The sequence below is a fragment of the Arachis duranensis genome, chromosome 3 (genome assembly GCF_000817695.3).
Source record: "Arachis duranensis cultivar V14167 chromosome 3, aradu.V14167.gnm2.J7QH, whole genome shotgun sequence".
Classification (NCBI taxonomy): domain Eukaryota; kingdom Viridiplantae; phylum Streptophyta; class Magnoliopsida; order Fabales; family Fabaceae; genus Arachis; species Arachis duranensis.
The window spans coordinates 119,999,690-120,071,061 of record NC_029774.3 but is presented as its reverse complement, the minus strand read 5'-3'; the positions used below and the strand labels follow the sequence as shown (position 1 = coordinate 120,071,061).

At 34.5% G+C, this 71,372-nt stretch overlaps 7 protein-coding genes and 1 non-coding gene across 8 annotated transcripts; 4 read left to right on the top strand and 4 right to left on the bottom strand.

The window, feature by feature from the left end:
- Positions 1-6,886: 6,886 nt before the first annotated feature.
- LOC107480793 (uncharacterized) lies at positions 6,887-9,413 on the bottom strand. The gene is made up of 3 exons (XM_016100966.3): positions 8,915-9,413; positions 8,391-8,631; positions 6,887-7,508 (listed from the first exon to the last, which is right to left on the bottom strand). Exons 1-3 carry the CDS (start codon positions 9,278-9,280, stop codon positions 7,084-7,086), a joined length of 1,032 nt encoding a protein of 343 aa, XP_015956452.1. The 5' UTR covers positions 9,281-9,413; the 3' UTR covers positions 6,887-7,083.
- A 5,165-nt stretch (positions 9,414-14,578) lies between these two features.
- On the bottom strand, positions 14,579-16,208 carry LOC110278755 (uncharacterized). The gene is made up of 5 exons (XM_021136999.1): positions 16,058-16,208; positions 15,784-15,941; positions 15,324-15,679; positions 14,786-15,143; positions 14,579-14,674 (listed from the first exon to the last, which is right to left on the bottom strand). The coding sequence occupies exons 1-5, from the start codon at positions 16,206-16,208 to the stop codon at positions 14,579-14,581; spliced, it is 1,119 nt and encodes a 372-aa protein (XP_020992658.1).
- A 16,029-nt stretch (positions 16,209-32,237) lies between these two features.
- On the bottom strand, positions 32,238-32,308 carry TRNAG-GCC (transfer RNA glycine (anticodon GCC)). Its single transcript has one exon. It is a non-coding gene; the product is annotated as a tRNA-Gly (tRNA).
- Positions 32,309-38,387: 6,079 nt separating this feature from the next.
- On the top strand, positions 38,388-38,980 carry LOC127745592 (protein FAR1-RELATED SEQUENCE 1-like). Its single transcript, XM_052258469.1, has 2 exons — positions 38,388-38,490; positions 38,598-38,980. The coding sequence occupies exons 1-2, from the start codon at positions 38,388-38,390 to the stop codon at positions 38,978-38,980; spliced, it is 486 nt and encodes a 161-aa protein (XP_052114429.1).
- Positions 38,981-51,567: 12,587 nt separating this feature from the next.
- LOC107480795 (probable hexosyltransferase MUCI70) lies at positions 51,568-55,782 on the top strand. The gene is made up of 9 exons (XM_016100968.3): positions 51,568-52,386; positions 52,681-52,920; positions 53,116-53,329; positions 53,501-53,610; positions 53,687-53,886; positions 54,321-54,424; positions 54,570-54,757; positions 54,839-55,038; positions 55,245-55,782. The coding sequence occupies exons 1-9, from the start codon at positions 52,158-52,160 to the stop codon at positions 55,458-55,460; spliced, it is 1,701 nt and encodes a 566-aa protein (XP_015956454.1). The 5' UTR covers positions 51,568-52,157; the 3' UTR covers positions 55,461-55,782.
- A 901-nt stretch (positions 55,783-56,683) lies between these two features.
- Positions 56,684-58,790, top strand: LOC107480796 (GTP-binding protein At2g22870). Its single transcript, XM_016100970.3, has 4 exons — positions 56,684-57,181; positions 57,259-57,328; positions 57,791-57,953; positions 58,050-58,790. Exons 1-4 carry the CDS (start codon positions 56,773-56,775, stop codon positions 58,257-58,259), a joined length of 852 nt encoding a protein of 283 aa, XP_015956456.1. The 5' UTR covers positions 56,684-56,772; the 3' UTR covers positions 58,260-58,790.
- Positions 58,791-60,036: 1,246 nt separating this feature from the next.
- LOC107480797 (linoleate 13S-lipoxygenase 3-1, chloroplastic) lies at positions 60,037-63,675 on the bottom strand. Its single transcript, XM_016100971.3, has 9 exons — positions 63,241-63,675; positions 62,843-63,123; positions 62,530-62,767; positions 62,088-62,354; positions 61,927-62,012; positions 61,742-61,834; positions 61,367-61,668; positions 60,996-61,262; positions 60,037-60,912 (listed from the first exon to the last, which is right to left on the bottom strand). Exons 1-9 carry the CDS (start codon positions 63,638-63,640, stop codon positions 60,156-60,158), a joined length of 2,691 nt encoding a protein of 896 aa, XP_015956457.1. The 5' UTR covers positions 63,641-63,675; the 3' UTR covers positions 60,037-60,155.
- Positions 63,676-68,889: 5,214 nt separating this feature from the next.
- Positions 68,890-69,249, top strand: LOC127745591 (uncharacterized mitochondrial protein AtMg00820-like). Its single transcript, XM_052258468.1, has one exon. The coding sequence runs from the start codon at positions 68,890-68,892 to the stop codon at positions 69,247-69,249; it is 360 nt and encodes a 119-aa protein (XP_052114428.1).
- The last annotated feature ends 2,123 nt before the right edge of the window (positions 69,250-71,372 follow it).

The window sequence follows — 71,372 nt, the reverse complement described above, 5'->3', positions numbered from 1 at the left end:
TATTGTTATTTTTTCTGAGTCTGAGTTTGAACAAGACTCAGAAGAACCAACAAAAATAAGAAAACAACTAACCAGAATAGCAAAAAAATTAGTAATATTTTTGGGTGTATTTTATCATTTTTACAGTATTCTTTGTTAATGATTATTTGCTGTCCAGAATGGTATAAAAAAAGAGGAAGCAGATTGTAGAGGATTCCTCTTTGGAAAGCAAAAGTGAATCTGATGATGAGTAAGATTCTGAAATTGTCATTGCATTGCTATATTTTCTTGTTATATCAAAATTTTATGTATTAAAAGAGTGTTTCTCATTTATTGTCAGAAGTGAAGAATCAGAGCCAATAATAAAACAAAAATCGAAAAAAAAAGTTCAGACTCCACCAAAAAAATATGCGTTGCATTCGGGGGGTATTTTATCATCAATTTTGTTGTATTTATTTGATTGATACTTCTTTGATTTTCAGAATGCAATCCAAAAAAAGAAAGTACGTTGTTGAGGATTCATCATCTAAAAAAAAACTAAATCCGATGATCTGTAAGATACATTGTAAAGCTATCTTACTCTTTTTCATCAAAATTTTATTTGTTAACTTATTCTTTTGCATGTAATGTTAGAACTGGTGTCTAACTGAAAAAATATAATAATTTTTTAGAGAATCAAAAAAGAAAAAAAAAGAAAATGCTACACAAGGGTATGTTGAATTTGGGTGTATATTGCCCATTTTAAGATGTTTTTGTTGCTGATGATTGTTTTAGCTTTTCCAAGATGCAGGAAAAAAGGGCAGACATACTGGAAGTTGAGTTCCCCTCGATGGAAGCTCACTATGATTCATCCGAAACGTAAGATCTTTTATTTGATAAAATTTCGTAGAGCCTGATGTAGTTAAATAGTCTACTTTTACTGAATGATGTTTATTTTGTCCTTAAAATGTTGGAGGTGAACTTGGGAAGTGAAAATGATTATGTGTTTCAAACACAGATGGATCAAAACAGTGTAAACAAACCAAGTGACAGCATGTAATTTTTATTTCTATTGCCATTTGCTTAGTTCTTGTGTTACCATCTTTTGCTTCTAATTCTGTATATATTTTATTTTAGAAAAAAAAGTCCTTTAATGTTTTATTCAAGAAAAAAAGGGCACAAAAAAAAAAGAAAAATATGCAACTGTGTACGTTCTCATAAAACAGAGGTTGTGTTTCTATTCAATGCTTGAGGTGTATTCTGATATGATTTAGGTGGATTTCATGTTGGGTGTAGCAGAAGAATCATTCAACGACCCAACTCACTAAAAAATTATTGTTTTTGGAAAGAGGTTTTCTAACTAAATTTCAACCTTCTAATCTTCTATTTTAAGAGAGTTTATTAAATTTTTATTTCTGTCTTGGTTAGAGTTCTGCTTCAAGTATGTCTACTTTCGTCAGAGACGAGAGCATCAAGCCCTCTGTAGAGTCAACCAACCCCTCTAAAGTCTTCGAACGAGAAAATTAGAGAAGAAATAATTAAGGGGTAAGGAATAATATTTTATTACATGTCTTTTTTTATAGATGTGTATTTGGTTCTTATTTCGGTGTATCTCTTGTGAATTGAGGTAGAATTTGTTTTTTTCTAATTTAAAACCTTTTCTTTAACCCTGCAGCACTCCACAACCCCATCAATCTGCTAATGGCACACTCACAGAGCCAGTAGCTCCCTCTAAACTATAAACTTTACACAATATAGCTCTCTTTCGATATCATTTGTCTATTCTTATTCTTATAGTATTTTGTATGTCAACATGCAGTCAACCACCCCCCCAAGCCACTGCTGCATTGATGATCATGGCCAGGACAGCATCCTTTTGTATCGAAAGAATTTTCTATGCCATCATTCAGCCTTGACTTTACTGATTCGAGTCAGGAAGAGACACTGACTCAGGAGGGGCGACCGGCGTCTGAAAAGGAAAAGAGTCAAGAGAGTCCGATACTGGTTGAAGATTGCTGGTAGAGCAAGTTGCAAACACTGGGATTGCGGCGGCCTTGAATTTCGCAGAGAATAAAAGTCTCCCACTCCAAAAGGTGCAGCCTGCAGAGCACTTTTTTGAATACTTTGAAACTCCTGCGAGGAGGAGTGAAGTGTCGGACGACCTCAAAGAAAAGTGCTTTCTCTGGACCGCAAATATAAAGACCTATGATGATGGAAGCACTAATGAGTGGGAGACAATGCGCATCCTCAATACTCAACAAACAATAGAGATGTCAAAAATTCACTTTGCGTCTTTAAAAGCTGGTACACATATTGAAACTGATGTAATCTTAGAATAAGATTAATGATTTTATTATTAGTTGTGATTGTAATGTAATTAATTTGAGTTTTTTGTTTTTCTATATTGTAATTGCAATGTGTCTAATTCTCAATAAAAAAATTAAAATATTTGAAGAACAAGTTTACTGTCTCCCCCCTGATATTGTGGTAAGGTGTATTCAGCTCAAATTTCAACAAATTTATGTAATGTATTGTGTGTAGTAACTATTTCTTTCGGTGTTATACAAATTCTGCAGAATATGGAATCATGGCGGTGGCGAGTTCTTATATTTAAAAATAAAAAAGCCTTTCGACATTCAGGACTACAAAATGTTCATCCCTTATTTGGACTTGAAAAAGTTGGCATCTCATCCATATGTAAGTTTTTATTTCTAAAACTTCTTATCACAATTCTTTCATTAGGTGCCAATTAAACTAAAACATTGTTCCGTCTGGCCAAACTTCAGATATTTGCCCTGGTTTACTATGGAGAACATTGGTGGATATGGATGACGAATATTAAAAAGTGAAAATTTCGTGTCATTGACCCGTATCACAAGAAGTGTCCCTTGAAAGAAAGAATGAAACTTAATAGAATTGTTGTAAGTTGATTCTGTTTTTTCTATAAATTCATTGGTTTTTGTATGTTGTTAGCAATATAAGAATTAGGTGTAGTGCTGTTTAAAATAAGGTATATTATTAGATCATTTGGGTGTAGTCAGGTTTTAAATGTAGTTTCTTATATTTTGCATTTTTTGGTTTTTAAGCCTATGTGATTTCTAGAATGAGGGTATTTGCCGGGGGCAACCTTTCGTTAAAAAGGATGATCAAATTGAATCGCCATATGTCAACATTGTGGGCCAAAAAATGAGGTATAAATCTTTCTCTCTGAGAAATTTTGTGTTTTTTTCTTACTGTCCTATTTTATTTTGATAATTTATTTTTGTTTTTAGCTTTGATTGTGTGGTTTATGTAATAAAATGGCTCAAAATAATCGAACTGAAAAACATTAAAAAGGGAAAATATGACTGGCAGAATTGGACACAGGTAATTATGTTTAAAAATATATAACTTTGTATTTCTTTACTAAATTAACGGAGTTTAGTAAAAAGAAATTTCTTTAAACTATAGGCAGAGGTGGATCATTTCAAAGTTGAATACGCTTCGCGGATTTTGTTTGATGAGATGAATCAAGAAAGAGATAGAGTCATTTGAGAAAGCGAAGCAATCAGATTGTCCAAGCCGTCTGCAGCATTGTTGAGCCCATATTGTCAATTAGGTTCAGATGATATTGACAGTGATTAGTTTTACTATGTTTGAATGTTGTGTAGTTTGTGATTAGTTTGAACACATACTTTTTGTATAGTTTGTGAATATTTAATTCAATCTTATTAAAAATTTTGTTTGCATAAATAAAATTCTATGAAGCTGTCTGTGCTATATTCAAAAGCTGTTAATTACAGGTTCAAAAAAATCAAGGAAAACAAGATCAAATATTCTAATACGCTAAATTCTTTTTATAATACACCGAAAAATACCTAGAATACACCAGAATTGCATGCTTACATATTTCTCTTTAAAATCTAACCAGGAGTTATGGCAATTCAGAAATTTGAATTGTTACCCTCCTTAGGTATTGAATTGTATACGTATTGTAAATTAAAAATGAACAAATTTGTCCAGATAGTTCAAGGCCCAAAACCTATCCTGTGCTACTGAATCTATGAATTGATAATTTATAATATGTCTATGATATTGGCTTGAATTTGACTGCACCATTGATCTGCCATAAAAAAAGTTCAATTGCGAAAAAATAAACTCACATATTAGCAAAACTATTAATAAAAATAAACTTAATTACCCATGTTTAAAGAACATTATCACTTTTACCTTGCTTAGAGCTTTCATTTTCTTTTTCTTTGAAGCATTTGCAATCTATTTTTTCATCTTTGAACCTAGTTTATTTTTGGGACGTCCTCTTGTTTTCACCCGTGGAGGACTTTGAAGCTCGTTAATAGCTTCCAAGTTAGTATCTTCGTGAGATAACAAATATGTCCCCTTGCTTTTGGCTTTGAGTTCTTGCATCTCAACCATGACATTATCGTAAGCGCGGTGCAGAATCCCAGTCAACTCCTCAGATTCTGATACAAATTTACATATACTCTACGAACAAAACACCAATTCGTCCAATATCTTGCTCCTTGGCTCCAACAGAGGCTCGTCGTGGTTGCTTTTGATATGTGTTTGTCTCCTCTTTATGTTCTTGCTCCATCGTTCCAATATCTATCTCGGTGACAGTTTGTTTTACTCGTTCAAAGCTTAACATGCTTAGAGCATGACGGCACAATATCCCTCTTGACTCGAATGATAAGCATTGGCTTTTAACTTCGGCTACTACCGTGTCGTATGTAACCGCAAACTTGTTGAATATTGAATTGGAAACTTGTTCTACAACTTCGTATACCGTATAGCCTGGAGCAAAGTGCTTTAATCCTCTGATGCAATTCACCTTTCCTCTGAATTGTGCTTGAACTTCCCTAACCTTCTCGTGAGTATACACGTGTTGAAAATGAGCTTCTATTGAGGATTTTATTGCACACAGTATGACTGTATGAAAATCTGCAGCATCTGATTCTCTCTCTCTTTGCTCCCTACTTCCTAAGCAATTATCGTATTGTTTGAAGAATTGGATTAGTGAGCTGTTCCGTGTAGTCAACTTGTTAAAAAAAGCATGCATGCTCTCGCTTCTTTGTGTGCTTCTCATCCCGGCCCAGAAGTGGTGATCGAGATAAAATGGAATCCATAAATGACGGCTTTCGAAAAGCTCTGCAAAAACACTTAAATCAGAACTAGCATACACCGAAAAACATGCAATGTACACCTTTGCTGCAGATTTAAAAAACAACGTTGCCTGAAAGCCACTTGTTCTCCCCAAGACCATACTTCATCAGAAAATCATTCCAATTCCTATCGTATGATTCTTTTGTAAGAGAGTTCCAAATAACATGGCTCATCTCTTGTTCGATTTCTTGGTGTCTCTTGTAGCCGTTTAATTTGCTTGGAATTTTCTTCATGATGTGCCAAATACACCACCGGTGAATTGATGTGGGCATACAAGTCTCGATAGCCCTTTGCATTGATGCGCATTGGTTAGTAAGAATGCCTTTCAGAGCATTTTCTCCCTTGGAACGAAGCCAACATACAAATAACCATTTGAATGATTGAGTATCCTCATTTTTCATCAAAGTACATATGAGAAGTGTTGACTGACTGTGGTGATTCACCCCGACAAAAGAACAAAAAATCAGATTATGCCTGAATATGACAAAACAGAAAAAAATTGTTAAATCCGCCGAAATAATAACTCTCTACACCCAAAAACATGTAATGTATACCTCTGCTGTAGATTTAGAAAACAATATTATATGAACAGCATAAACCAGAACTGAATGTTACCTGTTTGTATTGTAGGTGGTATCGAATGAAATAATATCTTCGAAATACTCACCGGAAGCCTGCTCCTTGCGTCTGCCCAATAGGTAATCTTAATCGATTGATCGACCTCGAAAAAGAAATGATGATTCTTCTCTTTCATTCTTAATAAGTATTTTCCGAATTCTTTTGCATCCTCTAGTTCCGAAACATTCAGCACTTTTCTTGTGATGTAATTTCTCACGTCTTTTTTCGATAAAATTTAACTCACGGTGCTGCGACAAATGATTGGTATGTTTTGCTTGGTCTGATTTCAGCTTCCTCATTATTTTCTATTGTACGATGCACGGATATGTTTAGTTTACTGTGCTGTTTAAACATCTTTGCTTGATTTGTACAGTAAAAATGTGAATGATGCAATACGACCTTTGAAATAAATTATAGGATGCAACAACAACTATAGAATCAACATCAAACATCAACTAAAACAATTCAACTATAAAATCTTAAACTATAAACAAATTATATTGTCTAGATTCAAACCACACCTCACTACTTGATTCGATTCAAAACAATAATACAATTCACCATCGTTCAATTGAAAAAGTCAGAACCTGTAAATAAACCGAAAATCTCCCCTATTACTCCAAAATATGTCTGATTTACCCCGAAAAATCTAATATAAAATGGACAGCAATGGACAGATTTATCGGAATAACTACATTACATTCAATTCAAATAATCAATAATGAACAGCAATTTTCACAAGCAAGGTTTACAATATTATTCACCTAGATAATCATAAACTACTAACAAAAACATTAACTGGTTCAGCTGACAATTTGAACTTGAATCATTCATTATCTTCAAAGGGATTTTAGAGCTTGATTTAAAAAACAAACGTAGAGAACAAAGTAAATTAAAAAAAAACGAAGAAAGAGAACGCATGGAGAAACGAACGAAAACAACGAAAGTGAACACACGAAAACGAAGGAAGAAAACGCAGACGAAATTCAAAAAGAGAAACGAGAACCTTTCAAAAAAGGAAGTTATATATTCGCGCATTAATTGAAAAATCTGTTAAATTAAGAGGCGCATGGAATACGGATTTTTAAGCCGCGCGCGTGAGGATAATTTAAGGTAAAATGACTTATATAAACTTGTATAGTAAAATGACTTGTATGTAAAGAATAATTAATAAATTATTATTACTTTTCAAGAATCACTAACAATAACTTTATATTAAAAAATATGTATGATATACATATATGAATATAGAAAATAAAAATGAGGTGCTGCCCCCAAATACCACCAATACATAAATATAGAATCAAATCAAATTAAATAATTTGATTACTCCTTAAACAAAATTGTTTAGAGAACTTTAACAGCCGGCGTTAGGTGGTGCAGATCCACTGTCAGCATGGATGCCTTTGCCTTTGGCTTAGGCATTCTCTTAGACTGAGAGTGTCCCATTGAAAGCGGTGTTGTTGAAGTGTTCCTATCACATGGACCCAGCCACTTAGCACTCATGTATCTTTGCTTCCTCCATGGTCCCATGTGCATTTTGTTCTCCTTCATGCACCTCTTTGCTCCCATGCACAATACTTTGATTATGTTATTTAGTCTCTCCACCTTCCCCACAAAAACCTCCGGCAGCCGCTGCACCAGGCGGTTGTATTCCTCACAAGTCTTCGCCATCTCAAACTCTGCTCGGAAGTTCACTTCTATGATCACCCTAATTATGTCTCCTCTCTTGGAGCTTGTATTATCTATCACGTCCACAAAAGTGTGCTCTCCTGCATAGGTAGTTATCACAATATACAGTTAGATTTTGATAACTATTAATTTCTTGATTTATTTTAATGTAACACACACACGCGCTTCATCATTATCCTCGTTACATGGTATACGATGTTTGGAAACATTTCTACATATAACCTAATTAGTACCTTGAATATTCAATAGAACAAGTTGCCATTGAAAATTTAACCCAAAGCAGCTATAATACATTTTATAATTTTCAACGTGGACCTAATACTTTTGTTAATAGAGCATAGTTGATTATTAATTGATACAGCATTACAGCTAATGATGATCGAACAAAGTTGATGATCGACATAAATTAAAAAAATTATTCTAATATGAGTATGTTACAGTAATTATAATATTTTAAAAAATATTATTAAAATATTAAAAAATATAATTTTAATTTTAATAACATTTGCATAATTACCATAAACACCATAAGATAGTCATCTTAAAATTCACCAAATTAAAAACTGCGATTGTACAGTGAAAGTAATAAGAACGATAGGCTAGGGATTTGAAAGTGACATTTGGTTAACTTTTATGGAAAAATAAAATTATAAAGATGGGATAAGGTTGTTAAAAATTTTAAATAACTAATTAACAACTATACATATACTAATATATTAACAGATACTAATAGATACTAAGGTATTACGTTTTTTATTAACCACATATATGCAGTAATGATATTGGTTAATTATACACTAAATCTCTTTTCATATCTTTATCATATATATATATTAGATCTAGATAGATCATAGTATCTTATCCTATACGAAGGTCCCTTTATTTTTAATTATTATTAGAAAGACAATAATGAATAGAAAAAGCGTTAGAAATAAATTTGTTAGTAGAATTTAGAATTGAACCTGCTGGAAGGTTGGGCGAGGTTCTCCATTTGGTTTTGCAAATAGCACTGTCAAAACCGGCACCTTGGAGGCGCCTGGAGACTTGTCTCATGAGGCAGTTACGGCATGAGCTGGCATCCACCTGTCTCCCGCTCCCGCTGCAACTGCACACCATCTCCGGCGACCTCCTTAGCTCCTCAACCGCCTCTTTCGCCTCATTCCTTATCCGCGATTCCAACGAACTTGTTCTTTGTATGTTCGCCTGCGCTCCAAATTACAAATTCAATTCGTCAAAACTCCCAAAATAACGCAACATACACTTTTTATAAACGAATCCATTCCCCTGCCCGGTAATAATTAATTTCTTTTGTCAAATTAATTAATGAAACCTCAATTTTCAGATCTCAACTTGAAATTCGAAAAGAACACAAAAAGGATAAATAACAAAGCTGTGCCTGAATGCACAAAAAATCCGATGAACAAAAGGAACTAAAACACAGAAACAATATTCTTAAATTAAATTAAATGAATTATTATATTTATACCTGCAAGAGCTGGTACTGGTTTTGCCAGAAGGTTATGCTCTCGTTAGCGTCACCGTTATTGTTGTTACTATCACCGTCTTCTTCTTCTTCTTCATCGTCGTCAAACTGCATAGGATCATTGTTATGGCGGTGAGAGAGGTCATCATCATGATGACCATTATTATCAAGGAGGGAAATATCACCAAGAAACTCAAACTCCACATCGCCAAATCTGGTTGCATTAATATCTTGATCTGAAGGTTTCTCTGCATAGGAAGAAGAATTGACCCTGCTGCTGCTGTCACACCCCGGCGACAACGGTTCCATGCTGAAACCCAAAGGGAGAAACCTGGTGCCTCCACCTCGAACCATCGACGTAGCACCCATATCTAAAATGAATAATAGTATTATTACTATTTAGTATTTACTATTATTTATAAAAATGGATGAATTAGGTCTTTATTTGTTGACTGTTTCTCACAACAAAATGCTGTATTGTTGTGTGCTGTTTAATTTGTTTCATGGCATGATTGTGGAATATGGTGGGTTTTATAACAGAAGCGTAACGGATTGGGGGCAACAATCTCTGATCGCCGCGGCCATGTGATAGTCACACGTGGCACGGACTCACTGGCTCATTAGGATCGATGCATTATACCTTGCTATATTATTTGTATTTTATTTATTTTCTGGTAATAAACTTTGTTCTATACAGCACGGATCCACGTCAGTTAGTTTCAATAATTTCGATCCAAAACCCAATCCTATATCCTAATCTATGTGATGAGAGAGAAAAGCAACGTTCTTTGCAAGCTCATTTAGGCTTATCCTTTGCCTCAGTGGGCCTTCATTCCTCCCTCTCTGTCTTAATTATTCCCTAATTATGGTAAATTCTAGATTCTGGATTATTGCCCCGAATTATGCTATTTTTTTATTCAAACATAATATATAATACCTGTACCTTCTTTAAACTTTGTTGTTATCATATATATTTTAGCTTGTTTATTATAGAATAGTTACAGTTTAAACTGCATAAAAATAAATAAATATTTTTAATTGAAATCTATATGTCCTTTGTTTTCTCATAAATATAGTGAATTTTCGTTTTCAGTTAAAAATTTTCTAATATTTGATTAAATTCTAATTCTTTATACATGTTTAGATTGATTTTTTGTCCATATAATAATAAAGTTAAATGCTTTTTTTAGGTCTCTTTTAAAGATATGATGATAATTTAGTTTAAATTTACGGTATTTACGTTATAATTCTATAGTTTTATAAAAACTAAATTACCATAATTTTCTAAAGTTTAATAAAACTCAACTTTTCAATTAATATATATCTTGATTAAAATCCCACACCCAAACTCTATATCTATTTTTTTTTCTATAATATACGAACACTGACATAGACACAAGATATAATACGACACGTGACATACGAACACATAAATTTTAAAATCTTATAAAACACGGGGACACGATATATATATAAAAGATAAAATATTTTTTAGATAAATTACAATAAATTTAAAATATTTTTTGTTTTAATAAATAATAATATATATTATTTCTAAACTCATTTTAAAAATACATGTTAACAATAAGATTAGACATGTTGATATGTGATGGTATTTAAGTGTATTTAATTGTGTTTAAAAAAAATTATTTTTTTATCAAGACACAGTTAGACACAACAAACATGCGTATCGGACGAGTGTCGATAAATATCATATCTAAAATGTGTCTGACACGCGAATACGACAATTTAACAAAATGTCCGTGCTGCATAGATTTTTTTAAATGACATTATTTTTTAAAAGCAAAATACGACGTATGAAACCTAACCATTTAGTTATTCATTATATTGCTCATTAATTATTACTAAAAAAAATAATTTTCTAACAAGTATGATATATATATGTATTATCTTCTCTTAATAAAAAAAATTATATACAACAATAAAATTATATACAACAATAGTATCTATAATATGAATTTAATTAACATGTGTTGTTAAGACGTATGTTAAAATTATAAATAAAAAAATTATTATAAAAAATATACAAAATTGAGTTTATAATATAATTATTGTATATTTATTAAAATAAAAAATTAAAACCTTTTACTTTTAATGGGATCAATTCAATGACGCTGCGTCGCGTCGTGTCGTCGCAGTTGAGTTGAGACTTGAAAGCAAACGTTTCTCTTGCTTTTGGCATGTGTCGTTTCTTTCCGTGTAACGATATATACAATTGCCAAACTTGTCAAAATCTTTATCTTAAATTCTTAATTCATTCCTTGCGTTTTCATCTGATCTTAATCCTGATCATTATTAAAAGAAAAATATATGAAACCAAAACGTTACAGGTAAAAATTAAATAAAATTATATTAATTTATATTAATAATTAATTTTAAATTTTTAAATTCAAAATTTAAAAAATTTAAAATTAATTAAATAAACTTAATTAAAACCTATAAAATTTTTTATCTTTTTTCTTATATTAATCTATCCACCTCCAACAATCACACATATATATCTTTCTCTTACCAATGCTGCTGGAAGCACCGGCGACTTCCATATTTTTCGCGACCCTCAACAAGCGTATCCAACACAAAGTCCACTTTCGACTTCGTCACCGACGCCGGAGACTGACGTCCCAGTTCTTGATTTAGTCCAACAAGTCTTTGATTTCAACCTGCTCGCAACTCGGTACCTGAACCAGGTGTGGAAGGTCCACAAACTCTCCCTCCACGTCACGTTCTAGTTGAGGAAGGAACAAGAAGAGTGCAAGAAATCGAGCGGAAGCAGTGAAAAAGGTAAAAACCGGAATGTTGGGAACAACATCCTTACATGCTTCAAATACTTGCGTACAAAATATGTCTATGATAAGCGCTTGTGGCTTGTTTGGTAATTGTTTTAGTACTTTGTTCAGACATTTTAAACTTTCATTTGTGTTTATACAAAGGTGGGTTACGCCCGGAATTTCGCTATTGACCAAGTTGGATATATTAATGGTTGGGAGGTCAACAATGTCGAAATGGGGTGGAAGGTTTGGTGAGTGAAGAAGACTGTTTTGAGCTGAAGAAATTTCGGTGGTGATGTTGAGGAATGTGTCGTGGAAGCCATGGTTGGTCACAAGGATCTTTGCTAGCTCAAAGAAGGGTGTGACATGGCCTAGACCTGGACTAGGGAGAAAGCCAACATGCGGTCTTTCGGGTGTAAATTGAGCTTCGACTTTATGAAAAATTGCTATTTGTCAGTATTAATTATAAAAAACATTCATTTAATAAGAAAAAAATCCTAATACTTAATAAAAGAAACATCCAATTATATTTTAGTAAAAATAATTAAATATAAAAGAACATCCATTTAGTATGAAAAAGAAACATTCTAATACTTAACAGAAGAAACATCTATATATATTAACTCGTAGAGATTTTGAATTCACCCAAAGGTATTTAGCTGGTTTTTGGCTAATACCCTTTTGGTTCCCTAGCATTGCTCTTATTAAAATAAAGGGTTAACCACCAATTATATCCCCAAATTTTGTAAACGCTGACAATAATGTCCCTCAATTTTATTATCGATAAAAATATCGTTGGATAATTTAAAAACGTGCATCAAATGCCCGTCCGGCAAGTGATACTTTTTCCGTTGATGGAAGTGTGTTATGTGGCAAACGGAAAAGCTTGTGTGGCAAATAGAGAGCTTAGCTAGACCCGTTTCCCAATTTTCCAATTCATTAACCCTAATCCCCAATTGCAAAATGAGAACGTGATGCATCTGAAGAGCCGTTCAACCATGGATGCAGCAGGTATGAAGCGAAGGTCTGCATCAATGGTAGAAGGCGGCAACGATAGGTGCGAAGACTTTGGTATGAAGCAGTACGACGGTATGTGTCGCTGTTCTCTTGCTGTTGTTGCTCTGAGATCGAAGATGAATGCTAACCCAGGGAGGTGGTTCTTTCGGTGCCCACTATGGAAGGTAAGCATGACTGGGTTTTGCCCTTTAATGGGTCTTTGTTATTATTCCTGTTTTAATATGTGTTTCACACGTTATGATTGATCTGTTCTTCATGGGTTTTCAATTTTTGTTATTGACAAAATAAAAACCAGGATTGCAAATATTTTCAATGGATTGATGAATTGGAAGAGCAAGACATGGTTGAAGAGGAGGAATGTTCTTGGAACAACAAACCAGGCTATCTTCAGGTGAAAAACTCAAACAGAAGAGCACCAGGAAGCTGTCTGAATCAGTGCAGTATAAGGACATTGACCCCATGGTGCTACCTGTTCTTAGAAAATAATTGAAGGAGAAATTGAGGAGGATTGAAATTCTTCTAATCATGATGTGCATTGGGGTTGCAATTGGTGTCTTCATTAATTTCTTTGCTCTGTTTAAGAATTGAGTTGGAATAATGTTAAATAGTGGATGAAGAGTAAATGTGAATAATTAGTGTGTATTTTGATAACTGTGAATGTGCCAAATTTGGTTGAAATAGGGAATCACAACTCTTGGATTGTATTTTCATGGAACCTGATGTGTATTAAGAGTGTACCAAATTATTGGACTATAAATTTGATGAGAACCTGATATGTGTTGTGTTTTGCAAAGTGTAGTAAAACCAAATAGAATACTTGTAGTACAAACTTGGTAATTAACATTTAAATGTACTATATCTGATCACATTGACCATAACAGGTTACATAACATTTATAGCAATCCCCAAAAAGTAAATAAACATTGCCTGTAATTCAAGCATAACCTGTGATCAAGTGACAATAACTCTAAAAAGAAATTAAACAAGTCAACAGAGTTCAATAACTCTAAAAAATAAAAGTACTAAACAGAGTCAAACACAACTTAGTTCAATAACTCTGAAAACAACTTAAACAAGTTAGCCAAAAAACTCATTAACACTCAAAACAAAGGTTTCCTAAATAAGTTCTACAATGTCAAAAGACCATATAACAACACATTCATCATGGCTTCTTCTTTGGTTTTTGTGAAGGTTTTGAAGGTGCAGGTGTGGGCATGAATTTCATGAATCTCTTTGTGGTATCTTTGCTTGCTGCATTCATTGCTTGGTGAGAAACCAATGAGGGAGCACTGGAGCTAGAATTTGGCACATGCACTTGGGCTGAAGTATTGGGCTTCACAGGAATATTGGGCCTTCCAGCCACATTGGGCCTAACCTGTGGTGGTCTAAAAGGTACATTGGGCCTTACTGAGGTAGCCCTTGCAGTAGGAGCAGCAGCCACACTAGGCTTGACCTGTGGTGGCCTAATTGGATCATGTGCTGGTGCAATAGTGCATGGTGATCTCATAATGGGGATCTTTGCCCTAGCACTAGATGCACCCCTCCTCACGAATCTTGGAGCAGCAGCTACAGCACCAGCAACCTTTGGTGGAGCTGACTTGTTGATAGCAGTGGTTGAATCAGATGCTGTTGCAGGGTTTGATTCTAACCCTTGGGCTTGCTACAAAATCAAAACACAAATTCCAGAAGTCTGTGTATGTTGCAGAAAAAACAAGTACAAATGTGTAACTATGAAGCTAACCTCATTATCAATTTGAAATTGGGGGTGCCCTTGTGTAACTTGTTGTTCATCTGCTGCCTCAAGAGTCTCCTCATAGTACATTTCTTGCTCTCTATATGATAGATCAGCAGCATCTTCTTGTCAATTTGCTGATCCAAATGCAGTTTCGGCTGCTTCACTAGTTTGTCCCTTAAGACTTTTTTTCTTCTCTTCACATGTCCTTGCATTGTGTCCTTGCTGCAGCATATACAACAGGTTAGTAGACATTTAGAATACAAATGTAACAAGTCATGTATACACTGATTTAGATTACAAAACCAATGGGTTAATATCAAGTGAGGTGTTTACCTTTTTGCACCAATTACAAGTAGTTTGACCATACTTTCGCGGCATTTTGTATTGGCTATTACCCTGACGCTCAAATTCATGATGTGCCCTCTTTTTTGTAGGTCTTCCGATTGGTCTTTTGTATGGAGGAGGTAGACAAGGATAACCTTCATAGTCAACCCAATACTCTTCACTAGGTACAGAGTTAATGTGGAACTGATATGCCCTGTTGTAGTGCTCCATACACAACCAGTGATGCACATAGTCTTCAGGCCGGTGATTCTTCCTTTGGATAGCAGCCACTCCATGACAACAGGACAATTCAGTCAGTTGCCACTTTTTGTAGGTACATGTTCTTTCAAGAGTGTTAACAGTAACCCTGTGTCCATGACTCCTCACCTCAAATATGTTATGCTCATCGTCCCCAACCTACTGGGCCTCCCAGTAATTACCCTCTTTTTTCTCCTTTTTCAGCCTACTCATCTAAATAGGTGCCAGCTTTCCTGTGTATGATGATAAAGTATCTTTGTGCTGTGCCATAACCCTCATGATGTAGAACCTCATCTCTTCTAGCATTGTTAGGATACTTTTTCCCCTTATGCCCACTATTGTTGCATTAAATGATTCAGCATTGTTGTTGGTAACATTATCCACTTTAGGCCATTCAGAAAATCCTGATTTCGACCATGATGATTGTTCATAACTTGACAGGTACTCCCAAGCTCCTACATTGATCCGCTTGACATATGTCATTGCATTCTTGAATTTCAAGTCTGTCATTGCCCGAGCACACTGCCACAGAGCTCCTTTTAACTCTTTGTCCTTCCATCTCTTGTTCAAGTTCTGCCACATGTGCATCACACAAAATCTATGTGAAACTCTTGGCATGACTTCTTGGAGTGCTGGAACCAGTCCCTAAACCACATGGCGAAAACCCAACATTCAATAGTACAACATTCAACAGTACAACATAAGTGCATAAATACAAATAAGTAAGTTGGACAAGATTTATAAATTACCTTTTGCTCGTCATTCATGAAGTTCCACCCAAATTCCTTGTAATCCCTGATATCTTCATAAAGTAAATGCAAGAACCATTTCCAATTTTTCTTTGTTTCAGCATTAACCACAGTATATGCTATAGGAAATAGATGATTATTCGCGTCTTGTCCTACAACTGTGAGTAGTTGACCCCCAAAATACCCCTTAAGAAAGATTCCATCAAGGCAAATAAAAGGCTTACAACCATATTTAAATCCTCTCTTACATGCCTCTAAGCATATATATATAAACTTCTGAACTTAGGCAAACCCTCTGGCTGTGGATGTGTGCTCATAGTACATGTAGAACCAAGATTAGCCTTAAGCAGCTCTGATAAATAATTGTGTAGCTTCCCATAATGTTCCTTCTCCGTCCCCTCAATGATGTCCTTTGCCATCTCCATTGCCCTATACACCATTCGCTCACCTACACTTATGTCATATTCTACCTTGAACCACTATTCTGCCTCCCTTTGTATCAAATTAGGAGAAATTCTAAGCTTGTTAACTAATTCTCCAGCCACCCATTTACATGTTACTGATCTAGATTTGTTACTCCTTGGACATATGTGCTCGTCAACTAGCGTCTTGATTTGAAAACTTGGTGGAAAATTTCTCCTTGAACAGTACACCTCCCACGGACAGTCTTGATTATAACAAATTACTCTGCATCTTAAAGGCTCCACCTTTAAAAAGAACACTTTCCTCCCAATTTGAATGTTAAACTTCTTAACAGCATCCTTGAACTCTTGCATCGTTGCAAACTCCATGCCCAGCTCGAGTCTAACTTGGCCAAAGCGTGCTTGAGGATTGTGTTGTGGAAATATCGGAACCCCGTTTTCATCATCTGATTCAGGTAAACTGTGAAGATCCTCAGACTCGTACTGGAACTCATTTTCTCCACCCTTATCAACTCCATCAGCATTACCCTCATGTACAGGCACAATCACTGTTGGGGCCTCATTGTCCCTGGGAGGAATAATTCTCTGACCTGATGGTTGTGGCCTTGAGTGTCTCTTCCTTCTTCTTGATTGTCTTAAATTACCATCTCCCTCCTCATTATGATTCTCTTATACAATAACATAAAATAAAATAATTCATTGTTAACAACATCACAGTTTAGTATTTTTATGAAACCTAAATTACATAATTTTCTAAATGAAATTACCTTCTACTGTAGGTTCAACATGTGGATTCATATCTTCATTTGACCCATTCTGCACAGATTCTTCTTCTCCTCTAGCTTCTTCAACTGGTGGTTCCCCTACTACTTTGGTAGTTCTTGATGGTGGTGGCCTTGCATGTTTCTTTCTAATTCTCTTTCTACTATATCTACCGACATCCTCGGTGGTTGAGTCACCAATTACTGCCGCTTGGCTCTCCCAATTTTGCTCCTCATTGGTTTCATGTGCATCAGTTTGATCTCCTTCAACTTGGGGTGCTTCAGTTGGTAGTACATTAGTAGTCTTAACACTATTGTTGTTTTCATCATACGCCTCAGAATCAACATTACCCTTGTCTTGACCCACTTCTCCATTACCATTGTACTGATCTTCCATCACCTCATCTTCTCCCTGCCTTTCTTCATCACGATACACATCCTCATCGTCTACCTCTACAACTTCTACCTCATCATCAGATACCTCGACTTCATCTACATACTCAGGATTTTCTAGAACAGGATGCTCAAAATACAAGTGAACCATGTTACCATTTTTTATAGCAGCATCACACATACTAACAACATCAGCATCCCTCTTAAGCAGCTTTAAACCATTTGATAAGTCAAAACCAGGCTCCAAACAATGAACGTCTTTAAACCCTGTGTAACCTAAATCGAGAAACAACCCTTCTACCAGAAATAAATTACAAGTATCCACACATACCCTGTCAATGTTGCTAACAGTACCCCCAGAATATTGCATTCCACCCATTTGATTGCTTTCTAACCTACCCATGTGGTGTATCACAAATGTTATGAGTGCTGACATCTGAAAGTTCAAACAGAAAAAATACACATTTTAATACTAGTACAACACCAATCAACTACTAAAATTGTTCATCCAAAACAGAAAAAAAACCCTGACTAAACCCTAAACCAATGCAATACGACAAACAACGCGTGCATCAAGTGACAAAACTTTAATGCCCGGAAATCCAAATTGTCACATACTTAGTTGTCATTTTTTTCCATCAAAGACCATATAGCCACAGCAACATGAACGAAGACAAAGTTCCTAATGGCAAAGAGGCAAAGATATTACGCGTACCTTGTCAGATGAACAACCACCAACATGCAACAATGTCCCTCCAAACCAGCGTTGCGGCGACGATAGACTGACGATCGTCTTGGACGGTGACTTGAAAAGGAGAAGATGGAGAGGCTACTATGACTCAAGTGTTAACTCTTTTACTCTTTTTGACCCTCTTTCATAGTGTTAAAATCTTTTAACTTCTTAATACATTAGTTGAAATTAGGTTATTAATTAGGAATTAGGGTTATTGAATTAGGAAAATTGGGAATGAATTCAGGTAAGCTTTCCGTTTGCCACACAAGCTTTTCCGTTTGCCACATCACACACTTCTATCAACGGAGAAAGCATCACTTGCCGAATGGGCATTTGGTGCACGTTTTTAAATTATCCAACGATATTTTTGTCGATAATAAAAGTGAGGGGCATTATTGTCAGCGTTTACAAAATACGGGGATATAATTGGTGGTTAACCCTAAAATAAATCTCGCTATTGAGACAATGAGATATCTATACAATACGTACAATAGACTGTTTATTTAGCCTAATATGAATTAATAATATAATTTAACTATCAGTAACCCTCATTTCATATGGCCTTTTATCCTTAATTTTTTCCTAATTCAAATTTTTTCCGTTTAACCCTTCTACCCCGTCGTGATCCTAGCCCCCCAAATCCCATTGTTCGTTCGGCAAGACCCCACCCACTCCAGCTGCCGCCCAGCTGTCCGCGCAGTAACCTGCAGCCAACCGATCCGCTCCTGTGCAACGTGGAGCCTCTATTTCCTCTAACCAGAGCTATAGCGCCCAGCTTCGTCACGCTTACGCCCTCGCGGGAAGAAACTCCATTGCTCCTCACGCGGCTAAACATCCGTCTGCTGAGGAGTCAACATCCATCATTGCTGACATGAATTGCAGCACCGAACCCCCTAGTGCGCGACATCTTGGTGTCTGCCTGAGGCCTGGGTCTTGTTTCCTGCGCCTGCTAGTTGAAGCCGTGACCATTGGAAGGGTCACAGTCTCAGATCTGTTACGACAACCTAACCCCGAGCGTCGTCAAAAATCTACGGTTAGTGGGTCAATTTCTCGTGTGAATGATTCCTATTTCTATTTCATCTTATTATAGATTCAGATTATTTTGCTGAGATGATTGATCCTTATTTCTTATGTACTCAATAGTTGCAGTTTCAGTAAGTTTGAACATGTAGAATAATATGTTGGTTTAGATGGTTGCAATTGATTTAAGTTTAGCGCGGGAAGAATAATATGTACTCAATTTTTTGTTATAGTTGCTGACTCTTGTATATGAGTACCTTTTGTTGGCATGTAGGAGTGCTCTATGCAGATTTTTTTTATTGCTGTGCTACTCCCTCTATTATGCTAATTGTTTGTTAAGCCATTTGGCGTGACCATTGTTCGAGTTGTTCTTGTTATAATATTGCAATAACTTATATAGTGTAGTTTCGATGTCTAGTAACTTATTTAAACATGCAATGGTGAACTAGTGATCAATGTTTAATGTGCGCACTAGAGGGGTTTGTGCATTATTTCTACTTATTTTTGTAGGGAATGTGGTTTGGGTCAAAAGTAGCAGTTAGGTTATTTATTATTAATTTGTCATGTTATGTTTTTTTTCCTTGTTATAAAGTGAAAATAACCTTGCATTACATTGCAGAGGACCAATTGCGTGATCAGGTATTAGCATACTCAGAGCACCTAGCACGAGGACGTTGACGCGATGGGCTGAAGGATTACCACCTGTGAAAAAGGTCAAAGGCAGAAAAAATTAGCATACTCATACTAGAGTGTAACTTTTGATATACTTGTTTTGCTTATACACTGGTTCTAGTCTTGGAAATTTATTTATGTGAAACTAGGAGAACGTAACTGTGGACCCTCTTTTACCTTTTGTAATTTTGTGAATATGTTGGTCTTCATTCACTCAAGCATGACATTCTAAAAAATGCATGAAAGTGAACATTCATTTTCTCTGTGAAAGGAACCATCCATATTTTAGCTAAAACGAACATCCGTCTAACTATGTTTTTATTCAAGGATTTATCTTTAGTTTTCCAAAGTTAAACGACTTGAAATTGTTAAGCATCGAGTTCTTGAAAGTTGAACTTGAGTCGAGTTTTCATGAAGCATTCTGAACAAATGTTACAACAAAAGTGAACATCCATTTTTCTGTAAAAGTAACCATCTAGATTCTTATTATAACGAACGTCCAGTCTTTATTCAGAGATTTATGTTTACTTTTCCAAAGTCAAATGACTTGAATTTGTTAAGCATTGAGTTCTTGAATTTTGACATTGAGCCAAGATTTCACGAAGCGTCCTGAATAGACGCTATAGTGACCACGGTCTGAACATCCAGTTATATATAAAGATGAACATCCAACATTTGTGAGTAGCGATAATTGTATAATCAATAAGTGGGATCGTATAATCAGAATGAACATCCATCTTGTCTAATTAATTAACCATCCGGATGGATACAATAACGGTGAACATAATTAATATTTAGCAACGAACATCCAATTTTTTTTTAAATAAACCCATTCTTTCTAGACCAGATAGCCGTTTTTGTCTATAGTATATAATACATGAATTATGTACTGAAAGTCATGTCCAACAAAAACTAACTATTGTCGAATGAGCTTAACAAAGACATGAACCCACCAAATTGGTGGGGCTCATTGCAACCAACATGAGCACCGACCTCTAGAGTCCAAACCTCGTAACCAAGATCCGTCTATTCACTTCCAACCTCAATAACATTCGACAGTTGCATGGCCTACAATTCCAAAAAAAAGATAAATCCTTAGTATATATCATTTGCTTGAAACCTCACTAACCAGCACAAACAATGCAACCATAAAAAAGAAATCAAGTCAATCATTCTACCAAGCACATAGACCAAAAAAGAAACCTCACTAACCAGTACAAACAACGTCACTATACATCACATACATGAACATGCAGTAGATACAACTACCAAGCACATAGTCCAGACATCAATTTCAGAGCCAATGGTGACTAGAGTTGTTTTTTTTTATTCATTTAGGGTTTATCATGTTAGATCATATGTATATTCTAAACTGAACAAGTAGGAAGCATATTAAGTCGCCCATCCATTGATAACTAACTCTTGACTATTTAATTTTCATTATCAAATTAAATCTTAATGATGATAATAACATTCGCTGTTTTTCATATTCAACAATCTCATGCTTATACGTGCAATTTTAATTAAGTCATATAAATTCATATACCAATAAAAGTTAGTTCAAGAAAGACCTAGTTTCATCCAACGTCACATTAATATGCCATGCTTAATAAACACATACAAAATTCTCACATACAAAAGCATACCATGAACATAAAACCTTCATAAATTTGGTTGAATCATGAATGTTTATGATGTATTATTTGGGTAAGCATTAAACATAAAAATAAACACGCCACTTGCATTGAGTATGAACATCTATTTCACATGAAAATAACCATTCATTATCTATGCATTCAATGAACGTTGCTCACCATATTAGATTTCTCACTCTCGACGATATCATGGTTTGCTACGTGTTCATGTGTATGTGATGAATTCTCATTGTCGCCGGAAGATGGAACACGACACAGCGGTTCAACTAAATTGGACTCCATTAAAGAACTTTCGCGGAGTGATAATATTAAGACAAACCTAATATGTAAAATGTTGAGGAAAACAGGTTGAAAATGTATAATATGCTCAAAAGAAAGTGAGATTTTCCACAATTAAGGAGCCTAAGTAACTAATAAAGGAATAAATACAATTAACGCGCAAACAACTTAGACTAAAGCAATTTAGAGTGAATTGAGGCTAGAAAGCTTGGTTATTGCAATTGTATATTGAATTTGCAAGAGTTAATCAAAATTAGCACAAAGACAATAATCAAGGCAATAATAAAGAAGCCCACTTATTCATGTCAAAGAATATAAAATAATCACATAAACACAGCCCTTTGTTCAAAAAGCAATAATTTTGATGAAAACCAATTTTAATTGCTCAAAAATTTTAAAGAACGAGTGATGACGCATGTGATCATTTATATTCAAAACCAACATGAATAAATCATTTCATTCAAATCACTCAATAAAACATGGTATGCACCTCTTAAAAATATACCAAACAATTGATAACATCTGAATTTTTAACCAAATTGATTTTTTAATAAAAAATCACAAATGTGAATTATAATGCCTCATGAGAATAGAATTTAAGTCAAATGCTAGCCATACATAAGATTGAAACAAAAAGATTTTATTTAGGCATTTCATCGAGCATATGGTGTGCATCATGTGTAAATAGAGCATTCAGTTCAATAGAACCAACAATCAACCCATAAAATTCAGCCAGAAATACTTCAATCTAGCAACACATATTAACTAGTCCTAAGCCTAATCTATATGTAGAAACCAAAATTAAAAGCAATGAAATAAATAAAATAGAAAGAACCGGGGACAAGGAAAGGGATGGAAGCTGCATTGATGAAGGAGAGAAAGAAGAACGGAGGCAGTGATGGTGTCGCTGCGGCACAGAATTTAGCCGCTGCTGGGTTGCACTGGGGTGTTGCTCTCTGGAGCTGGCAGGCGCGAACAGGGGTGTGGGGCAGCGAACACAGCAGGGAGAAATGTGGAAAGAGGAAAGAAAGCGAAGAGAGAGAGAGTGGGTGACGGTGGTTGGTTGGCTTGGGGGTGATGGTTGGGGTGATCTGAGTTGAAAAAATGAAGAAGAGAGATAAGGGTTGGGTAGAGAAGAAGCGATGGAGAGAAAGGAGATAACGGCGTATTGAGAGAGTGGTTCGTTGTTTTGATTCTATAACTGACAATAATCCTAATTTGTTTCAAACAATTTAAAATTAACTAATTGCCTATAATATATTTAAACTTTTAATTTAATCTTATTGTATGCATTGTACAATACCTCTATTGCCTCTTCATATTTGTCTTATTAGAATTAAGGATCCCGCTAGGGAGACAATTGACTATTTGTATAATGGACTATTAAGTTACAAAATGAACATCCCCTATACTATCTAGAATAACCATCCGAGTATTAGGGATAATAAACATCTTTCCAAAAGATTAAACTGATTTTGTGGTTCATCAAGGATCAAACTCTTGACCTTTTGGATCTAGCGTTCTAATACCAAGTCATCATACCACTCATCCCAAAAGGTTCAGCTGATGGAAATAGGTAACACTAATGGTTATATCTCTAATACTCTATAAACTTCTATTGTACACATTGTACAAATATTCCATTGACTCCTCGTACTTTCCTTAAAATTAAATATATTAGTGTGTGTTTGGACGGTCGTTTCTCAAACTAAAGTTATTCCGATCCACCTATATTAGTGTGTGTTAGTTTTACCGCCGGTAATATATACTACTGTGTGATAGATAAGAATTTAAGGTTTGGTTACACACATGCTAACAAAATTAACCCTTTATGTATTTCTAGTGGTGTTTGGTTAGAATTTCTCATGATTTTATGACGCCAACACTCTTTGATTAATCCATTATTTAATTATTATTATATTTTTATTAAAAGTGTGATAAACGCTAACTAATATGATAATGTCAAATGTCAACCATTAATGAGTACGTTTAAAATATTTTGGGAATCCATTGTATAGCTAGGCAACCATAAAAAAATGATACAGAAGTTTTCATGGGTATAAACTATTAGTAACATAATTAATAAACATATCACAAAAACTAAGTATTGACTATCATGGAAACCATTATTATATTCAAATGAAAAGGCAGATATATAATGCTCAAAATAATAATTTAGAGCCTTAAATCAACATCTTTTCGTCACGTACAATTTACATATATTTAAATTTGATTTACAAAATATTTATTCAATATATTATTTTTAAAGACGATAAAGCTTAATTTTAATACCTAACAATATATCAAAATTTTTATATATATTATAGGATAACCTCTGTTAAAATAAGAAAATTATAGCAATGTTCTGAAAACCGGTTCGAACCGGCCGGTCGGATCGGTCGAACTGTGAACCGGACTGAAAAACGGATCGATCAATCATCAAAACTGCAAAATTAAAAAATCGGAATTGAACCGGCGAACCGGCCGGTAACCGGTCGGTCGAACCGAACCGTGACCTGGCCGGTTTTTAAGTTAGCAACAAAACGTTGCCGTTTTTTAGTTTTTTTCCATCTGAAGTCTGAATCCTAAATCACGAAAACTCCCAAGGCTGAGACTGAGATCCCTAATTGGCTTCGCTGCTCTCTCTGCTTCAGTGGTTCCCATTGTTGATGATTCTTCTTCGAGCAAGCTTGCTTCACTGAAGTCACTAGCGTCACCGTGTCACACAGGTCGAGGGCTCGCTGTCGAGACACCGCCGTCGCGCCACCTAAAGCCATTGAGAACTGAGAAGTGAGAACGCCTCACTCTCACACGGGTCGAGCCACCGCAGCAGCCGTGGAGAACTGAGAAGGTGCCTTCGCTGTCTCCCACCGCCTCACTCTCACTCTCCCTTCCTCCATCTCTGCTTCTTCTCTGTCTTCCAGGTCTCTGCCCTTCCCTTGTTCTATTCATTTTGTTGCTATAGCTAGTTAATTTTGATTAGCTTAGTTAGTTAGAAATGAATGTTAGTTGATTAGGTGGTTAGCGAATCTGAGCTGGATAGTGGATTTAGGTTTGTTTTTAATAATGATGATGACTGAAAGTGTTGCTGTTCTATTGATTTTCTTGCTTTGTTTGTGCTGTATGGTTTGCTCCTGTGCCAATTTGGCTTGATTGATGCTGCTGCATATTGATTTGTTGCTGCCTTGTCCTGCCTGTTGATGCTGAGTCTTGTTTTAATTTGAGCCTAATCACTGGATTCAGTTAGGAGCATTTGTGTGGATTCATGTTGCTTGCTTGTGCAGTGAGGATTTTTTCTGAATTCCTGTTTCATTTTGTTCTGATGCTGTGTTGTAAGCCAGTATTTCTGTACATGGTTTAAATATTTACAACTTTTTTTTGCTAAAAATTTATGGCTAATTTGGATTTTCTGAGGAAGATTCAAGATTTATTATCCCTCTCTTGAGTTGAATGAAGTTTTTGTCAAAGTTAAAAGAATGTATCTGAGCAATTGCAACATGCATTGTTACTATTACACACAGCAATTTGATGATTTGTTTGATCTTTGTTGCCTGTATTGGTGTGTGTTGATGGCTTGAAGATTTGAGCTATTTGTTAGATATGAGTTTAGATTATGAGCTTAATTGCAGAAGAGGTCTTGCTACTTTGTTGAATTCTGCAGTTTAATCACCAAATTAAACTCTTTTAGTCTACTCTCTACATCTCTTTCTACCTACTCTATATGTGTATATGCACATTTTAATTTTTTGTAAGCAACTCATCGTGAATAAACATTGTTTCCATTGTTTACATAAGGGGTTTTTTGAGGTATACATACTTGCTTCTCTCAGTGTCTTTGTCTCTGTCTGTCGGTGTCTCTGTCCCCTTTTGCAACCATTGTCTCTTTTATAGTGATATCTGATATGTGGTTTACTGATATAGTGAAGTTTTGTGAACTCTGATTCAAGTTATTCAACTATGAACTGATATAGTGATATAGTGATTGAATAATTGTTTTTATGTGAACTGTGAAGTGTGAACTGATATAGTGATTGAATAATTGATTGAATAATTGTTTGCTTGTTTCAACTGAATAATTGAAATTGAAATTGAAATTCTGCAACTAATTGATAGGTAGGTTTTGTTTGTTTATTTCTCTTGAATTGAAATTGAAATTCTGCAACTAATTGATAGGTAGGTTTTGTTTGTTTATTTCTCTTGAATTGAAATTGAAATTCTGCAACTAATTTTCTGGTTTGAGTGAGTAAGAGTCAGCTTTTTCTGCTATTTAACTTCATGTTGTTTTATGCTTATGTGTTTGTTCATTCTTGGGGTGTTACACTAATATTTTTGTTTTGAGTCTTTTGAAAATACCAAGGTGTTATATTTTGGTTTATGTAATACTTTTAATTTGGATGATATTTCAAGATTTATATTAGACTATAATTATATTTTAATGTGTTTATTTATATTTTATTTATTATTTTATTATAAAACGGTTTTTTTGGTTCAACTACGGTTGAACCGATTGAACCTATGAACCAATAAACCAGTAACTAGAACGGTTCGATGACCGATTCGATTTTCAGAACCTTGAATTTACTAGAAAAAAAAATTTAACCAGTCTTAAATAATTATAGTATATAAGACTTACATATAATAAAAATCACATATTCAATAATGATAAATAATTATCATGTTATTACTTTATCAATTTCTTTTTTTTAAAATTGCTTTTCTACATTATATATCAATCAATAATCAAATAATTTTTTTAAATGATTATTCAAATAATAACTATAATAATAATACTAATAATAATAGTTACTTTTACGAATACACGATTATTGAATATCAACTTAAAATATTTATCTTTATACCAATTTAAAAGTAAATATAAAATATGCAATTAATATAGTTAGAGATATAATAATTTATGTATTTCCTTTTATCAATTTAAATTTGTGAAAAAAATAGTTCTATGACCAAAAGTTTTAAAATCTGATATTTGTTATTCTTCAAAAGAAAAAAATAATATAAAACAAAGAAAAAGAAAAATAAATATTTATATAAAAATTTAAACAAATTCAAAAAATTTTTATTTAAAAAAAATATAAAATTATAATTGTTCGTATATCTCCTGTTATTAAAATTTTTAAGAGAAATAGGTTAAAAACACACCTTTAAAAAAGTGAAAATAAAAGTAACTGCTATAACTAGTTAACAAAACTGTTTCTAAAAGAAAATTCCTCAGATGGACTCCAAGTTTTTCGGGTACATTCCTGCAAGTTAAATAAACGAATATAATGCAAGAAAATCAACACATTTCAGACTACTAGAATCACCACGATATATTATTATAAAAAGTAAAAACAAACAATTTTGGATAAAACAATGTTGAATGTTCTACCGTTGATATGACTTGTTTCTTTGACCATACACGTAGATGATTAAGATCTATATTGTCCTCAATCATGAACAATAAGATCGACACGTTGGTCTTCATGCTTTCATTAGTCTCCATCTATTCTCATCCAAATCTCAAACACATACGATCATCAGTTAGAGTCACCAAAATGAGGACAAAAATTATCCATTTATTTTATACTCCCTCGCGCAACTTGTGTGAATACGGGCGAATCAACTGCAGTTGGTATTTTCTTCAGCTTCAACATAATAATAATAATAATTTAATTTATATGTTGGAAAATTAAATTAGGACCACTTCAAATGCGATGGCTGAATGAATGTCTATTAGAATGTGAATGTGACATCCATATTAAATTATTAATCGGTGCGATCCAAACACAACATTGACAATCAACTACCTCGCTGCTTTGTCGTTTTCATGTTAATAAGGTACGAATACAATACGTGTATTCACTGTAGCCACTCTCCGTTTTATACATAAATAGCCAATCATCAGGGTGTATCTTTTATAATATAATAAATAAAAATTTTATTCCTATACTAAAATTAATTATTAATATATTTATATATAAATATATATATAATTTAATTTATTTTAATTTATATTTTATACTGGTGGCTGATTTTGGTATGTACTTAACATGATTCTTGTTATTAATCCGTGTATGGTGAGTAACTTTTATGTCGCTCATTTTAATAAGGGAAAGGAGCAACACTTTACTCTTGATAATGGTACAAATGCTATAGCTAGCTAACCCATTAGTGAAGGTATGTTATTTTATTTATGGCTACTATTCAAACACTTATATATATTTAACTTATTAGTATATATTGCAAAATGTAAAATAAAGTAAAGTACGACTTTGTGGATGATAGACTGGACAAATTAAAGGCAGGTGGAACATGCTTATGTTAAATGCAGAACATGATGTGTTTTTTTTTTTTTCTCTNTTTCTCTCGGCCTTTAATTAGTTTGACGAGTATGTCTAGAATATGTTATATTATTCCAAAAGGGATGAGTAACTGTATTCGTTTATTATTAGGGATAAGTATGATTTTGGTCTCTAACGTAGAGGTCGAAAATTTATTTCGTTTTCGGAGAGGGTGGAGAGGGGAGAGAAAGGAGAAGTTATGCCGCCGCACCACTGCCTGCCGCCTGCCGCTTCTTCTTCTTCTTCTTAAAGCGTAAAGGAGAAAGGGAAAAGGGAACGTGAAGGGAGAAGAGGGGAGGGGGGTTCGGGAGGAAGAGGAGGAAGGAGAAGGGTCCTCGCCGCCGCCACCGGTCTTTATAACCGCCGCCGTTCTTTGCTGCCGCCGCCGCTTTGCTCCTCGAGGAAAGGGGGAAGGGAACGCGAAGGGAGAAGAGGGGGGTTTCGGGAAGAAGAGGGGGAAGGGGAAGGATCTTCGCCGCCGTCGCTCTTCGCTGCCACCACCACTGCTGCTCCTCGTCGTCTCCGCTGGATCTCACTGCCAGATGTTGCCGCTGCTCCTCTTCCTGGCTCGACGTCGGCGCCAGCAGATCCGCGAGGGGTGGATGTCGTGCGCCGGTCGCTGTTTCTGTTCCTCCTCCTCGCTCGGCCGCTGGTATCGCTGCTCCTTGCCAGTTTCTGGTTTCTGGTTTTTTGTGGTTTCTGCTGCTTCTGCATGCTTCTGATTATCAATTTAGTTTCTGTGTTGTTGTTGTTCTTCTTATTCCATTATCGATTGATTTTTCTGAGTTCTGAGTTATGGGTTTTCGTTTATCTGATTTTGGGTTCTGAGTTTTGACAATGACGATGATTTTGAGTTCTGGGTTCTTGTTGTTCTTTTGTTATTGTTGTTCTTCTTTTATTGTTGTTTGTTTGAGTTCAGATGATGATTTTATGAGTTTTTATGATGATGATTTTTTGAGTTCTGAGTTTATTGGTGTTGTTTTTGCTTCTGCTTCTTATTTGCTTCAGTTTTTGGGTTCAGCTTCTGGGTTCAGCTTCGCTTTTGGTTGATTTGGGAAAGAATGGGAGGGATATTTTTGTCCGAAGGACGATTTTGAAACAAATTGAAATTTTGTGGACCATTTTGTAGCGAAAAAGACTGAAGACGAAATAAATTTTCGACCCCTACATTAGGGACCAAAATCATACTTATCCCTTTATTATTATTACACTACGAAAAATTATTAGTTGATGAATTGCAAGGAACAATCTTCTTCATTTAATTTGATGGAGTAATCAAATCACAGTTCACACACATATCTGAGTTTCATGCTGAGTTCCATGCTAGCTAGAACTCTCTTTTTTCTTCATTTTTAGGATGCATATCTGAATCTCACACTAGAACCTATCTATTTGCGTATATCAAATAAGTAGCCACCTGGTAGAAGATATAACTCTTAATATATAGAGGATATGTATAACATGGCACAAAACAGATAACATACATTGGACACCTGGTCCTTTTTAACTCTAATTTATTTTTTATAATAAATTTTAAATATTTAAAATTATTTTTTATTTTTAAATTAAATATTTAGTTTTTATTTTTTAATAAAAACACTATTTTTTTACGCACCATAACAATCACTTATGTACTTATATTAATTAGTTTATTTGGATTACTGGTACGTTATACTATATACGCGTAGGAGCTTGGGCAATTGTTTACATGTGTGGTTGCATTCAGCTATCAACTCACCAAGGATATATAGGTACATGCCTTAGCTTATTGAGATTTTGTTTTTAAATTAAAAAAAAAACATTATTCTAGCTATCAAATAACACTTATATTTTTTCAATCGTGAAAACTATAAAACTCAAATAATTCCACAGCTTAAAAAAATTACAATTATATATGGGCATGAAAATCATGTTGAAATTTGAATTGATATACGATTTTGCTATTAATTAAGTAAATAACTCATGTATGTTACAGTTATTCTATGTTTTTTTTATTGAAAAGTAATAACAAAATAAATAAAATTAAAAAAATAAAAAACAAAAAATTACTTAAAACGTAAAACAGTTTCGTTGAATGTTCAAATTCTTTTTAAGACAACGAAAATTTGTTTGATGAGTATGAGTCTTCGTTGTAGTCTTTGTCATAATATTTATCATTTTATTTTTATCTCTCAAGATCAACCGTACGACAACGGAAGCGCAAAATTGCGGCAGTTCTTTTGTGGATTAGTGGCAGTTTTAAACCGCCGCGAAACGGAATTTCAGCGGTTTGTTAAGCGACGCCTGTAAGAGGGTGGTAATATGATTTTTGCGACGGTTCTAAAGAACCGCTGGCACAACCGCCACAAAATCATGAAATAGCGGCGCAGGGTTTAGAAGCGGTTTAAAATCGCCGCTATCTGTTAAAGGTTTATTTAGAACTGCTGCTAGTTGACAACTGTTATTTTCTTCAAATGTATTTGGCGGCGCTATCTCATATCACTTTTTTCAAATTTTCTAATGCTATTTTATAACCACCGCTATGTTCTAGTTAAATGGCCGCAAAAATATTGTATTGTACGCTGACAATCAATGCTCTTTTTAATTTGAATGTACTAGGATTTTCTTTTTGTTTTCTTTTGTTATTTTTGGAATATTTCTTAATATTAGTATGTTAAATTATTTTATATCTGAAAAATAAACTAATGGGAAACGACATTAGCAAAACTAAATCTAAAATTCATATAATTATCCAAATATCAATAAAGTGTATTTCTCACTAAGAGTTGCATAGTCAACATAAAAAAAGTGTATATTTAAAAAAAAAAGAAATTCCACAATCCTAAGATCTACTTTCTAATCTGTCCCTCCAACGAATTCATCCATGCGACAACTTCTGATGGAAGCTTCTCACCTTACCCTTGAAATAGACATATCAGAGCACTCTCCATTGCCTGCATCCTTATCTTCCCAGCTGCTACTTCATCCTCCATTTCCTATCTTTTTGTCTTCTCGACTGCTACTTCATCCTCCACTGCCTTTCTTTTTAATTTCTCGGCCGCCAAATTATTTTGGTGGGGGTATCTAAATGGAACAACCCCTCCCCCAACAGGTTATTAGATGCAGTTGGGGTTCAAAACAGCCACCAATTTGGGGTCATTAGGAGCGGAGCCTGGAAACGCAACAAGAACCACAGCAGCTCACTTGACCTGCGGTGTTTTCTGAGAACGTTGGTAATTTGGCGCAGCTAAGAGGCGATTCTCTTGTAGTACGTGATCCAAAATTTTACTAAAAGACCAACAAAATCAGAATTATTCTATAAATTATTGATAAGAGTAAAAATATTCACACAATTTATTTCACAAATAATATTTTTTTATCTCAAGTCCCAAATTAAAATATATCTTTTTCAAATAATAAATAATTTTTTGTAAAATATTATGATTCTTAATTATTTTTAAATAGTCTTATTATCAACTTCTATTATAAAAATTTTAGTTTAAATTTCTAATACACCAAATAAAATTATTTTTTAAAAGATTCTAAATTTTATATATATTCTTCTAAACATAAGAGACTGTCTTGAAATCGACTGAAATAATCTTCGAAAGAGAAACTATATTTATGAAACAAAATATTAAACATTTATGGAGTAATCCTGAACTCTGGACTATGTCCACGTTCACCAATAAAAGAAAATCTTAATTAGATATTTTACAAAGTAACTTCTAGTGTTTCTATATATGCTGCATCACACCATCACCTTAGTATTTAGTTACACCTAATAAGCATATTTAATATTAGAATCTTGCTTACATCTGTTTTAATGATATATTTTAAGAATATCACAAAAAATATTTTGCTAAACGTTATTAAAAATAATTTTTTATATTTTTAATGTATTAAATACGTAAAAAAATTTAAAAAATACCTATTATTATACTATTAAAATATATCCTTAAAATACATGATAACTAGATTTTTATTATTCTTCTTCTTTGGATCAGTAATGGAAGAAAGGCTTGGACCAATTACTATGCGAAGTACAGTTGGAGCTAAGCTTGAAAAAATGGTTTGGCCCAACTGAAGTTTTGTATTTACAAAATGGTTAAAGGATCTGACCATCAAAAACTCAAAAAATAAAACGAACAAGAGCTTATGTTAACCCAGAAAAAAAAAAAAGAGAACCTGCAAAAATATGCACCAGCCGGGAATCGAACCCGGGTCTGTACCGTGGCAGGGTACTATTCTACCACTAGACCACTGGTGCTTGATGGACACCCTTTTTCTAAGGATTCTATATTAACTTATAATAATGTTTTTATCCAAACACCAAAATCAACTACTAAAATAAATCACTTATATATTTGTGTATAAATATATATGTGATTTAATTTATTTTTAATGTATATTTATAATTTAACATATAATTTATATTAGTAACTAAAGTGTACACATAATATAATGGTAATGTTTTTGAGGATCTCAACTTACAAAGGACACTAACGATACAGCTACAGAGTTCTTTAGGTAATTTTTGCCATCACTAGTATCACGTTATATTTGTTCTCTTGGATATTTTGTTCGCTTTTTCCGTTTGTGTTTTCTTTTGGTGCGTGCTGTAATCATCGCTTACTAACTTATGGTAGCTTCTGTACTTGTATTTTCTAGGTGGTGAAGCAAAACCTCTTATGTGTTGTACAACTTAATCCTGATGATGTCGCTTCATATTATGAAACAGTAAGTACCTTTTGCAAGGAAGGATGAAGATATTGAGCGGTTGCTGTTAGTCAAGGTTAATCATGTATTTTCATTTCAAAGTCTAGTCTTTGTGTGGGACGTCAGCCGTTACTAAGTCATGCAGGCCAACATATCATGCCATCCAAAATTCCCAAAGCCCTGTTAGTAAGAGAGAGTGAATCTTTTCAATTTTTTGTTTAGTTATTTAGTAAAGTGTAATATTTTATTATTAAATTTTTTTTCCATTTAAAAGAATATAAGGAGGAAAATCATATTCTACTATTAAAATAAGAGAAAATTTAAGGATGAGTATTTTTTATTAAAGGATGAGTATTTAATTAATAAAAAAGTAAATAATCTTATACTATTAAATATAATCTTATAATATTAAAAATATTAATAATAATTAATTAATTATTATAAATTATAAAATTGGTTAGTTTTTTAATATTTTTTTAAAAAAATTAAGAGGATTTTTTCGGACTAGTCCCATCAAAACTGCCAACATACAATACCTTCTGAAAGACGAAAATTTCATATAATATTAACTGATTTTGTTTATATATATTAAAAAAAGGAAAAAAAAAAAGAAAAAAACTGATGTTGCAAAGTGCGAACTGGCAATAGGCTTATAGGCCAATATTTATTAAGGGTGCACATGGCGGGTGAAGCGGAATTTGATGGAATTCAGATTCGATCCAAAATATATATCGGGTCTATTTATTAGATCTGAATCCAACTTTAGACCCAATGAAATTAATACACTTTTGCGTCATAATTATACCGGGTGAAAACTGGGTAAAAAGCGAACCGTTAACATTACATTACGTTGATACCTTCTTACAAGATAACATGTAAAAATATCCAAATTTTCAAGACTCCAACTATTATTTAACATGGTAAAATTCACTTAGAAAAATATAACAAGAACCAATCATTTTTTAAAATTAAAACATAACCACAATCAATACTAAAATAAAACCACAATCAATACTAATATTGTTTAATAATACCAAATATTTAAATCAATACAAATAACACAATATTATGCATTAGTCTAAAGTCTTATGCATTCTAAACATAAAACATTAACTTATAGTCTTATAATGACTAATAACACAAAATATTAATGTTTACAATACTTAAATTTCACATAAGAATAGTCATGATCCATCACTAATAACACAAAATATTAATTGTGTATGATGACCGGGCCACTAGGCCGACTTCGGGTGACCCGAACTATGGCTCGGACCCGATCCGAAATAATGACTGGGTCTATTTTTGAGACCCTTACTCGACCCTAAACCAAATGAAATCCTACCAAATTAGTTCCTAAAGTATTCGGAACCGGGCCGGACCTTCGGACCGGACCGGGTCTGTACACCCCTAATAGCTATATTGATTCCATGATCAGCTTTTTTTTTTGTATTAGCTTATGCAATCAAAATTTCGAATAAAATATTATCACAGGATTAAAGCCCAATAAAATTGAAACTCAAGCCCAACTAAGGGAATCAGTGTAGCTAAGAAACCCTACAATTAACTCTCTTAGATTGACTAAGTTAGATTAATTTAATAGTTAATTCATTAATATGTTTAAATAAGTGCGAAAAATTAATAATACTGGCCTCACCGGATAAAATTTGTCGCACTCTCTATGACTCTCTTCAAATAGACTCAACCGATGGATCTTCAAAATTTCACACATCACATATAGTTCAAAACACCGGATCGATCCTCCATCAACATTACTAATTGTTCTCGAGTATGGAAGGAGAAGAAATTAAGAAGCTGTGATATTGGGTTGGTGAAGGTCAATAATGCCATGCTCAATCTTCAGCGAAGTCAGAATCCATTGAACTAACTAGTAGCTAGTAGCTAGTATATATAATATTCAGTTGCTTTGAATTTTCGCCAAGCTAAGTCAGAAAGCATTTTTACATTTGACATCTGCCTCACTTAACCTTTTTAGCTTATTAATAATACTAATTCTAATACAATTATAATTTACTAGTCTACATGTCTATTAATACATTTTTATATTCAATATATTGTTAGTAGTTTAGTTACATTACATCATGAAGTATATGCTTGGAAGCCAAACTGCCATAGCGAAAATCGCTCCCGTGTTAATCATATATTTTTTTTTAAAATATTATGTTAATTTTAATATTTTAATTTAATTAAAAAATATAAAATCTAAATAAAAATTTATTAAAACTATAAAAACTAATAAAATAATTATACTTTTACTATTTACTTATCAAATTCGGTTTTATTGCAGAAGCATTTATTTTTATTTCTAAAAGTTCATATTAATTGGTGTTGAATTTTATTAAGCCCAAACTTTGAATATCGCACATTTGTCATTTATCCATAAATATCAACATCTAGCAGATATAATTATTTTAGATGAGAAAAAGTCAATTAAATAACAAACATTTATTTGAAAATAAAAGATTAAATTAATACATATAAATTATAATTAAAAAAGAATATTTACTTTTATTCTCTTTATCTTTACCCCTTGAAGGACACTTTATCCAAGTCTTACTACTATTTATAAGACCTTTTGGGACTTTCTTTCTATCTTTTTTTTTTCCTTAATAATACTCCAAATTAATTCTTAATTTTTTTGAATCAAATGCTTTACTTTTTAATAAATTTTAGTTACCAAATTAATATAGTCTTTAATATTTTATTTCATTAGATAAATTAATCATCACATTATATTTTAATAAAAAAATAAACAAATTAATATTTATTATTATTTAATAAAAATAAAATAATTTGTAAAAAATTTTAGAATTTTCATATGAATCTTTTTATATAAAATTAATTTGTCGAACGAAATAAAAAGTTAAAGGTAAATGATTAAATTTTATTAAAACCTAAAACGTTGACTAAAAGTTTCTTAAAAATTAATCTACATTATTTTTTAATGTTAAGTAACTTTAATGCAATACCCTTATTTACAGATTCAGAAGCCTATGAAATTGTATAATAGCCCCTTTTACTCAATTTCATTGATGCATCATTCTTTAATGTGTGATTGACATCAACATGTTTAATTCAATACATTAATTAGTAAGTTGGTAGCAGCTCAAGCCTAATTAAATGAGGATAGCCTGCCGACTTTCCGTATTGTACCACAATTTAACCACTATTTGGGAGCGATTACACGTCAGATTAGATTTTTTTATTGCATAAATAAACTAAACAAAAAAAATAAAAAAATAAAAGAACTGTTTAAATAGAATGATAATCTTTTTTAAGATTATTCTTAAATTTCTTTTAAAGAGAAAGAAACTCCACATAATGAAGTTGTAATCTTACTGTTATTTTTGTCATGGTGTCTACCATTGCGTTTGTATCTCTCATAATCAAACGAAAGTTAACACGCCAATTCCAATGCATGATATCCCTTATTTTGAGCAGCAACAAATGAATAAACTCAAAACCATCTTGGTGATTAATAACAAGATTAAACGCTTTCACACAATGCGTCTTACAAATAACATTTCGCTGACCTACATCCCAAACTAAGAGATATCATCTCCAAATAGCAACCAATTCTCCTTAAAGAATACTATTACTCTCAATTATTCCCAAACATCCCCTTTGCTAACTCTCATTACAATATCTAATAACGCAAGCAAAACCAACACTATCACCTGAACCAGGATAACTAGCATCACAATTAATCTTGAAAGTACCAATGGATGGAGGATTCCAAAAACCATTTAGAATAGAGGGAAGAGACGTACGTTGTAATTCTAAAAACAAAAAACTTGCAGTAGGAAGAGCCTCCTTAAGACACAGCCAAGCTAAAAACTTGTGCTTTCCGGAACAAACTGGCGCCAAAGCCAAAGCCAATTCTTCGGCTCCTCCCAACCAAGCAACTGCTTACACAACCACAAGTAACCATTGCGTGAATCATAGACTTTGGCAGCAGACATAGACCAATACCAACCCACTTCCGGGCCTGCTTGCACATATGGATTGTAAGAAATAATATTAGCTTTCAGATTTTGAGATAAAGGAGAATAAAGAGTATCCAAATGCCACTACCAACCGATTAGATATCTTGTATCCGGAGGTTCGAATTAGAAATGTGAACATAATCCATCTCATTAGATAACTGCCATTCTCTCCTCCAGCTAGAAAACTAAAAATTCTGGTTCAAATTCCCAATACACCAAGCAAACCCATCCTTCAACACTTCCCAAGCCTTGCAAAGACTCCTCCAAATGGGAGAGTCCTTGTTCTTAGGATAACCAAAACAATCATATAGAGATGATCGGTATTTGGTATCCAACAATTGGACCCATAACTTGCCAGACTGTTGGAAAAAAGTTCAAACTAGCTTCCCAAGAAGAGCAATATTCACACAATAAGGATCTCTAATTTCCAAACCTCCATGGTTTTTTGGAGTAACCAGTACCTTCCAACTAACAAGATGCAACCCTCTTCCATCAACTCGTCCTTTCCAAAGAAAATTCCTCATCATAGACTCCAATTACTAATGATTCTTTTGAGAAAAATAGATACCTGCATCTGGTATGTGGAAATAGCGACTGCAACGGAATTAACCAAGTAGAGTCTACCATCCCGATTGAGTAAACTCCCTTTTCACCTTGCTAGTCTACCCCAAATCTTATCTAGGACACTATTGAAAGCTGAATGGGTCACCCTAGAATGGCTAAGGGTAACCCCAAGATACTTGCCCAAGTCCTGGACAAATCTAATAGAAGACACTCCAGTGAAAATCTCTTTCTTTGTTGGTCTTTGGACAATTTCCAAAGTTGTTTTGAATCACTCACATCCTTGTTGTCTAGACCAGGTTGAGATGCTCAAACAACACAGGGAGCTTAGCATGTTTGTGCGTCGCACCATCGAAACCCACGAGGAAGCCGGAATCAGACCGAGCAAAACTTACCAATCATTTATGGCAGCAGCCACCGTGAACTAGATTTTATTGAAAAAGATGTGAGGAATTACATTATAAGGGAAGTACGAAATATTTCTGAAGAAGACGATGCCAAAGAATTTGGGAAGTACCAAGTAAGAATGAAAGAGAAGAACTAAAATTTCTTCTTTGAGCTTAACCTTAAAGGCGATCACTGTATTAAACATGCATTCTGGGCTGATGCAAGAAGCAGGGCTGCATTTGATTATTTCGGAGACATGGTTTCATTTGACACCACCTAAACACAAACAGGTATTTAGTTCATTTATATATATTTTTTATGTTCAATGCGTGTATATATTTTGGTTCACCACCGTCTGCTTGTTTTTTATGCAGGTACAATGTGGTTTTAGGTTCTTTTGTGGGCGTGAATCACCATGGCCAGTCGACACTTCTTGGATGCGCGCTGATGAAAAATGAGGACATCCAATCATTCAAATGGCTATTTGAGTGTTGGCTATGTTGTATGGGAGGAAAAGAACCAAAAGGTATTCTTACCTATCAATGCGCTTCGATTTAAATGGCAATTAAGCTATGCATGCCAACAACAATTAACTACTGTTGCATCTGGCACATTATGAAGAAGATCCCAAGCAAATTAAATGCCTACAAGGGACACAATAAAATTGAACAAGAGATGAGCCGTGTTGTTTGGAACTCGTACACAAAAGAAGCATTTGACAAAAACTGGATCGATTTCCTTAGAAAATACGGCCTCAGAGGCCACAAGTGGCTTTCAGGTAATTGAGATTTCAATTCGAATTATTTTCATGCTCATATCTTTTTTTCCCCAAAGCATGCACTGTTTTCGGTTTACCACACCTTATGGGTTCACTTTGGTTTGCAGAGTTGTACGAGGATCGGCATATATGGATTCCAGTTTACTTGGATTACCACTTTTGGGTCGGGATGAGAAGCACACAAAGGAGCGGGAGCATGCATTCATTTTTCAACAAGTTCATCACACGGAATAGCTCATTGAGACAATTCGTGAAACAATACGACAATTGCCTAGCAAGCAGAGAGCAAGCAGACAGAGAATTTGATGCTGCAGATTTTCATACTGTGATACCGTGCGCAACAAAATCAATAATAGAGGCACATTTTCAGCATGTATATACCCATGAGAAGTTCAGGGAACTTCAAGCTCAATTCAGAGGTAAAGTGAACTGTATCACAAGATCAATGCATTTCACCCTAGGTTTCACAATATATGAAGTCATAGAGTAGGTTTCTAACTCCACATTCAACAAGTTTGTCGTCACCTACGACTCAGTATCATGAGATGTAAAGTGCCATTGCTTGCTGTTTGAGTCTAGGGGCATATTGTGCTGCCCTTCCCTAAGCGTCCTAAGCTTTGAGCGAGTGGATAACGTGGCACCGAAATACATATTGGAACGCTGGAGCAAGAACATAAAGAGGAGGCATACACACATCAAGAGCAGCCAAGATGAATCTCTACTGGAGCCAAGAAGTAAGAGATTTGATGAATTGATATTTCGGTTGCACAATATATGTGAATTTGCATCCGAGTCTGAAAAGTTGATAGGAATTTTGCACCGAGCATTTGACAAGTTCATGGTGGAGATGGAAGAATATCAAGAGAGAAGCAAAGGAAAAAGTTTGTTAACCCACGAAGAAGCGACATTAAGCAATGTGAATGACCTTCAAAGCCCACCAAGTGTCAAAACAAGAGGTCGGCCCAAGAACAGACTTGGATCAATCCTGGAAAAAAGATCTCAAATGCCATGAAGAAAAATAAAAAGACAGCTCCAAGTGAGGTAAAATTGACTTGCTTTTGATTAGTTAAAAATTTAATTGTTCATTTTGCTAATATACAATTAATTATGTCTTTTGTAGTTGAACCTTTTAGACTCTGGATCATCGATTCAGTCAAGCTCCACTCTTTACAATGCACCAGATATGAATTATCCAAGAGAGGATTGTACAAGTTTTAGTTTTTATTAATGTAAATTTTTGTTCACCCATGAGCAAATTTTGGTTCACCATGGTTATGGCAGGGTTAATTTCTGAATGTTGTTAGTCTTTAATGAATAGTCACCTTTTTTGTCAAATTCTATATTGATATATGCAGTTTTTTTTATTCATCTAGTGTATTACTTTCGGTTCACTGTGTTCAGGGGTTTAGGGTTGAGGGTTTAGGGTTTAGGGGTTCAGGGTTCAGGGTGCAGGGTTTAGGGTTTAAGGTTTTAGAGGTTAAGGTTTTAGGATTTTAGGGGTTTAGGGGTTCAGGGTTCAGGGTTTAGGATTTAGGGTTTAGGGGTTAGAGTATGGTTTTCGGTTTAGGGTTTTAGGGTTTAGTGTTCAGGATTCAGGGTTCAAGGTTTAGGGGTTCAGGGTTTAGAGTTTATGATTTAGGGTTTAGGGTTCATGGTTCAGGGTTCAGGTTTCAGGTTTAAGGTTTAGGTGTTTAGGGGTGCAGGGTTCAGGGTTTAGGGTTTAGGGTTTAGGGTTTTAGGGGTTTGGTGTTTATGGGTTCAGGGTTTAGTGTTTAGTGTTTAGGGTTTAGGGTTTAGGGGTTCATTGTATTTCCAACTTTCGGTTCACCTAGTGTGTTAATTTCGGTTCACTGTGTTGAGGGTTTAGGGTTAGGAGTTTAGGGGTTCATGGTTTAGAGTTTAGTGTTTAGGATTCAGGGTTTAGGGGTTCAGTGTGTTTCCAACTTTCGGTTTGCCCATTGTATTAATTTTGGTTTACTGTGTTCTTTTGGAGTTCGTAATTTATTGGTAAATACAGTAATTGCAATCACTGAGAACTTGGAATAAAACAGCAGTCAGACAGTTCCAACAGATATATAAATTAACATCTCAGATGAGTAATCTATCTTGAATGAAATATAAATATTAGCACTAACATTTAGATTAATATTGACATATATACATTTGAAGTAAGCATTTTTTGCTTTTTAAACAAGTTAAACAAAATATTGTTAATTATAACCAGCCAATCATAGTATATGCTATTTACTATCTAAATCCCAGATGTGAATTTACAATAAGGATTGGAGAGGGCATCAGATGGTTTCGGGAGTCTTATTGCTTCAGATTCCCAAATCACATTGGTACATGAAGCTATTAATCTCTCCTTGTATTTCAATTGAAAGGAATTAGTTACATAAGAAATGAACCCAACTAAAATAAAAAAAGAAAGAAGTTTATAAATTTAGAAAGTACTAACTTGTGTCCAAGCTCTATATTTATATCTCATCTTGCTTTTGATTTTTTGTGGATCAATTGTTTCGAGCCATTTCATGACGTATATTCCACAATCATAACTAAGCAAGAATCGAGTATAATACGATTAATAGTATACAAAATAAAACATATTAAAAATAGTACTATAGAAGAGGAAGATTCTTACTTTGTACATTGACCATTTAGTAGGATATACTCTGCTTCTATTCCTAGTCCATCCTCCATTAAGGGTTCTGCCCCAGCATAAACCCTCATCTGAGAAATTATTAATCCCTGAAAGGTATGCAAAAATTAAAAAAATAAATCAACAACACTCAATCGAACTCATTTCATGTACTGAATAATTTGAATAATTTACAAGAAAATAACTTACAACAAATTTGTTCAATTTCTTCCTTGAATTAGGTATATTTTTTGGCAGCTTATTGATAGGGTCAAGTACATAGAATTTTTTTGTTGATATCAGCAATCCACAACCACCAATATGTTCCATTTCAAATTGGCACAAATAGATGAAGTTTGGAAAAATAATAAAATATTTCAGTCAAAATAATATCAAACAAGAGAATTATCGAAGAATTTTTAGAAATTATAACTTACAAATGGATGTGATGCAAGTTTTCTTTTGTCAAGAAACTGGCGGTGGTGGGCATACTGTTCAATATCGAACCGGTAGGCTTTGTTTATCCTTTTAACAATGTAGGACTCGCCATGTGTTCCCAACATAAAATTCTGCAAAAAGAATATCAGTTAAATCACATTTGCACTGCACTGAAAAAATAATAATACTTGAAAAATATTCAATCATCAAGAGAAAAATTTTCTTCATGCAAAAGAACTCAACAAAACACATAAGAATCAGGTAAATCAATATTAACATTCCCACCGAACCGAAAAGTAATCAGCAGTGAATAAGAAATTTAGCTTACCACAATATCCAGTGGCACAATGTATATTTGTTCCTGATACCGTCGAACTTTTATTTGGTTGAGAATAGTGCTGTGTATACTAACCACCTACAGGATGAAAATTTAAGAGATATACTATATAAGAGTGTTTAGAAAAATCATTAACTTTATTGCAACTAGCAAAGAATTTACCGAGGCATGCACATGTTTTTTGGGCATTAGAGACATAAAATATTCTCTTAACTCCTCGTAAAGTGCCTCATGTTTCAAGACAAATATTGCATCATATTCATTGCTACCATCTCTTGTCTGTTTCACATGTGTCATCCAATGATAATACTTTTCAATCAACTCGTTCGTGATTTTTATCTTTTTCTCTGGGATTTTGTAAACTTCAGCAGCTGGTAAGGATGGCTCTGAAGTTGTTGCTTTAGCAAACTTTAATATTACTGTCACTCTAGCATCTACCACCGCCTCTTTCAGGATTTCAAGCTGTGAAACACTCGGTTGAGAGGGCTGACTTGGTTGAGATGCTGGTGGACTTATCCCAAGGTTAAAGGAAGGCCTTTCATCTTCCCTTTCCCTAGGTTGAGCAGCACTGCAAGATGATAGATATTTAACAACGATATTAAACAAAAATAATATTAATCATTATAGTGAACCGAAATCTAAACAAATAGTAAACCTAAATCCAAACTTACAGTGAACCGAAATGATATTAAACAAAAATGATATTAAAGAGAAGCAAGTAACATACCTATCAAATGATGACAAGATTAGAGTTTCGTGTTCTCATTGCCGTGCCACCGGAGGTTCTTGGGATTGTTATTCATCAGAAACTTCATAGACATCGTCATCTTTGAAAAATTCTTCAATAACAGAACTTGTAAGAGACCCCATAATACCCTGCTTTTTGGGTTTTGGAGGGTAGCTATAAGAAACAGAAGAGAGTTCAAAGACAACAACGCATTGAATTCATTTCTGGTTTCAACTGAACCATAATTAAACCATGTACAAGCAGTAAACATTATCGTATTTATATAAGCAGTAAAACTTACACATCAATAGGTGCTTTTTGTTCGGATTGCTACGCTGTTTGTTCTTCGTAGAGCTGTTGTTGCTGTTCCAGAGGTTTGCTGCATTAAACAGTAAACATTTCTATAATTATATTTAACAGAAATAACATTAATCATTATAGTGAACCGAAATCTAAACTAATAGTGAACCTAAATCCAAACTTATAGTGAACCAAAATTATATTAAATAAAAGTGATATTAAAGAATTTTATGCTTATACATTAACAGGTACTTCTTGTTCTGATTGTTGTGCCACTGGAGGTTCTTGGGATTGTTGTTGTTGTTCTTTGGTAGGGCTGTTGCATTAAATAGAAAATAGTTCAATAACAATCCAGAAGTATTATCATATACCATTAAAATTAATAAAAAGAATTTTTATGTGAAACTTACTCTTCATTAGAAACTTCATATACATAGTCATCTTTGAATAAGTCTTCAATTACAGAACTCGTAAGAGACACTGTAACACCCTGCTTTTCGGGTTATGGAGGGCAGCTGTAATAAATAGAAAAGAGTCTAAAGACAAGAACACGTTGAATTCATTTATGGTTTCAACTGAACCATAAATATTTGTTAACTTACTCATTATTTGTTAACTTACTCATTATTAGAAGTTTGTTGTGTTTCATTTTGTGGAGGGACATAGAGGAAGTAATCTCTGATCAACTCTCTTTGAACATAACTTGAAAGAGACAATGCAAGAGGTGGTCTAAGGAATGTAAACAAGGATAAAGTTAATGTTGAATAATTAGAATTTGTTTTGAAAAATAAGAATTTGCACATTGAAAAACTCACACTTCCAAAGATTGAGAACGAGTTTCTTGTTGAAACTCAATGATTTGTAGCTCAGAATCAGGTGTAGCTCTAGTGACATTTAAACACATTTTCTTTGTGATTAATTAAACAAAAATTATTAACTAAATCTAAAGGAGTAACATAAATATTTTTAACTTACACTGGTGGAGTTTTAAAAGTCTTTCTTGGGAAGATTTTCTTTTTTCTAAAATATTTGATCGGGCTTTTCGGGGTATTTTTCCTAAAAAAAGATAACAAATTAAAATTGGAAACCAAGATTAAAAGCAGAGGTCTAGAAACATATTAAATTCATTTTTGGGTAACCACTAAACCGAAAGTACAATATGCAGTGAATCAGTTTACCTAGTATTGCTCATGGCATTTACAGAAGGTGTAGAGCTTCCTTGAGTCTGTAGAATTGTTCGCTATCCAGATTTACAGTTGGCACTCTAAGCAAGATAAATAAATATTAGTAATTGAATCTAGAGGAATTAAAAAAGGTTGTAGCAAAAGTAAGCAAAGAAAGAAAAAGAACTTGGAAATAATAAACTGAATCTTACGTCTGAGAGAATTCATTTTGTGCCTTTGGAGAGTCAAACTGATCCGGAGCAATGTTTGTTGACTGAGCTCCATCATTTCTTTTTTTTTTATCTCTTTTCTCTTATTGTCTCCAATGCTCGTTTTCTTCTTTTCGCAGCATTGTCTTTTGCTTGTTCAGTTCTGAAAGTTCATAAAATAAGTATCAAGGAACCTAATACGTAAGTATCAATAAAAGAAAATATGATTCGAGAAACTTACTCCTTGTTAGATTGGGCTTGTGTTTTTGCCACCCTTTGCGGTTGTTTTCTTTTTATTACGAGTGTTTTCTTGATTTCATTTTCTCTGGAATACAGACAAACACATCGAATTTATACCGGAGATAAGACACTAACAATGTAGTCAACCAAACTGACAGACACCACCGAACCGAATTAAATTAAAGTACTAAAACGAAAATTAGAAGCTCACCGAACTGAAATTAATTCATTTGCTGAACAAAAGGTGATACATATGCAATCAACAAAATGTCTCACAGAAATTACGCAATACTTACTGGCTTTTAGATTCGCTTGTGCTCTCTGAATCTATCGGCACATGCTTTGTTTTTTCGATTTATTTTTTATCCACCTTCGGTGGTTGTTTTCTTTTCTTTGTTCTGATTTTTTTATTATTCTCTGCAATACATAAGAACAAGCGCATAAGAACAAATTTAAGAAAATACAAGTTAAATGAAATCAATATGAAAATTAAACTTACTGGCTTTCCGATTCAGATTCGGAAAGTCTTTCCTCTTCCGAAGAAGAATCCGTCTCGACAATTTTCTTTTTTATTTTCTTTCCTTTTTCTTTCTTGTCCAAGTTACTTATTTTTGTTTTTTCTTTCTTTTTTTTCTTTCTGTACAGAAGTCCCTAAAACAGAAACAAGGACTCAATTATTTAATCATCAAGAAAACACATTAACAATCCGGTGAACCAAATGAAGCAATCCCACCGAACCGAAAAATATTCATATGGTGAATAGTACATGACAACTATTTAATCATAAAAAATATTTCTTAATGCAGAAACATTCAAATGAACAAACTAACAATTGCAAGTAGGACAAATAAATTAATTATAACCTAAAACAGAAGTTTATTTAGTTAGTAGAGTATTTTAAAAGCATTTGAAAGCAAATTTTTGGGGGAATTTTAGTAGAGTATTTACCAATGGTTCTGTTTCTTCGGATGAAATCCGTTCAAGCATCATTTGCCTTGTCCAATAGGCCACCCACAGTGCAGGGGGAGCATCAGGTGCAAACGGGTGGGAAAACTTGGTTTCATGAAAGTATATCAACATTAACACAAAAACACAGCGATCAACAGACTGTTTCTTTCCCTTTCTCTTGTTTTCAACTCCTTTCATCAAGATGTTGAGCACATGTTTTGCCCAATCTCATTCCCGAATGTTGTCCACATGAAAGATCGGTGGCTTATGGATTAGGGAGGCCACACTTACCGTTGTGAGGAACAAGAATCACTTTTGTATGAAGACTACAAAAGTCATCTTGAATTTTTTTCGGTTCTCCTTTCCTTCTACGCTCATATCCAGCACATTTCTTATCTGCTGGATTCAAGTTGTTGTAATCAACCTTATCAGGAAACGATTTTCTACAATATTTTAATAGCAAAAATCAGTCAAAAATAGCCAGTTTAACTTTCTGGTCAACAATGAACTGAAATTAAGCAGTAAGTGGAAAGTGTATTACCTCTGTTGGTTATGCCGATGGCAGCTGCTACTTTCCGAGGAGTTATGTATATTTTCTTGGAGAGTTTTCAGGCATCCTTTCTCTTCATCAAAGCGATCAAGCAATTCTTTCAACAGGGTATTAGAGACATTCATTTCTGGGACATTTGCTAGGACACCAAATCCCATTTCTTCCACTATATCTTTCTTTTCTTGACTCATATCCCAGTACACTATTGCTATTACCTTTGTTTGGCATCTGCAATAATGAGTTTTCTGCAAGTTTTAAAACAGAATGTGAGGATATATTTATAATACAAAATAGATATTATTCGAATGAAAGCGGATAAATATATTTAATCTGCTTACCTTATAATGCGACTTCTCCTTCATTGTTGCCATTTTCTTGTTCTGTTTTTCTGTAATGAAAAATTTTGGTCAATACTTCATTGAATACATCAACAAGCACAAGCATGTATATCTTAATCAAGTCAATTAAAATGCCACAAGCCACCGAACCAAAACTCATTCATGCACAAAACCAAAATCACAAAGGCCACTGAACCAAAACTCATTCATGCACAGAACCAAAATCACAAAGGCCACCGAACTGAAAAACATTCATGTGGTTAATAAATGATGATCAACTTTCAATCAACAAGAATAGTATTCCTCCATGCAAAAGAAGTACTGAAGATAGTAACAATCAATTTCAAAGCTCTAGTTAAACTATCCACATAAATAAGAACAAGCACGTATATCTTAATCAAATCAACATCTTCCAAAAGAAAAGTTTTTAAAATTTTATGAATTAGGTGTTCTTTCAAAATGACATTTGCAAATTGGCTTCTTTAAACACTCTTACTAAAACTTGATATCTTTCTTTAAGTATCAAGTTTAACTACCATTCGTGCTGAAATCTATCCAATATAATGAGACAATTTTACAGTAGTATGGCTTATCAAAGTGAAAGAGTTGTCTCTAATGTCAATTTTCCTAAAAAAAACTCATTTACATCAAGTCTCGAGATATTGTGTAACTCATGCTTAAAAAATTTGTAGAAAGGGAGATATTGTCTTGTTCTGTTTTGTAATGATAAATTTTTGTCAATACTTCATTCAATATATCAACAAGTACAAGCATGTATATCTTAATCAAGTTAATTAAAATGCCACAAGCCACCGAACCGAAACTCATTCATGCACAGAATCAAAATCACAAAGGCCACCGAACCAAAACTCATTCATGTGGTTAATAAATGATGATCAACTTTCAATCAACAAGAATAGTATTCTTCCATATAAAAGTACTGAAGATAGTAACAACCAATTTCAAAGCTCTAGTTAAACTATCCACACCAGTAAGAACAAGCACGTATATCTTAAAGCCCTAGTTACACCATCCACTGAATTGAATGAAAATAACAACAAATTTCATTCCAAACCTTAGTTATACTGTAAAAATCATTCACAATAGTTTCATCTACTAAACGAAGCAAATCAATCCAGTAAAACTAAAATACAACTAGGAGAAACGCGACATTGCAAGATTTCAAATGAATAGTAGTTTTCTCATAACTTTGGTAGTCTTTGTTGCTATTTTCGTTCGTTTGTGGTTGTTACTTGCGAAATCTTCTTCCGATTTCTTTTCAGTAGTGGTTTTCGCATAGAATGTGATTGAAGTTTGAGTGATGTTGAGAGAGATCCGAAGAGAATGAGTGTTTTCGTATATTTTTTCGTGTTAAAAAATAGGGGTGTTCAAAACCGATCCGGACCGAATCGAAAAAACCAAAAACCAAATAAACCGAAAACCAAAAAAATTGTATTTTTCTGTTTTTAGTGCGGTTCGGTTCGGTTTTCAGTTCTGACAATGAAAACCCTAACCGAACCGGTTCAAAAAAACTCAAACAAAACCAACCCTCCCCACCCCCCACAACGTGACCTAACCTAGTCGCCAACCCTCACATTCACTCTGTGCTCTTTACTTTTAGAACCCACTCCCACTCTTGTAAAAGCCAGCACCTCCCACTCCCAACCTGCATGAACCCCTTCCTCCCACCATCTCCCTGCACCGACGAACCCCTTCCTCTCACCACCTCCCAGTGCCGCCAAACCCTTCCAGCTTTCACACAGCACCGCCGAACCCTTCGTCCCAGCACCTCCTCGCGGACAGCACCAGCCAACACCATCGTCACGGAGCCAGCACCACCCCCGCCGCCACCCACAGCATCGTTTCTGACCTTGCAGAGACGCGGACAACACCCGCCACCCAGCCACCGAGTCAAGTCAGATATAGAGCCTCTAATTCAGGTATTCAATTTCTGTTCAAATAATCATGAATTCACTGTTGTTCAAATTCTGTTTCAGTGTATATTTGTTGCTGATTTTTGTTCTTGGTTTAATTTATTTGTTGTTGATTTACTGAAATTGCTTCTAATTGTTGTTCATAGTTTAATTTACTTGTTCTTGATTTCCTGAGATTGCTTCTGATTGTTGTTATGTTGTTCACTGTTCATGGTTCAATATTCAAGCTCAGAGGATGTCCTTAACAATTAACATAGAAAGCTCTTCCTTGTTTTGGGTGTTTGTTAATTCATTGTTGCTGACTTGCTATCATTCTTGATTCATTGTTCAATAAATTTTATGTATTTATATCTGTTGCGCTCTTGCTCAGCACTATTTCGATTTTTTCTTCTTTCTTCCTTGAATATGTTTCACTTCTATTTCTATTCTGCTGTCTGATTTTGTTGAGCTTCTGCTTTTACTTGGATTTTCCAACACCATTTCTTGTTGCTTTCCATTTAATTCAAATTCGTGGCTTTCTTGTTATAAATTTGTTCTTGATTATTGATTGTTGTTTTTGGTTCACTGCTATTATTAATTCTTTAGTTTGTTCTTCATTTTAATTTGTTTTTATTTTGAGTTTAGAGTTCACTGCTGCTATTATTGATTATTGATGAGGTAATTCTGAATTAAATAGATGTCTTTATTAATCAAATCAGAAAATTTTGGTAGATGTCTTTATTCTTTATCATGTTGAGTGTTTACTCTTAAAATTTATTTCAATCAGATGGTTCTAGATGATGGATTAAGTATGTATGTATGTACGTATCAATGGGTTGATTAGATGGTTGTTGGATTGATGGTTCTAATTGCAGTCTTGCTCTTATTGTTGTATAGAAGGTTCTGATAACTGATATGGTTCAAGATTTACCTTTTTCGTTGGCCAAAGTACCAACTAAGAATTAAGAATAGAGAGATAAATATTTATTTACTGAATATTCTTGCTGAGTTGTGTGTAGTTAGCATGACTTATACGCTCTTAAACTTTGAGTTGATCCATTGATTCGGGCACATGTATCATGGTATGAATTGTTCTCTTTATTATTAGAATATATAACTAGATTAGAATATTTTTCCACTAGTGTTATATTATTATTATTATTGTTGTTGTTGTTGTTGTTGTTGTTGTTGTTGTTGTTGTGTAACTGTTTTTTTATTTCAGCTTGGTTTGCGTTGAGAAGTTTAGCTGTTTTGTTGGAGAAGACACCATAACTTGGCTATCTTTTAATGGAAATTTATTTTTATTTTCAGTTGTGTTGGCTATTAAACTTTTAAACTTCTTTAATTGTTGTATTTGAATTTCTTTTGTCGTTAAATTTCATTAGACCAAGACTTTGTTAGCTATTGTGTATTTGTGTTAGTTGATTTCAATGTTATGATTTTGTGAAATAGTATGGTAGTATTTTTTTGAATTGATTAAAAAAACCGAACAAACCGAACCAAACCAAACCGATTTTAATTGATTTGGTTTGGTTCGAATGGTCTTGATAAAAAATCCGAACCAAATCGAACCGCAGTTAAATTAGACGATCGGATCGAATGACTTTTCTCTCAAAAATCGAACCAAACCGCACCGCGAACACCCCTGTTGAAAAAGATGTAATGTTTTTTCATAATAAAACACGAATAAAAAAATAGTTTCTTTCGTTTCTGGCGCGTTTTTTCACTTGCCATTTAATACGCCTGATTATATTTAGACTTGAACCAGCTTGATTATATCTGTTAAAAAATGATTAATAATTTTAAAAACTAATTTGATTCATTTAAAATTTTAGAGATCGATTAATTTAACCACACAATATTAGAAACTAAATCTAGTATTTCCCTTGCCAAATTTTTAAAATTCAAATGTTTTTTAAATGCTTCTGGAGGTGATATAAGCAACCTCGTGCATAAGATATGTAACATATTAATATAAGGTGGGGTGGCTTAATTTGTTTTGAAGAATGCCATTTTCACCATAAATTGGTGGAAGCATCAAGGACCCATATATTTAAAGTCAGCATTTTTCTTTCATATTTCTTTTCCAGGTCCAAAGTGTGCAGACTTCAATGAGTGATGTTTCTAAGAAAAGAGGAAGACAACGAATGAAATCCGCGTAAGGAAGCAATAATAATATTTGACAATAAGTTTCACCAAAGCATATCAAGTAATTCAATAAAAAAAAGAGAGAATAATTAATGTCACAACAAATTAAATATTGTCTCCATAAACTGTCCTCTAATCAACACCGCTGAAATCATTTTTCATGTTAACTAGATTCTAGGTAAGAGAAACACTTTCATTAGGAAAAAAAACAAGCTTGAAAACTGAAAAGGAAATCGCCTTTTACATTCTGTGGCTAACAAATAACAACAACGATTTATCCAATATTCCTTCTTCCTAGCCCATTCTGGGGGCTTCAGTCCCAACAATAATCCCATAGATTAATAATGTATTATTTATTTATTTATTTAATTCAAATACAACAAGATAAAATAATCCATAGAATCAAACTAATTACGTTAAATATTGAAAGACAACCACCATCAACCACGGACATAAGGGAGGCAACAATCTAGCCATTAAAATATCCACAATGTTTTAAAAAAAATTGGTAATTACTCTTTCCTCCATCAAAGAAATATCTTTAAAAAGATAATTAAAATGTATTGAAAATTTGAAATATAAAAACTAAAAATATTAAGTTATAAAATTATTTTACTAACAATAATGATTCTATTTACTTTAGAAAGTAACGGTAGAAAAATAACAATGTAATATTAATTTGCTAAATAGATATTTATTTATAAAATAATAAAATTTCAAAAATTAACTCTTTATTTAAAAAAATTTGATTTTGATGTACTAATAGTCTAATAGTATAAAATTTGTACAATTTATTATTATTTTTTTAAATAACTATTTATACATTATATAATTAATATAAAAAAATTTATGGTATAAAATTAAATTATATTTACTGTAAAAAAAATAAAAAAGGCAAAGTTAGATAAATTCTTATTGATTTAACTACATTAAGCTCCAACTTTTATAATAAGCACCGAATTAATGACATAACCAATCAAATTATTAGATAGCAGATGTCAAGCAATCAGTTGGGTGGCGCCACAAATTTTATTTTTTTGAAACTTTTTCAATTTTGTTTTTATTTTTTCAATATTCTCCCAATTCGGTAATTTTTTATCATATAAATAATCGAAGAAATATTGCTTCCTCTGTAAGATCATCATCACTTCCGGATCAACGATAAAAACAAATTACGATAACAATATTAAAAAACAGAAAATACTGCTTCAATTTTCTGATCTCGGATTTCTTCCCACTCTCAGATTTCAGAAAACCCTACATTCCCAATCCGGGGAAGAAGAACAAACAAGAAAAAAGAAAACCCTAGATTCATCCCCATTTTTGGAAGAAAGTGAGAATTTTTGCTGAGACCCAATTTTTGTCCGAGTGGATGACAACCGAAATTTGACTTTGATGTAGGTGTTAAACTCTTTCCACATACGGACCAGAGCTTGATTCGATTTTGCTCCGTTCTCTGCCACTGAATTTTTTATTCTTCCCACCGTTTTATTACTTTTGGACGTTCTTTTGTGTGTTGAACACCCAGAAAGGGAAATCGAATAGTGAGAGTGGCATTGCTAACTGAATCCCGATTTGCTAAGTACGTGTTCGTTAAAATTCCGCAATTGAGAGTTTTATGTGTTGTGGGGTGTAAGCATTGGAAGATTGAAGGGTGTGTTGGAGAATGACGATGAAGAGGGAGAGGGGCATGTGTTGATGTTGATGCTGAGGGTATAATGTCATTAGGTCTTCGTTCTTCTGGGAGTTATGGGTCTCTGCTTGAAAACGGAGTGTCACCAATTCAAGCAGCATCGGCACGCAAGGCTTCCAAGATGGTGAAGGAGAAAGATAAGGAGAGACTCTTCCTTTGGATCTGCAAGTTTGCTGGTCGCAAAAAGGTTGGAATGCTTTTCCTCTGCGCCATCTCCGCTGCCGTCTTCATCTGGGTTCTCTATGTTGGAAAAGGTTCCTATTCTCGATTCCTGTCTCTTGATTATGGTCTTGGAATGTGATTACTGCTGTTTTTCATGTCTCTGATTTTTCTGTTGTTGTTTGATCTATATAACTGACTCCACTTAATGGGGCAAAGTTTTATTGGTTTTGCAATTTTCACTATGCAATTTTAGTATCGAATCCCTGTCTAGTTCGTCCTGTGTTAGGCTTAGTTTGGCTTGCAATTTCAGTTGTGATTCGCATCTGTTACTCGATTTCAGTTAAATTAGGATAGGACATAATGTTTGTTGTGTGGCTTGCCTTCAGGTGATGATTCTCCGGAAGGAAATGCCGTGCAGGGCATTAATGTTAATGAAAGCATGTCTATAGATGATTCCTCGCCTCTGATCTCTACTGCGGCAAGTGCCCTGGGCTTGACTACCAATCTGGCATTACCGCCTCCTCCCCCTAGTTATTTTTTGGGGTATAGTCTTCCAGAGGGGCATCCATGTAATAGCTTCACTCTTCCTCCCCCACCATCTGACCCAAAGCGTACCGGGCCACGGCGTAAGTCTTATTTTACGATTTTCATGTGCTGTAAGAATTTATAGAAAATTTTGTATTTAAATAATTTGGAATTGCAGCCATTATCCCTGCTTATGTCATAGTTCTTCAAACTGCAGTAATTCATGATGATGCAGAGGATGAGGGATAATATAGATCTAGACTAATTATGTATATTCCTGGGTTGTTTATATGCAGCATGCCCGGTATGTTACCTTCCTGTGGAAGAAGCTATTGAGCTGATGCCGAAGTCACCATCACCTTCACCAGTTCTTAAGAATTTAACTTATATCTATGAGGAAAATATAAGTAGATTTGGAGAATTTGGTGGTTCAGACTTTGGTGGATATCCTACTTTGAAGCAAAGGAATGAGTCTTTTGATATACAAGAATCAATGAGTGTGCATTGTGGGTATGTTTTTACCCTTTGTTCAATATTTCCTGACTTATATCTATAGCTACTCAGGAATGTTCTTTTTGGTTATAATAATTAGACCTTCCCAGTAATAAAGCATATTCTTTGTACCTTTCCACTGATACCAAACCATTCTGCATCTTCAATGACACATTGTGCATCTATCAGATTTGTAAGAGGAACTAAACCTGGCCGCAACACAGGATTTGACATTGATGAAGCTGACATTCTTGAAATGGAGAAGTGTAATGGAGTAGTTGTTGCATCTGCTATATTTGGTCTGTATAATATGATATCTGCAGCTTTTTACTCTTTCAAACTAGTAATTGACTATAAACTGATTATATTGTTCAGGAAATTTTGACGAGATAAATGAGCCAGCAGATATAAGTACATATTCAAAGGAGACAGTGTGCTTCCTTATGTTTGTAGATGAAGAAACAGAAAAATATCTAAAGAGTTCAGGCAAGCTGGGAAGCAGCAAGATGATTGGCTTATGGAGAATTATCGTTGCTCATAATCTTCCTTACACAGATGCACGGCGGACGGGAAAGGTCAGAATTCTTATTTGGCAAGCACTAATGCACAATTATGTCTATGAAATAGAAATTGACACATGGAATGTCTGCGTTACCATTTTTTCCCCTTATGGTTATGCTCTTCTCTATGATTTGTTTGCTCATATATTAAGTTTATATTGTTGGCCAGGGTTTCTTATTTTCATAATCTTCTTTGAAGGAGTTAATATTGCCATGCTAACTTACACTCACATTGGGAGGGGAGGGGAAGAAATAATTAGCTCAGTGGATGTACTGTTACTTGCTAGATCCTCTTGTAGTAGCATTATGATTCCTTTTAATTCAAAATGAAATTCTTAGCTTGTGTATGATACAGAAAGCCTCAAATCTCCGTTAGACGCTGTTGTGTATTCTATTTCCTAAAGTAGTACATTTATGTACCTATTAACTTCTATTAACTTTTCCCACAGATTCCGAAGCTTCTGTTGCATAGATTGGTTCCAAATGCTCGCTATTCTATATGGGTTGATGGGAAGCTTAAGCTTGTTGTTGATCCATATAAAATTCTTGAAAGGTAGAATCTTCTTTGTTACTATTAATTATGAGTCATATTTTATACATTTGTTGTTTCCGACTACACATGCAAGACGAATTTTTAATTTAACCTGCCACAGTACATGTTTTGGCACCTAAGCTACTTCTGTTCCCCCCATATTTAGGTTTTTGTGGAGGAAGAATGCAACTTTTGCAATATCAAAGCATTATAGGCGCTTTGATGTATTTGTTGAGGCCGAGGCAAACAAAGCTGCCAAAAAGTATGACAATGCCTCTATCGACTTTCAGATTGAGTTTTACAAGCGAGAGGGATTGACCCCATATACAGAGGCCAAGCTTCCTCTTACAAGTGGTAGGAAAACCTTCCTATATCCATGTTGGATGAGGTGCACCCGTTTCATTGTTTTTCTGAAACTTTGTGGCTGGTTTGCAGATGTTCCTGAAGGATGTGTTGTAATACGAGAGCATGTGCCGATTAGCAACCTTTTCACTTGTCTTTGGTTCAATGAAGTTGACAGATTTACTTCCAGGGACCAGATTAGTTTCTCAACCGTCAGGGATAAAATTTTGTCGAAGGTGGATTTTCATTTTAACATGTTCTTGGACTGTGAAAGACGCAACTTTGTGATTCAGGTATTTTCCCCACAATCATGTTTGAGTATCTGATTAAACTATATGTATGCTGTCATAGTTTTTCTTTTCCCGAAAAAAGATGGTGGTTCAGGCACAGACACGAACGCACTTACTAACTTATACTGTGTTTTAATAGTTTTTTCATTGTCTCTCGTTAATCTTATTTCAATTGATCAACCCCTACTCTCTCTTCTTTGTGAATGCAGAAATACCACAGGGATATATTGCTGCGGCTGGCTCCACCAGCAGGTCATGTTCAACCACCCCCTCCGCCAGCTCCAATTCTCGAGGTGGTCAGCGAAAAGGTTGGAAGTCCACCCAGCAGGAGAGGGCCGGGAAGGCGTGGAAGAGATAGGAAAACTGGTAATAGGCGCCACCGCAAAGTTGTTGCTGGAAGTAAAGACATGGACACAACAAGTTAAAAAGAGTTTTGTCTGGGTGATTATACTATTTTTTTCTTTTGTTTCTGAAATTCCACATACGAAAATCATTCATTGGAGAGCAGGAGGAGAAGATGCAAGATGTATGTTGTAATTTGATTCTCTCATTCTTTTTTTTGTTATTTTGTGCAATTGTCTATCTAAATTAATTTTTTGTACATATAGCAACATCTTCAATAATTATTTATAAACATGGGTTACCACTGAATTCCTCACTTGGCTACCCATTCTGCTATAGTACTTCCTCACGTGACCTTGTTCTTTCTTATAACGCAATAGCAATATGAATAAAATAGAATTGATACTCCTTGAGCAATTATAATTTGAAGTTGGCTTACTCTACTTAAATCTGTGCGAGTATTGTTTTCTTTTCCCAATCCCTTCAAGAAGATTTCCTTTTTGAAAACACCTTTTTAACTTAAAAATTAGAAGTGATATTTAGCTTGCATTTTAAGAAAATGTAAAATGTAAATCATCAAAAGCAACCTCTTATAGTTGCATTGAACTCTATCAAATACACTTATATGGCATAGGGAAGATTATAACGGATTAAATTTGCATTAAATAAAGGATTTAAACATAAGAAAAAAAAATACTATTAGTCACTATGCAGAACTTTTTATTTTTATTATTGAGATTGTGGTGGTGTTTTTAAATAATGTAGAGAGTTGGTGTGTTTTTTTTTTTGTGTGGATGAACAATTTTGTGGATTTTAATTTTTTTTTTTGATGCTCCAAATCTGAGAATTAGATTTGTGGTTTTATTTTTATTTTTTTAAATACTGAGGGTTAGATTTGAGTTTTTTATTTTAAAATTTTTTAAATATATAAATCTAATCTTCGGTCTTGTAATACTATGAAATTTGACCCTCAAATTTCTATACTTCTTCAAATCTGAGGGTCAAATTTGTTGCTTAAAATTAAAAAAAATAATTCATATAAAAAAAACACACCAATTATCCATAATGATGAATTATACATAATCTTCTTCCATATAAAAAAAAATTAGCCTCACTATGCAATGCTCTCTCTTTTGTTTATTTCCTAAATATTTTTGTATTCTTCCAAGGAATTTGGATGTAAGCAAGTGTTCCATCCAGGGAACTATAGGAGGAAATATTTGCTCTCAGTTATTAGGAGTTTGGTTTGTCTTAATATTTATCACTTATTTTTGTACTGCATTTTGCAACTTTACTGTGACCGTGGCTATTTATTTAGTCCCAAAACGACGCCGTAAAGGGCTGGAGGCACCCTTAATTAAATCGTTGGAGCAAGGAAAACGAAGAAAGATAACAATGGCGCTAAGAACTCGATTCTTCACTCTCACTCCCCAAATCCCATTTCCTTCATCAACATCATCATATTTCTCACTCCTCTCTTTGCGGCGCCCTCTTCCCCGTTTAGCAACCTTCTCCTCCTCTGCAGCAGCCATCCAAACGGTGCTATTCGTCCCGCCGGGAGTGGAACCCCAAGAAGTCGACGATTCAATGGTTCTTCCAGGATCCAACATCGTAATCGGACCCTACGCAGGCGATTCCCGCATTAAGGGTGTGGAGTTCGTGAAGAGTAGCGGCAAGGCCAGGGACTGCCCCAAAGATGACCGACCCGAATTCGCTATATTAGGTCGCTCCAATGTCGGCAAGTCTTCTCTTATCAATTCCCTTGTTCGCAAGAAAGAGATTGCCCTCACCTCCAAGAAACCAGGTCATTCTCCTTCCTTCCTTCTACTTCTTCTTCTTATGTGTGATTTGTAGAGCTAATTTGGTTTCTTGCACTTACAGGGAAGACGCAGCTTATCAATCACTTCTTGGTCAACAAAAGCTGGTACCTTGTGGATTTGCCTGGTTATGGGTCAGTCACTCACTCACAGCATTACTCAATTTCTTATACTTTATGTTTATGTTTCTTTCTTATTCTCTATGTGTGTGTGTGTGTGTGTGATTTTAATTATTATCAAATCAAATCAACAAACTCTAGTGGGCAATATCATTAACTAAGTCTACATCTTATTGTAAAATTTGCAAAGCTGATTCCTTTCCCTTATTTGCTTCATAAAGGTATCTTTTGTGGGGGGAAGGAGGATATTTGTTTATTCTGAAACAATGGAGCTAAGCTAGGTATCCTCCTTGTTTGACTTGGTTAATAATAATTCAAGTTTCTTTGAATACTTTTGGTACCTATGTTGCTCCACAGGCTTGCCATGTTTTCTTCAATTATGTTCTTCCATGATTCCATCCATGTCCTTTTTTTCCTGAGGTCCGTTTTAGGTTGGAGGGGATTGAGCATTGTTGATTGTGTTTGAGTTTTGTGCAGCTTTGCTAAAGCGCCTGAAGCTGCTAAAATGGACTGGTCCTCGTTCACCAAAGGGTACTTTTTGAATAGAGATACTCTAGTGGCTGTCTTGCTTCTCATTGATGCAAGTGTTCCACCTCAAAAGATCGACTTGGATTGTGCGAATTGGCTTGGACGCAATAATGTATGGTGCTTTTTCATAGAGTCCTAAAATTAATACTGTTAAATGTTGAGATTCAAGTCCAAATTTCACTAATGATTAAACCTCCATGAATTTCAGATACCAATCACTTTTGTTTTCACCAAATGTGACAAAATAAAGGTGGCAAAGGGGAAAAGGCCTGATGAGAACATAAGGGATTTTCAAGAAATAATCAGGCAAAACTACAAGATACATCCCCCTTGGATCATGACCAGCAGTGTAACTGGAATGGGCAGAGATGACCTTCTCTTGCATATGTCACAGTTGAGAAACTATTGGGATCAATAGAAGAAATTCTCAAATCCAAGCACATGCGATGCTCTACAAGAACATGTAGGAGCCAGTTGAAATTACAGGAGAAGTGCAACTTGATAGATGAATAACATGGAAAAGCTACGGGTTTCAATTATATTGCACATGGTATTTCAGCTGGATCTTTCTTCAGAATGTTTGTTCTCCTTGAACAGCTGCCTCATGTAGACCATATATTACATGGGATCCAGCTTGACTTATTGCCTGGTACTGGATCATTACACATTGATTCGTTAATAGTCCTACACTCCTGCTAGATATTTAAAGGGCTAGAAAATTGCAGGGAAATGCTATTTGTTTCGCTTTTATGTTAGACTTCCTCTGCAATTTTTGCAATAGCTAAACAAAGTAGATGGTTTGATGTATCTTTTGAAGCACAGATAAACAAAGCTATTGGGTAGTTACTCTATTGGTTTTCTGTTTGAATTGTATTAGAAGGAAGGCACATATTTGTTGCACATATCTTTATCCCTATTGCTATAACATATTTTACAAGAATTCGCTCTATACTTTCCAGTGCCTTGTTTTTGTCATGCACATGTTTGTTGCAGGTTATACACCATTTTCGTTTAACACACTATACTTTTGAGTGTCAATTTATTTTTCTGTTTTCTATTTCTCGCTAAGAAAGTAGAGTTGCTATATTCTTTTGGGCTTGCACTGTTGGTAGTAAATAATATAAATATTGTTATCAAGAAGTCAGAAAATAGTAAACCTCTATCTATTGTTAAATATAATAATAGAAGTTAGGTATTTCCAACATGCACGGAGTTGAACTTTGACTCAGCTGTAGACGTGTGTCATCCTTCCATACCTTGGAAAATCTGTCGCTTATGTTGGCATTCCAATTCAAAGTACTACGAATATTTGCCTCAAAAAACCCAAAGAACTTTGTTGCTCCAAGATGTTAGGCGGAGGATTATGAATTTTTATGAATATGGTGTTGAGAGAATAAAAAATCATGTGAAATTCCAAGAAGAATGGGATCGCAGTCAGCATTTGGGATGATATGCATGCTCCACTCAGTGATCAAGACCTCCGATTCCTTCTTCGGGGTGCTCCTTGTCACCATTGTCTTCATCCTCTTCAGGGTATCCTTCGTTAAGGACAAGGACTTCCAGGCCTTCTTCGCCGAAGGCTGCACCCTCCTCTGCATCGTCATGGCCTTTTGGAGGGCATCCTTTGAGAGGGAAGTCAAGGACTTCGCCTGCGATTGGCTTCACCAAAGCATCAGGGACGCCCTCTTAGAGAGAGAAGTACGATTAAATTAACAACCATGTTCGTGCGTTTTGGATAAGTAGGATTATGTACAAATGAGGATGGTACCTAAAGAATTTGTTAGTTCCCTTTATCTTGGATTTGTGATTGTTTTCTGGAATGGTGTATGACCCAATAACTTGCACTACCCCCACCATGAATAGCTGTGAATATAATATGCCTTTGGACTCTACCTGAAAAAACGGAAAGACATACATTCTCATCTATGTTCACTTGACATTCCTCACTTCCGAAGTGTTTTGCAGGTAATATCTCCAAGGCATGAATGCTCAAGCTATCCGGTTAGAGCATTTCTCTTTTTAGTTATTACGGATGAATGCATTGTTTGCGGTATTCATTGACAACTATAGGAAGCATAGGAACACATTTATTCTGTTCTTGATTACACCATTTGAATTCACATATCGTGAATATTTTTAATTTTAACATTTGACTTGACCATAAATTTCTACTCAACCCTTTTTTTAGAGGTTAATTTAAGAAATCCTTCACTTCATTTTATTTTATTTGATATTTTTATAAGGTAACAAATGATGAATTATGCCCCCTAAGGTGAGAACAATAGGACATTGCTCTGTCGCACATATTAGAATGTTAAGCTGTTACACTATTTGGCACCCCTCTTCCTGTGACCCCTTGATCTGACCATGGCATAAGCAATTCATATGGTGTAACTCCAACACCACATCTGTTTCTAAGTTTTTTATCAGCATTTCTTTTCTCAATCTCTGTCTCAATATTTTTTATTTCCATTGAAAATTGTTTGAAGGCATCAAAGATCTCGGGCTCTTCCAACCAAGAACACAAGTCATTTCTGTCTCCTATGTACTCCTCTTCCGGCGAGTGCGCAGAGCCTATGCTAGTCACAGCCATGAACTTTGCTGCTTGAGATAAACTCGGAAGTGATGACTCAAAGTATCTCTGTGGATCCATGACAAAGTCTATGTAGTCAAGATCACCCTCCTTGGGAATTAGTTTTCGCATCAACGCCGGCCGCATTGGAACATATCCACCATAGTGGTATTGGCTAAAGTTCAACACGGCATGTTGTGCTGTTACAATCCAAATAATGGTGGTTAAGATGGAGATGAGATTTTCAGGGGTGGAAAGTTTAGGCCACCAGCTAGCGTTTTTATGATCAGGGTGTCCGAGATTGATGAATTCTTTGTACCAAGATTGAAGTTCATAGTCAGATGAAATGGCGTCAACGTCTTTGTAGTAATGGTTCACATAAGTCTTCACCAATTTCCCTATGCTGGACCATATGAGGAGTCCATCAGCTGCATAGGGATAATCTTCAATGACTAATCTAACACCTTGTGGTTGTGATTCATCAGGAACCGCTAAGCCTCTGCATAAAGTTGAAACTACAAGAGATTATGATTTATGAGATTATAAGTCATAATCATAGAACAATTGTATAATGTATATTACCTTCTTATTAGATCGGTAGGAAGACCTTCTTGGTCAAATTGCCACCAATCTCTGTATGCAGCAGAAGTGATCTGCATAGAATATTTTCCAGGACTGAAGTTAGTCTCTAAGATACCTCCGGCGTTGATGAGTGTCTCACGAGCTGTGGCGTTTGTCTTGAGTGTGTAACGCATATGGGGATGCAGAAGCTTGTATATAGGATGCATAACACTCAATTGTCGATGAGCAGCAATTATGAATGGTTCCATAGTTGCATGTATTCTTAACCTGTTATCATATTTACAAATTGTTAAAGAAATGCGTTATTTGTGCTCATTCTGTTTTATATACTAATTCGACACACACTCCCTCCACCAATTAGAGTTTCATACCAGTGGTGCAGATATGTATGAACAAAAGCATCATTAGAGCAAACATGAGCTTTGCCAAGTTGCCAGAGCCATTTGGTGGTGGTGTCTACAGGAGGTGTGAGCACTTGCTTGGATGAAGTGTTTGGATCCATTGTCGGCAGAGCAAGCTGTATAGCAATGGCTTTTAGAGTTCCCATTTTGGTGAGGAAGAAAATTGTGGTGGTTGCATAAGCTTTGCGGTCATCAAGAGCATTAATTCGATCAACAAAGGGTAGGAAGATATCATGATAGTCCAATATGAACAACTTGTTGTCTTCCAATGCCTACAATTTGAAAGCAGAGAAATAATGTTATGTTATGTTGTGAACTTGGAATGACAACCATTTCCATTTTTACCTGTTGGATGGACATCCCATCGATGTGGTCTATAATGTGTTCTTCTTTTAGTGCTGACTTACAGGGATCCAATTTGCTCACTGGTGGGAAAACCTTTTTGGAGTGGAAAATGACAAAGTTAAGCATCAGAAAGCTTGGTGTCAAGTTTAGAAATGCTACGATAAACTTGAGACATAACTAGGTACCTTGAGCCTTTCAATACTGAGAGGATTTAGCCCTGCTAGAACTTGGCGTCCAAATTCATCATCTTCTAAAAAGTGTGATTTTCCTCCTGAAAATCATTCAACTCCCTTTAAACAATTTGTTTATCTAAAACAAGAAAACACACCATTCCATGTCCACTTACTTGAAAATATCTTTGGAGGATCAAATTTAAAAAGTTCTTCTATAGTGCCACCCAAATTAGAATGAGAGTGCCTTGACTCCCTGATGAAGTTATGGATGTTGAGAACACCTTCATTGCCCATCTTATCTAATAATGCAGGAACAATGTTCCTAGCAATCGCAATCAATTTCGCTCGATCAAGGTCATGCTTCTTTATGTCTGCTAGTTCCTCATCTCTAGGAACGTATATTGACTCTGATCCACTGGGCCTTGATTCCGCATGTGAATCTAGAAAGTAAATGATATCATCACACCCGCATTTCTAGTTAGGCGAAAACTCACATGCAGTTGTCTTCATGTGAAGTTAATAGTTGAAAATCGTTAGATGATTTGACGTATTTGACTAAATTATTATTTAACAGTTCTAGATATGTAACATTTTTCAATGTGAAATTGAAGTTACCAATTCTAGTAGGTGGACGTCCAGTGCGGCAACGTGTGGGATAAGGGTTGTTTTGGCCACCAAGTGTTGGCCTTTCATACTCATCTCCCTTGTCAGGATCACCTAAATCATTATACACATCATACTCATATATTCTGTCACATGATTTTCTACGCCCTCTACTATCGCCTCTCATCTGCCTTAGATCTCTTTCTCTAACTTGTTTCAATCCAATTGGTGTCTCAAAAGGGAGATACACCTGCCACGTAAGAGTTTGATTATTCTAATAATTAGTAACTTGGAACATGTATATTTTTCGTAGTTAAATTGTTACCTTGTTAAAGAAGAAAATTCTCTTGTGGGGATCAATTTTATTTTCAGGCTGCACCCAAGACTTGCATGGAAAATGAAGATTTAGCTGTTGAATGTTTATGCTGTCCAAGAAGAACTCACTGTCATAGCGATTAAGGACAGCAACTGCTCCAGGTACTCCAAAGTCAGAGTCCACACAGAATTCAACTTTGTAGGTGTTGATGCTTCCTTCACCTCCCAATACGACGTCGTTTTCGGGCCACTCCAACACTATTTCCTCGCTCAACTTTGCCTCCTTACCATCTTCATTTCATATTTCATATATATAATACATAATAATGCATCAAAATTTAAGTAAACAATAAGGCATATATGTATCAAAAGAGGTTTTCTACGATTGAAAGAGAAAGAGATTCTTACTAGGACCAAGTTGATCAGAGCTAACAAGCTGGAGAACAAGACCTTTGTTGGCGTGGGGTTGAACAGTAGGCCTAAAAATGTTGACAAGAGTTTTCATGTTGCTTGCAAACACATTGTTATTGTTGTTGTTGTTACCACTTCTCACGGCAACATCGGCAGTTAACTTGGTTATGGTGGTTGTGTTCAAATCCCTCTTCTCACTACTCTCAATCAAAGCCGCCACTACGGTCGGTGCAATTTGCTTCTGCCTCGCTCTAACTATGTTGTTGGTTCGACCACTAATACATGAAAGCATCATTAATCTCCTTTCTTGGCAGAGTGGAGATGCATTATTATGATGTACATGTAGGGGGAATGTATCCAAGAGCGCTAGCATAACACTCTTTGTCCCTGCAGCCATTGTATTTGTTAACTATGGCTAGTGAGGAACATATGTATGTGTATATATATTGAAGTTATATATGATCCAGTTGCCAATTTTCCTAAATTATTTATACACTGAAGGCTTCACGAGGTTAATTAATGATGAGCGGGGATGAATAAAATAAGTCACTGTCCTACATTGTTAGCTATTGTGACTATAGGGCTGGTGTCGGTGAGTTTTTAAGAAAGGAAAAGTCTAGGGCCAGTAACTTCTGTATTTTTTTGTCAGTATTTAACCATTAAAATAAAAGTGAGTGATTTTCTACCATTAGATGTAATCTCACACTATTAAAAATACTATTAATAACCAATTGATAGTTACAAAATACTAAAATTACTGGCCCTTAACATTCTTCTTTAAGAAATATTTTTTTTAATTATATTTTTTAAGATTTTATAAAAAATAAAATTTTGGCACAAAAATTTTTTTTATTATCAACTTAATGATGTCCAAATAAACACATAGTCTTTAACTGGTGACTGTTATTATATTATTCAACTAAAGTGACAATAGATAAGTTAGGATTTATATTCAACCTTAATTCTATTTACAGGTTGATTTTTTCACTAAAATTTAAGCTTATCTTATTTGCAGATTTATAACATATGTCAACTCTAACCTTACTTATTTGTCCTCAATTCGCAGATAAAATACAATTTTTAATACTCTGATGAGATATTAAAATTGTAATTTAATATTTATATATTCAATAAATATATTTGGCTTTTATATAAACAAAAATATTAAATTTTCTAATTAAAATTTTTGACTTAGTAGTTAAAAGCTTTTTATATAAATAAGATTTTTTATTCGATACTCACCTATAGAAATTTAACTCAATCTTAAAAGTTAGGTCAAGAAATAAAAGATGTCTTATACTTATATAAATTATTCAAAGACTTTATTTTGTAAGAGATCTGAAATTAATTATTGTTCATTCATATGGTGGAATTGCAACTCCACATCTATCTGTCTCTAAGTATTGGATAAGTGTTTCTCCTCTCAATATATCTGTGTATCTCCTTTGAAAATTGGTTGAAGGCATCAATGATCAATATGTATGTTGATGGAGGAGATCAAGTGTGTAGTATATTAATATATATTGAAGTATTGATTAGGCACTATACTGCTATGCTCCTGTTATATATCATTTAATTCACGAGAGAATAACCATAATCATAATCAAACTTATGCTTATGATAAGTGATAAGTCACTTTCATATTAAGCAATGCATGTATATACCGCATAATATGCATCAACGTATAAAACGTGTAACATGTTTAACTTATTCTGAAATGAAAGAAAACAACTATGCCACGCCTTTAGTTTTTTTTAAGTGTGGTTTATAAATTTTATTTCCTAACCTCTTTTACTTTTTTTTTTCAAGCTACAAATTATTTTTAAAAATATAAACTTTCAAACAATCATTCTAATAGAAGTGTACATAAAAATCAATAAATAGTATAAAATATATTTTAAAAATAAATTAAACAATATATATAATTATTATTAATTTAGTAACTTATTTATTACCTGATATAACATACTACTGTTAGTTGTATATATAATGAGTTAGCCTTAGTTAGTTCTCTCTAATTTTGTTAGTGCAGATTAGCGTAGTATATATACATATGCAGTTAGTTGCTGCATTAGTTGCTATAAACATTTCTTGAGAACAAGTCATAATGAAAGTTAATATTTTTGCCTCATTCTCTTCATTGACTCTAAATCTAAATTTGCTTACCTCTTCTCTCACACACCTTTAACATGGTGCGGTGAGCGTGGAAGCCATGATTGAAGAGGAAATAACTTGATTTATGATCTTTGTGACTAGAAAATTGATAATGAATCCATTCTCTTTTAATCTCCTGTTTCAAATTTTTTCATTCAATTGTTCTTTCACTTCTCACTTCGACATCGTCTCTGACCTAATTTCTCGTCACCATGATCGTTCGTATTCTTACATCAATAATTTTTTTTAATTTCTAATTTCTCTAACATAATTTCTCTCCTCTCAATTCGATTTCTCAGATTTATCTCTTCCTCTTCTAAATTTCTTTTCTTTTCTTCTCTTAGACTCTCACGACAATGTTTGATGAGAGTGTGTTTGTCTCTTCGTATGTTCATCAAAGAGTGAGGTAATAACTCCGATCAACGAGATCAAGAAAAGAAGGTCTGAATTCTCATCGCCGAAATTTATTGAATTTGTTCCGGAAATGGAGAATTCAAGTTTGGGAGGCTCGACAGGTGGTTCAAGAACCATGGATATGCATCAGATAACATCATTTCTGAGTCAGATATCAGCGATTCAAGCACACATCGCAAAAACTAGTAATCCAATTCAAGATCCAACAAATGTCTATTTTTTTTCACCCATCAGAAAATCCAGGTATCCCCATAACTACCGTTGTTCTTACTGGTCAGAACTATAGTACATGGAGTAGAGAAATGTGGAGAGTACTTAAATCAAAGAACAAAACAAAATTTATTGATGGAAGCATCACAAAACCAGAGAGCACAGATCCATTGTTTGAAATATGAAAAAGGTGTAACACTTATGTAATTGGCTGGATAAATCTTTCACTTAGTCCAGATATTCGTCAAAATGTAACATGGAACAATCTTGCTAGTGATTTGTGGCTTGATCTGAAGCAACGCTATTATCAAGGGGATAGGTACCTTGTTGGTGAATTATATGAAGAACTATACACATTCAGACAAGGTGAATTGGATGTGACATCCTACTACACGAAACTCAAAATAATTTGGAAAGAAATTGACAATTTTCGACAAACACCATCATGTGAATGTGGCATCACGTGTCAATGTGATCTAGGAGTAATTAGGAGCCAAAGGGAAGAAGACAGAATTGTGAAGTTTTTGAGAGGATTGAATGAGCAATATTCTAATGTGCGGTCTCAGATCATGCTCTTGGACAAGTTGCCGAGTCTGAATGTGGTGCTCTCCAAGCTTACTCAACAAGAGAGACAGTTCCTCAATCTTAAAACTACCTCAGACATTTAAATTTTGGCGGCACCTACCAATTCTTTGAACACTGCTATGCCTTCTCAAGGCAGTGGGAGAGGAAGAGGTAGGGGAGGCAAGTTTCAAGCTGGGGGAGGGGCAGAAGAGGCAGAACAAGGATGCAATGTTCGTTTTGTGACAAAATTGGACACACAATAGATACATGTTACAAGAAACACGGACTTCCTCCTCATCTAAGGCAAAGAAACACTAACTCTGCCCCAGCAATGATGAATTGCTTCAACACAGGTGAAGAAATCGAGGAGAGCAATGATGATCTCGGTTTCAATCACCCCTAGTTGGAGGAGATGAAGACTATAGGGAGCGATTTCACTCCAGAACAAAAGGAAGCTTTACTGGCCTTACTCAATAAGCAAGAAACGAAACATATTCATAGCGTGAACCACATTTTAACTCAACCTCAGCCACCTCCTCATGGTAAGGTGACACATATTCTGCATTTTAAATCTCACATAAAGACTCTTAATGTTTGCATACAAAAATATAAACCTTGGATAATAGACACTGGTGCCACTGACCATGTGTCATATTGCCTCAGGGATTTTTCTGAAACATTTGAAATTGATTCGATCATTGTCAAACTCCCTAATGGTACTTCCACTGTGAGCTGCATCGTGGGAACCATTAAGTTTTCAGAAAATCTTTATCTTACCAATGCATTGTACATTCCTTCCTTTAATTTTAAACTCATATCAGTGTCGAAACTAACTGCATCATTGCATTGTAAAATAACTTTTTCTAATATAAACTGTGAGATACAGGACAAACACACAGAGAAGATGATTGGTATTACTAACTCTGTTGATGGTCTATACATACTAAATAAACACAGCATTACCCCTCTTGACGAACACCATACTACACACTATATCACAGCACCCACACAAAGAGCACACATGCAACATTTATGACATGATAGATTAGGTCATATTCCTAATAATACACTAGCTGTTATGAAGCAAACTTTCAAGTTCATTGATTGTACAATAAATGAAAATCCTTGTGACTCTTGTCAATTAGAAAAACAAAGAAGATTGCTTTTTTCTCAAAGTGATACTGTTTTTGATAATAATTTTGATTTGCTTCACATTGATATTGGGGACCACTTGCTATTTCGTCTATTAATGGCCATAGATATTTTCTCACTATAATGAATGACAAGTGTAGATTTACTTGGATAAATTTGATGAAGACTAAGGCTAAAGTAGCATCTTTGATGCAAAAATTTGTTAAACTTGTCAAAAACCAATTTGAAAAATCTGTAAAAATTATTCGAACTGACAATGGTCCTGAACTTTTAATACCAACCTTTTATGCTTCATTTGGAATTTTGCACCAAAGGTCATGCATTGAGACGCCACAGCAAAATGGTGTTGTTGAACGAAAGCATCAACACATTTTGACTGTGGCAAGGGCCATTATGTTCTATGCCCAAATACCTAAGTGTTATTGAAGTTTTGGAGTGATCCACGCAGTCTATTTGATAAATTGAATTTTCACACCTCGTTTACATGAAAAATCTCCGTTTGAAGTACTGCATAAATCACTCTCCCATTTCTCTTACCTTAGAGTATTTGGTTGTTTGGCATATGCAAGCACGATCAAGAATAGTAGAACAAAATTAGACCCTTGTTCAAGAAAATGTGTTCACCTCGGTTTCAGGGAGGGTACCAAAGGTTATGTGCTTCTTGATCTGATTTCAAAAGAAATTTTTGTGTCTCAAGATGTCAAATTCTATGAAAATCATTTTTCATATATTGCTTAATCTCAGTTACGTATTGATTCTCACCAAGAACCAGGTTTTCAACAACATAATATACCCCACGTCATGCATGATTATGATTTGTTTGACCACCACATAACCGATCTTCACACTTCTGTTTCCAATCCACTCCACACTAATCAACCTACACCACACATACACACTACCACACAGCCCACAGATATTGAATCCTCGAGTCCAGCATTGCATGCACAACCCACTCATTCAAACATTCAATATCACAATGTATCATCATCTTCTCACCCCACACCAAGAAGATCATCACGCATTAGTAAACCACCAGCATACTTAAAAGATTATAAATGCATGAATATTACTAATAATCACAACAGAGAAACTTCTTCCAATCAACGATATCAAATCTCAAAGTTTTTATCATACAAATCTCTTTCACCCATGCATAGTGCATACTCATTAGCTATCTTGAACATTGAGCCTAAATGCTATGAAGATGTCATACTTGAACCTTGTTGGCGAGAGGCCATCCGAGCTGAATTGGATGCACTGAATGAGAACAAAACATGGATATTGACTTCCCTTCCGAGTGGTAAGAAGGCGATTGGTTGTAAGTGGATCTTTAAGGTCAAATATCACCCTGATGGTAGTGTTGAGCGACACAAGGCTCGTCTCGTAGCAAAGGGGTTCATTCAAGTCCGTGAAATTGACTATAAAGACACGTTTAGTCCCGTTATCAAGCTAGAAACACTGCGGGTTATTTTGGCACTAGCTGCTATCAAGGGATGGCATTTGAAGTAAATTGACGTTAATACCGCCTTTCTACATGGTGAGCTTGATGAGAAAGTGTACATGAAACCCCCCGAAGGTCTTGCGATAGCTCCGGGTCAGGTTTGCAAGCTTGAAAAGTCTCTATATGGGCTTAAACAAGCTAGTAGACAATGGAACTTCAAACTGAAATCTATTCTGCTGGAGTTAGGATATAATCAGTATAAATCTGATTACAACATGTTTACTAAATCCCAAAGTACTGATTTTACAATCATTTTGGTTTATGTTGATGATTTAGTGTTGGCAGGGGACGATTTGTTTGAAATTGAAAGGGTGAAACAAACTTTGCATGACAGATTTCGGTTTAAGGACATAGGTGATCTCAAGTTCTTCCTTGGCTTAGAGGTTGCTAGGTCTTTAAAAGGCATAGCTTTATATCAGCGAAAATATGTTCTAGATCTCTTGGGGGACACTGGCTTTGAGCTTTGTAAGCATGCCTCCACTCCCATGGACTATGGGGCGAAATTGAGCAAGGATGATGAAAATAGTCTGCCTGATTCTTCCGATTATAGAAAAATCATTGGAAAACTGTTGTATCTCTCAAACACAAGGCCGGATATAAGCTTTACAATTGGCAAGCTCAGCCAATTCTTGGATTGTCCCACAACTAATCACTTGCAAGCGGCACATAAGATCCTCAAGTACATAAAGAATTCTCCGGCAGCGGGGTTGTTCTTCTTGGCCAATTCCGATATATCTCTCACTGGATTTTCTGATTCTGACTAGGCTGGATGCCCTGACTTGCGACGATCGGTTTCAGCCTATTGCTTCTATGTGGGTTCCTCCGTTGTCACTTGGAAGAGCAAGAAGCAAGTAACCGTCGCAGTTTTTTCCTCTGAGGCAGAATATCGGGCTCTTGCACTGGCCACCAGAGAAGCTCAATGGCTTAGTTATGTGTTGAAAGACTTAGGAGCGCCACTTGGTAAACCTGTGAATTTGTACTGTGATAGTAAATCTACCATTTATATTGCTACTAACCCAGTATTTCACGAGCGTACAAAACATATTGAGACTAATTGTCACATTGTGAGGGATAAATGGCAAGAGGACTTAATTTATCTGTTACCAATTTCTACACATGAACAAGTCGCAGACATCATGACTAAGCCTCTGGCATCAAGACCGTTCAGCACATTGTGTAGCAAATTTGAATTGTTGGATATTTTTATGTCCAACTCTCCCAGCTTGAGAGAGGGTATTACCTGATATAACATATTGCTGGTAGTTGTATTTATAATGAGTTAATTTTAGTTAGTTCTTCCTAATTTTGTTAGTGCAGATTAGTGTAGTATATATACATATGCGGTTAGTTGCTGCATTAGTTGCTGTAAACATTTCTTGAGAACAAGTCATAATAAAAATTAATATTTTTGATTCATTTTTTTTATTGACCGTAAATCTAAACTTGCTTGCCTCTTTCCTCGTACATCTTCAACATTATTTTTAAATTAAAGTTACAAATTGTTTATACAAATTTATCAACTAAAAGTTATTTGATATAAACAACTTTCAGCAGTTGTAGAAATATGATTTCTGAAAAGAAAGAACTTTCGTTTATTATGTAGGGATAAGGATAAAATATAAAAAAGATTCCGATAATGGGTGGTCCAAATCCAAGTGAATTATGCTGAAAGGATACTTGTCCATCAGCACTCCTCTGATGTCGGATAACTAGCAGACAAGACAATGTTTGGTAGTAAGAAAAACACACAAAAATTAAACACTGAAGGATTCACGAGGTTAATTCATGATGAGGGGGGTGTATAAAATAAGTGGCAGCTATTGTGGCTATAGTGTCTGGGAATAGATCTTTTTAATTTTTTTTTAATAATTGAAAAAATAAATTATAATATTTTATCATTAATTTTATAAATAAGATTAAAAATAAATATGAGAGAGAATAATAAAAGATGAGATTAAACAATTGACACCGTCACATTTATAGTACTCACCTATTATTATTCAGCCTCATGCTAAAAATTTTAGAGCTATTCCTCTTGTTTTGACCAGAATTAAGAAGTAACTAGGCGTCAAATTCAAATCATATGAATAATATAAGTCCAGACTTATCTATTTTGTTTTGTTTTTATTTT

What these genes read in the sequence shown, in the direction of transcription:
- LOC107480796 (XM_016100970.3), top strand. Translation starts at nt 56,773, where the DNA reads ATGGCGCTAAGAACTCGATTCTTCACTCTCACTCCCCAAATCCCATTT. An exon ending in GTGGATTTGCCTGGTTATGG is followed by an intron (nt 57,329 to 57,790) that starts GTCAGTCACTCA and finishes AGTTTTGTGCAG; the next exon opens with CTTTGCTAAAGCGCCTGAAG. An exon ending in ATTGGCTTGGACGCAATAAT is followed by an intron (nt 57,954 to 58,049) that starts GTATGGTGCTTT and finishes CATGAATTTCAG; the next exon opens with ATACCAATCACTTTTGTTTT.
- LOC127745591 (XM_052258468.1), top strand. Translation starts at nt 68,890, where the DNA reads ATGCATAGTGCATACTCATTAGCTATCTTGAACATTGAGCCTAAATGC.
- LOC127745592 (XM_052258469.1), top strand. Translation starts at nt 38,388, where the DNA reads ATGAGCCGTGTTGTTTGGAACTCGTACACAAAAGAAGCATTTGACAAA. An exon ending in AGGCCACAAGTGGCTTTCAG is followed by an intron (nt 38,491 to 38,597) that starts GTAATTGAGATT and finishes TTTGGTTTGCAG; the next exon opens with AGTTGTACGAGGATCGGCAT.
- LOC107480797 (XM_016100971.3), bottom strand. Translation starts at nt 63,640, where the DNA reads ATGGCTGCAGGGACAAAGAGTGTTATGCTAGCGCTCTTGGATACATTC. An exon ending in TCAGTATTGAAAGGCTCAAG is followed by an intron (nt 61,835 to 61,926) that starts GTACCTAGTTAT and finishes CACTCCAAAAAG; the next exon opens with GTTTTCCCACCAGTGAGCAA. An exon ending in ATGGGATGTCCATCCAACAG is followed by an intron (nt 61,669 to 61,741) that starts GTAAAAATGGAA and finishes TTCAAATTGTAG; the next exon opens with GCATTGGAAGACAACAAGTT.
- LOC107480795 (XM_016100968.3), top strand. Translation starts at nt 52,158, where the DNA reads ATGTCATTAGGTCTTCGTTCTTCTGGGAGTTATGGGTCTCTGCTTGAA. An exon ending in ATGCACGGCGGACGGGAAAG is followed by an intron (nt 53,887 to 54,320) that starts GTCAGAATTCTT and finishes CTTTTCCCACAG; the next exon opens with ATTCCGAAGCTTCTGTTGCA. An exon ending in CCATATAAAATTCTTGAAAG is followed by an intron (nt 54,425 to 54,569) that starts GTAGAATCTTCT and finishes CCCCATATTTAG; the next exon opens with GTTTTTGTGGAGGAAGAATG.
- LOC110278755 (XM_021136999.1), bottom strand. Translation starts at nt 16,208, where the DNA reads ATGGAGATGGCAAAGGACATCATTGAGGGGACGGAGAAGGAACATTAT. An exon ending in ACAATGCTAGAAGAGATGAG is followed by an intron (nt 15,144 to 15,323) that starts GTTCTACATCAT and finishes TCATGGACACAG; the next exon opens with GGTTACTGTTAACACTCTTG. An exon ending in CTTGTAATTGGTGCAAAAAG is followed by an intron (nt 14,675 to 14,785) that starts GTAAACACCTCA and finishes TATATGCTGCAG; the next exon opens with CAAGGACACAATGCAAGGAC.
- LOC107480793 (XM_016100966.3), bottom strand. Translation starts at nt 9,280, where the DNA reads ATGGGTGCTACGTCGATGGTTCGAGGTGGAGGCACCAGGTTTCTCCCT. An exon ending in ACCAGTACCAGCTCTTGCAG is followed by an intron (nt 8,632 to 8,914) that starts GTATAAATATAA and finishes TTTGGAGCGCAG; the next exon opens with GCGAACATACAAAGAACAAG. An exon ending in CTCGCCCAACCTTCCAGCAG is followed by an intron (nt 7,509 to 8,390) that starts GTTCAATTCTAA and finishes CTACCTATGCAG; the next exon opens with GAGAGCACACTTTTGTGGAC.